This window comes from Phacochoerus africanus, chromosome 7 (genome assembly GCF_016906955.1).
Source record: "Phacochoerus africanus isolate WHEZ1 chromosome 7, ROS_Pafr_v1, whole genome shotgun sequence".
Lineage (NCBI taxonomy): Eukaryota > Metazoa > Chordata > Mammalia > Artiodactyla > Suidae > Phacochoerus > Phacochoerus africanus.
In genome coordinates this window covers 20534006-20604416 of record NC_062550.1, presented here as the reverse complement: position 1 = coordinate 20604416, position 70411 = coordinate 20534006, and the positions used below count along the sequence as shown (strand labels likewise).

At 51.9% G+C, this 70411-nt stretch overlaps 1 protein-coding gene across 1 annotated transcript; it reads left to right on the top strand.

Moving 5' to 3' along the window:
* Positions 1–30971: 30971 nt before the first annotated feature.
* KRT8 (keratin 8) lies at positions 30972–38883 on the top strand. The gene is made up of 9 exons (XM_047786707.1): positions 30972–31425; positions 34169–34377; positions 35328–35388; positions 36006–36101; positions 36688–36852; positions 37112–37237; positions 37815–38035; positions 38179–38237; positions 38527–38883. The coding sequence occupies exons 1-9, from the start codon at positions 31075–31077 to the stop codon at positions 38709–38711; spliced, it is 1473 nt and encodes a 490-aa protein (XP_047642663.1). The 5' UTR covers positions 30972–31074; the 3' UTR covers positions 38712–38883.
* The last annotated feature ends 31528 nt before the right edge of the window (positions 38884–70411 follow it).

The following is a 70411-nucleotide window of genomic DNA, read 5'->3' as shown; positions in this document are numbered from 1 at the left end:
ACTTTCTCATCTGCTGTTGCGGGAACTAAATGTGCGTGAGAGGCCTTGGAGCAGAGTAGGTGCTCCCCTGCCTCCTTCTGGAATCCTCAGCAGCAGGGAGGTTCAAGTCTCTGCGTTTGGTTCAGTTCCACGGTGAGCTGGGGATATAGCGATAAATAAAAATAAATCATAATTGTCAAAGAGAGGATGATTAGAGGGGACCGATAACTAGGCAAAAAAAAAAAAAAACAGTGTGACAGGTGCTAGGATAAGTTCTAAAGCACTAGCAGGATGAAGCCATTCATCCATTCATTCACTCTTTATAAAGCAACTGCAATGTGCTAGCCATGTTCTAGAGTCTGGGGATACAGCAAAGAAAAGCCAGATAAGGTCGTTGCCACATTTTAGGTGCTGAAGGACTGGGATCAGAGAGAATCTTGTGAAGGAGAGAATGCTCTGGCAGAGCTTCAGAAAATGAGCAAGAACTTACTAGTGAGACATGGGGGGGGGCATGGGGGGGCAAGGAGGAATCTTCTAAGTTAGAATGATGGGCATTGAGACCTGTTACACCACCAACAGAGTGCCCTCCTCGGAGTTTCAGGTCTGTATTTCCTGCTGGTCACTGGATATTGTTCGCAGTTGGAGGTTTCTAAGAAATCTTAAGTCAGGTCTAAGGCCCTAAGGCTGAACCTAGGATCTTCATCTTTCTTTCTTTTTTTTTTTTGCATTAACAAATTCACATTTATTGATGTGCAATTTGCATACAGTCATGTCCCCCCCTTTTTTTGGCCGTGCTTGTGGCATGTGGAAGTTCCTGGGCCAGGGATTGAACCTGTGCCATAGCAGTGACCCAAGCTGCTGCAGTGACAATGCTGGATCCTTAACCCTCTATGACACAAGAGAACTCCTGTTCACCCCTTTTTAAGGGTACAGTTGGATGGGTTTTGACAAATAGATATAGTTGTAGAACTGCCGCCTTAAATCAAGTTACAAAACATTTGGAGGTCTTGTTGTGGCTCAGTGGAAATGAATCTGATTAGCATCCATGAGGATGCAGGTCGGATCCCTGGCCTCCCTCAGTGGGTTAAGGATGCAGCGTTGCCCTGACCTGCGGTGTAGGGTGCAGTCATGGCTCAGATCCCACGTTGCTGTGGCTGTGATGTAGGCCGGCAGCATTGAATGGTTGCCACGGAGTTCCCGTCATGGCTCAATGGTTAACGAATCAGACTAGGAACCTTGAGGTTTCAGGTTCGATCCCTGGCCTCCCTCAGTGGCATTGCCGTGAGCTGCGGTGTAGGTCGCAGACTCGGCTGGGATCCCATGTTGCTGTGGCTGTGATGTAGGCTGGCAGCTACAGCTCTGATTAGATCCCTAGCCTGGGAACTTCCATATGCTGCAGGTGTGGCCCCAGAAAAGACAAAAAAAAAAAAAAAAAACAAAAACAAAAAACAAAACAAAACAAAAAACCCAGCACAAATGAATCTATCTACAAAACAGAAACAGATTCACAGACATAGAGAGCAGACTTGTGATTGCCAAGGGGGATGAGGGAGGGAGAGGGGTGGACAGGGAGTTTGGGGTTAGTGGATGTGAACTATTACATTGAGAGTGGATAAGCAATGAGGTCCTACTGTACTGCACAGGGAACTATATCCACTCTCCTGGGATAGACCATGATGGAAAAGAATATTAAAAAGAATGTATCTATGTGCACAACTGAGTCACTTTGCTGTACAGCAGAAATTGGCACAATGTCGTAAATCAACATACTTTAATAAAACATTTAAAAAATATTGGGTTGTCTGTGTTTTTATTATTAAATTTTGAGAGTTTTGAATATATTTGGAAGTTCCAGGGCCAGAGATGGAATCAGAGCCGAAGCTGCATCTGCAGCGGTGCCAGATCTTTAACCCACTGTGCAGGGCCAGGGATTGAACCAGGGCCTCTACAGGGACAAGCCAGGTCACTAACCCAATGTGACACAGCGGGAACTCCCTTAGCGGTGTCTTTTGAGGAGAAATTATTAATTTCAAAGAAGTCTAATTTATCAAGTTTTTACTTTAAGTATCATACTTGGGTGCTCTATTTGAGAAAGCTTTGCTTATCAGAAAATCACAGTAATCTTTGCTTCTCGGTAGGTTTTTTTCTGTTTTCTTCTAGAAGTGTTATGGCTTGGGATTTTGCATTTTGGACTATGTTTCATTTGAGTTCATATGTTTGGCAAATATTTTTTTCCCAGTCTGTAGCTTATTTTTGTATTTTCTTAGCAATGTCATTAGAATAGATGAAATTTTAAATTTCGGTAAAATCCCATTATCAAAAATTTTCATTTATTTGTGTTCTAAGAAACATTTACCTAAGATCACTAGGATTTTTTTTTCTTATGTTTTCTTCTAGAGATTGTATATTTTTAGGATCTACATTTTGTCTATGACATGAAGTATGGGTTGAGGTTAATTTTTTTTTTTTTTTGCATGAGGATGTCCAATTATTCCAGCACTATTTGTTGAAAAGACTGTCTTTTCTACAATGATCTACTTTGGTATCATAGTGTGAGTTTATTTCTGGACTCTGTTGTATTCCACTGATGTATGTATCTGTCATTATGCTGAAACCTCAGTGTCTTGATTACTGTAGTTTTACAGTTAAGCCTTGAAACTAGGTAGTGTGAGTTCTCCAACCTTCTTCTTTTTCAAAATTGTTTTAGCTAGTCTAGGCCCTTTGCTCTTTTATATACATTTTTAGAATCAGTTTGTCAGTCTCTAAATGAAAGCTTCCTGGGGTATTGATTGGGACCCCAATAAAACCTCGAACTCGGTATATCTCACCATTCTAGATCTTCTTTCATTCCTCTCAGTAATCTTTTGTGGTTTTCAGCACAACTATCTTGCACATATTTTGTTTGATTGAAAGGTATTTTATGCTTTAAATAACATTGCCAATGATACTGTATTTTCAATTTTAGTTTCCAATTTACACTGCTAGTATACAGAAATATGATTTTTTTTTTGTCTTTTTAGGGCTGCACCTGCAGCATATGGAGGTTCCCAGGCTAGGGGTTGAATCAGAGCTATACCTGCTGGCCTATGCCACAGCCACAGCAATGCCAGTTCCGAGCTGCCTCTGCGACCTGCACCACAGCTCACGGCAATCCCTTATCCTTAACACTGCACAAGACCAAGGATCAAACCCACATCCTCATGGATCCTAGTCAGGTTTGTTACCGCTGAGACACGACAGGAATTCCTATGATTGATTTTGTGTGTTGATGATTTATCTTGCAACTTTGCTAAATGCTCTTATTCCAGTAGCTTTCTTGCAGATTCTTTGAGTTTTTTTTTTTTTTGTCTTTTGTCTTTTTTGTTGTTGTTGTTGTTGTTGCTATTTCTTGGGCCGCTCCCGCGGCATATGGAGGTTCCCAGGCCAGGGGTCTAATCGGAGCTGTAGCCGCCGGCCTACACCAGAGCCACAGCAATGCGGGATCCGAGCCGCGTCTGCAACCTACACCACAGCTCACGGCAACGCCGGATCGTTAACCCCCTGAGCAAGGGCAGGGACCGAACCCGCAACCTCATGGTTCCTAGTCGGATTCGTTAACCACTGCGCCACGACGGGAACTCCTGAGTTTTTTTTTTTTTTAACATAGAATATCATTTCATTTATGAACACAGATTTATTTCTTCCTTTCCAATTTCTATGTTTTTAGTTTCTTTTTCTTATTGCACTAACACCTCCATTAAAATGTTAAATAGAAGTGGCGAGAGAGCAAATATCTTGGCTTTGTAAGGAGAGCATTCATTCTTTCACTGCTAAAAATGATGTTAGTCATGGGTTTCTTGTAGATGCTCTTTGTCAGGTCAAAGAAATTCTCTTCTGGAGTTCCCGTCGTGGCTCAGTGGTTAACAAATCCAACTAGGAATCATGAGGTTTCGCGTTCAATCCCTAGCCTCACCCAGTGGGTTAAGGATCCGGCGTTGCCGTGAGCTGTGGTGTGGGTCGCAGACACGGCTCGGATCCCGTGTTGCTGTGGCTCTGGTGTAGGCCGGTGGCTACAGCTCTGATTAGACCCCTAGCCTGGGAACCTCCATATGTCGCGGGTACAGCCTTAGAAAAAAACAAAACAAAAAAAGAATTGGGTTCTATTATTCTTAGGGTGAAGACCCACAACCTTAAGGTGGCTGAGGAAACCTTGCTTGGTCTGGCCCTCCCTCCCTCTCTGGTCTCCCTCTGTACCTTGTCTCTTAATATGGCAATGCTGGCCTTCTTCCACGTCATACACCTGCTTCCCCAGGGCCTTTGCACATGCAATTCTCCATAACTAGCTCATTCTTTTCATCTTACTCAGCCTTTTCTATTAATGTAGTCATCTTTCATATTTCAGTTAAAGTATCACTTCCTCAGGGAGGTTTCCTTAACCCCTTCAAATTTAGGTCAGGTGCCTTTACCATAAACTCTTGTCAGCTCATTGTTCCTCTCATTTAAATAATTTATAGCAGTTTATATTTACACTTTCATTAGTGTGATTATTAGGTTACTGTCTTTCTCTCCAACTAGATTGTAAGCTCCCAAATGGGGCTATGTCCATTTTGCTCACTCTTGTGTCTTTAGTGCCTGCACTTATTAGGAGCTCAATGAATATTTGTTGCCTATATGGGTAGCAGAGGAAAGGAAGAGGCAGAAGATAAAGTGGGAAAGGTTATTGAGGGTAGGTAGGCCAAGGAGGGCCTCGCAGGCCTTACAGAATTTTTCCTTCCTTGCTCTTCAAGTTTATTTTGCATGAGCTCCACTAGGGAATGTGTTCTGAATGTGTGTGCCAAGGTATCACCCATGCCTGCAGAATGACACCCTTTGGGGTTGGAGTCTGAGCCTTTTTATTTATAAACAAGTTCCCTAGGAAGGTACAAAAGGCTGAGGGCTACTGGTTTAGGATCTGGGAAGATACTGAGACTTTCAAGTAGGGACGTGTCTTGGTATGACTTGCCTTTTGGCAAGACCATTCTGGCTGAATGTCTCAAAAAAGTAGGAAGGGACAAGACTGGAGGTGACTGCAGGAGTGTCTGTCATGGCTCAGCAGGTTAAAAACCTCACATGGTATCCTAGAAGGTATGGGTTCAATCCCTGGTCTCACTCAGTGGGTTAAGGATCCGGTGTTACCATGACCTGTGGTGTAGGTCGCAGACACAGTTCGGATCTGGTGTGGCTGTGGCTGCGGTGTAAGCTGGCAGCTCTAGTTCGGATTAGACGCCTAGCCTGGGAACCTCCATATGCTTCGGTGCAGCCCTAAAAAGATGAAAGACAAAAGACAAAAAAAAAAAAAAGAATAGCAACAACAAAAAGTAACGATTAAAGAGTACCTAGGATGTGCCATTCTCAATGTAATAGTTTGCATCTACATGTCACATTATTTAGTCTCATAACAACCACGTGAGGCAGATTTTAGTATCACCCTGGGACTTCGGGTGACTCCCAGTTTTCTTGCTTTGGAGGCAGTGATGCGGTCCACAGACGAGGGTCAGGAGAGGAAGGAGCGCCAGGAAGGTGAAGTCAGGTAATGACTTCAGTTTGGATGCTCCTGACTTTGGGACTTGGCTGGAAACATGGGTCAGAAACTCTCCTGAGAGCCAGGACATGTTGGTCCAGGAGCCCTCATCCCCGGGAGTGGATGGGATCGGCCAGAAGAGGTTGAAGTATTTAACATTCAAGGCCAAGGCTCATAATCTGGCGTCTGTGATGGTCTCCTGAGTACATGAGCCCCCTCAGTTGTGTGAGAGATGCTGGCAGTCTGTGACTGTGCTTAAAAGCGGAGGGAGCTGCATAGCTCACCAAAAAGTTTAAGGACTATGGATAGTCCTTGTATGAATACAAGCGGTGGGTAGATAAAGCACATTCAGGAATGGAGGTTTGCAAAGAAGTGGCTGGAGAGATAGTAAGAAATTCAGAAAGAGATGTCAGAAGGTCAAGAAAGTTATCTTTTTTTTTTTTTAAAAAAAAGAGGAGTCTTCAGTGGTCCAGGCCAATATTGCCAAGAGGTCAGATGAGAGAAAACGTGAAAATGTCTACTAAATTTGGCTCTTAGGTGTTCTTGTTGTGGCTCAGCAATAACGAATCCAACTAGTATCCATGAGGACACAGGTTGGATCCCTGGCCTTGCTCAGTGGGTTAAGGATCCGGTGTTGCTGTGAGCCGTGGTGTAGGTCGCAGACATGACTTGGATCCCGCATTGCTGTGGCTGTGGTGCAGGCCGGCAGCTGCAGCTCCAATTTGACCCCTAGCCTGGGGACTTCCATGTGGCCCTGGTGCGGCCCTAAAAAGATCCCCCCCAATTTTTTTTTGGCTCTTAGTGGATCATGGGTGGTTTTAATCATTTCCATGGATGGTGGCTGGGGTGGGAGCAGAAAGGATGAGGTGAACCTTGACAATGAATAGAGCTTCTTCTTTTGGGAAGAGGAGAGAGAGGGCTGAGGATCAAGGGTCATTTCCCTTCCTCCCTCTTTCCCTCCCTCCCTCACTGTCTTCCCTTCTTTCTCCCTTTTTAAATTTTATTTATTTATTTATTTATTTATTTATTTATTTATTTATTGTCTTTTTGCCATTTCTTGGGCTGCTCCCTCGGCATGTGGAGGTCCCCAGGCTAGGGGTCCAATCGGAGCTGTAGCCACCGGCCTACGCCAGAGCCACAGCAACGCAGGATCCGAGCCGCGTCTGCAACCTACACCACAGCTCACGGCAACGCCGGATCGTTAACCCACTGAGCAAGGGCAGGGATCGAACCCTCAACCTCATGGTTCCTAGTCGGATTCGTTAACCACTGTGCCACGACGGGAACTCCTCTTTTTTTATTTTTAATTTTTTTTTAAAAATTTTAAATTTATTAACGTATAGTTGATTTACAATGTTGTCCCAATTTCTGCCATTCAGCAAAGTGACCCAATCATACACAAATACAGGTTTCCTTTTTTATATTATCTTTCATCATGGTCTGTCCCAAGAGGCTGGATATAGTTCCCTGTGCTACACAGCAGGACCTGGTTGCTTATCCATTCTAAATGTAATAGTTTGCCTCTACTAACCTCAGACACCCAGCCCATCCCACTCCTAGCCCATCCCGCCCCTGGCAACCACCAATCTGTTCTCTGTATCTGTGAGTTTGTTTCTGTTTTGTAGATCGGTTCATTTGTGCCATATTTTAGATTCCACATGTAAGTGATATCATACGGTATTTGTCTTTCAAACTTCACCTAGTAAGCTAATCTCCAGTTGCATCCATCGTCCTTTCTTCTCTCTTCTTTTTTGAAAAATTTTAAATTATAGTTGATTTACAATGTTCTGTCAATTTCTGCTATACAGCAAAGTGAGCCAGTTATACATACACATACATTCTTTTTCTCACATTATCCTCTATCATGTTCCATCACAAGTGATTATTTATAGGTCCCTGTGTTATACAGCAGGATCTCATTGCTTATCCATTCTAAATGCAGTAGTTTGTACCTACTAACTCCAAACTCCCAGTCCATCCCACTCCCTCTGCATCCCCCTTGGCAACCACAAGTCTGTTCTCCATGTCCATGAGTTTGTTTCTATTCTGTAAATAGTTTCATTTGTGCCATATTTTAGATTCCACATAGAAGTGATATCATATGATATTTGTCTTTCTCTTTCTGACTTACTTCACTTAGTATGAGAATCTCTAGTTCCATCCACGTTGCTGCACATGGCGTTATTTCATTCTTTTTATGGCTGAGTAGTATTCCATTGTGTATATGCACCACATCTTCTTAATCCATTCATTTTTTTTTTTTTCTTTTAAGGAGGAAGGGCCTTGAGCATGGATATTGGTAGAGGGCAAAAATCCCTCCTGGGATGGGGGTGGGGAAGCAGGACCAGAGAGAGAAGCCACCTAATGCAGTGAGGGTCTGAGGAGTAGAGTTCGGAGTGCAGGTGGAGGGCCTGGCTCCTCCGAGTACAGCAAGTACCACCTCCATCTCCAAGAGGGAGGTAAGGGAGACCTTATTAAAGATGGCGGTAGCAGCCATGGGGCACCCCTTTGGTCCTCAGGGGTTTATGATTCTGGGGACTAGCAGAGGGGAAAGAGTGATGTTGCCTCTTGCCTCACACTAGTCTAGGAGACACTGTTTCTTCCATAGCCTGGGACACCCTCCTCCTTATATTCAGCCTTGTCCTCCTCCAGGAAGCCTTCCTTGATTGATACCTCTACTCTGCCCCTTCCCAGCAGCTGCCTCAGCTCCCTACTCCCTCTTTGCCTCAGCACAGGGGCCAAGAGCTCCCCTTGGTTCAGTGTCTGTCTGTCTGTCTGTCTCTGATCTCCAGAGAGAAAGCTCAAGGAAGGAGGTAAGGAAGGAATGGGAGCAGAGGTGTATCTGTGAAATGGGTGGCTTCTCCCTCAGGACTGTCCCTCCTCAGTTCTCAGGGCAGTCTGCGCCCACAAGAGGGTGCTCAGCCAGAGAAGGCTGGCAAACATGATCCGGGCAAATGGCCCAGTTGGCAGGCTGGCAGCAGGGCTCTCACCCCCCACCCGGGTCCAGGAACTTTGCTCCCTGCCCAGATGGCCCTGGCCTCTCTGTTGCCATGGCGGCCCCTTGGTTGGGGGTAAACAGAGCTCTTCCTCCTCTTCTTCAGCTTACTGACACCTTGGTGTCTCTCTGGGCAGGGGCTGGAATTTCGAGTGTCCACGTGTCCCCCAGCCCTCTTTTGGGAAGGCACAGGGGTGATGAGTCACTGAATTTAGGCCCTTTCCACCCCCTCACTGTTGTCCGGCTGGCCCTGCTGCTCCCTCTTGCCCCATCTCTGTCCTGCTGGAACTGGGGAGGACTGGGGAGAGGGCTGCGACTCACTATCAAGCTGGGTGGTGGGGTGTAGGGAAGAGCCTTCTTGTCCTCCTTTGGGCTGTTTCCAGGGAGGCTGTGGGGGCCTTCCTGAGGCCTAGGTCCAAACCCTGGAATCGGGGAGAACAATTACAGCTTCTTCCCTCCTTATCTCCTGGATCCTTAGTGCCCAAGGGAAGGGAAGGGAGAAGATAGAAAAAAACCAACGTAGGGCAAAGGAATAGGGTTCAGAGGGGAGAAGTCGAGTCATCTGGGTAGAATTGAATCTTAGAACCATTCATTCATTCATTCATTCCATCAATCAAACAAACTCCCATGCTGGGTGCTGGGGGAAACAGAAAAGTATAAGATGTGACTCTGCTTTTTTGGTTTTGTTTTGTTTTTTAGGGCTGTACCTGTGGCATAGGGAGGTACTCAGGCTAGGAGTCAAATTGGAGCTATAACTGCTGGTCTACACCACAGCCACAGCAACGCAGGATCCGAGCCGTGTCTGTGACCTACACCACAGCTCACTGGCAATGCCGGATCCTTAACCCACTGAGTAAGGCCAGGGATCGAACCCACAAGCTCATGGTTCCTAGTCGGATTCGTTTTTACTGCCACACGACGAGAGCTCCGACACAACCCTGCTTTTGAGAAGGCGCCTTGGTTCTGGGGTGAGGGCCCTGCGTCGGGAATCCAGGGACCCTGGTTAGAGCCCCGACCACCACTTAATGGACAAGTCAGTTCTCTAAGCCTTGGCTTCCTCATCTGTAAATAAGGATAATGATCTTTAATTCCCAAGGTCATTGCGCCCCATGTGGAAGACTGCCTCTTTCGCCAGTGTTCAATGCCTGTTAGCTGCCTGCGGCTCAGGTTTACAATCAGGGAGGGGTGCTCAGGCAAGGGTAACCCAGCCCAGGGTGTAACATAGGCCGGTTCTTGGGGTCTTTGAGGGAGTGGCCACTTCCGACAGCGCTGACTGCAGGCAGGACATGTTGGGAGGTGCCTGGTGCATGGTGATTTTCATTCAGTAAATGTTTGCAGAATGCAGGGAGCCAGGGCCTGCAGGAAGGTAAGATTTCAGCAGGTGCAGGTGCCAAGGCTGCTGCAGGAGGGACGGGCAGAGCCCTGGGGCAGGGCAGGGAGGTCGCCAGTGCCAGGCAGGAAGGGCTCAGTTCCTGTCCTCCAGGAGGGGCTTGACCTTTATTCTGAAGGCAACGGGGAAGTTCTGAGCTGGGGAGTGATAGGATCAAAGTGGTGTTTGTGGAAGATCAGTCTGGCTGGGCCCTGGGAGAGGACACCTTGGAGGTGGAGGGGGGCGGGGCCAGAGGGAGAGCGCGTACGTGTCTGGGAGCCGATGAGGTCACCTCCCTCCCAATTCTGCAGAAAGGGGGGCGTTCATGGCAGCACGTCCCAGTCCCCGGGGCCCCTCTCACCTGCCTGTGAGGAGGGAGGGAACATGGCAGGGAGGTGGAGAATTTCTCGGGGACACAGGGAGCTGGGAACACTGCCTCCTTTCTCCTCCGCCCTCTGTGGGACCCAGGGCTCGGCTTGGAGGGGGAGGAGGAGGGGGGAGGAGGAGGGGGGAGGAGGGGGGGGAGAGGACAAGATTAGACCTAGGATCCCAGTCCCTTTGTTTTGCTGGGTCCTGCTCCTGTCCTCTAAGAGAGAGGGTGAATCAACTGTGGGTTTTTTTTTTTTTTAATTTGTTATTACTATCATTTTTGATGAAGTATAGTTCATTTACGATGGGTTCATTTCAGGAGTATAGCAAAGTGATGCTGTTATACATTATATCTATTTTTGGGGGGATTCTTTTCCCTTATAGATTATTACAAAATATTGAATATAGTTCCCTGTGCCATACAATAGGTCCTTGTTGGTTATCTCTTTTATATATAGTTCAACCGCAGGTTTTTTTAAAAAGATCTATATATTTTTTTAATTTTCTATTTTTTTTTTTTTTAGTGCTGCACCTGTGGCGTATGGAAGTTCCCAGGCGGGGGGTCCAATCAGAGTTGCAGCTGCTGCTTACACTGCAGCCACAGTAATACCAGATCCTTAAATCCACTGAGTGAGGTCAGATCTCACCTTCATGGACACTAGTTGGGTTCTTAATCTGCTGAGCCACAACAGGAACTCCTATTTTTAATTTTTATTTATTCATTTTTGGCCTCATTTGCAGCATATGGAAGTTCCTGGGATCAAACTTGTGGCACAGCAATGACCAATGCTGGATCCTTAACTGCTATGCCACCAGGGAACTCCTCAGCTGTGGTTTTTAGAGCTGGAGAATAGTTCATGGTGACAAAGAGAGTGAGAACCCAGAGGCCCCAGGAAAGTCACTGTCATGAAACCTAGAGGGCCATTTGGGAGGACTGTGCTATCCAGCCCTGGGATCTAACTCTTCTGGGGAGGGAAATTTCTGACCTGGGCCTGGCCGGTAGGAATCCAAGAGCCTCAGCCTTTGTTGGCACCACCGATCCCAACTGAGCCTTGCTCCCACCTCATTTCCGGGTGGACCACACACAGGCTGGCGTGATTCAGGTATGTGGCCCGGGCTCGCAGTCCTCCCAACCCCCAGCGCTGACTCAGCCGAGTTCCTAGAAAAGCCCAGATAGCTACCCCCGCTCTCCCGTCCAGAGGTGGGGAGATAAGGTTTATGGCTCCTTCTCTGTGCTGGTGGGCTGTGCAGACATACCTCTGACTGCATTCCTCCCGGGGCCTGACCCTGCTTACTCTGTCTTTCCCAGGAATTTCAGGCTGTCTGAGAGCACCATTTTCAGAAAGCTGCCCCCAGGCATCTCCTCCCCTGAAGGGGATCTGCTCACCACCCTGGCCTCGCCTTGTTCTTGTTCCTCTGAGGCCTGCTGCTCCCACTCTGCCCTAGGCCTCGGCTCCAGGGGGGGTGGGTGGGTGGGGGTTCTCCTGACCCACTCTAGATCTGAGTGAAAAGAGACCCAGCACAGCTCCTTTTGCAAATGAGCATCCTCTTTCCTCTTCTCTCATTTCTACTCTCGCCACTCCTTGCATTAGCCAGTCCTTCCTTCAGTCTCGCCTTTTCTCCCTTTATTTTCTCACTTTCATTTAATATTTATTGTCAGTTTATATCCAAGTCACATTTCCTACCTTACAATACAATCATCTAAGAGCTGTAAATGGAGTATATAACCCTTAAAAATTGTGACTCACTGTAAACCATTAAAATCACAATGTGCAGATTGTTCTATCAGGAGAACAAGTATTCTTCTGAATTTCTGTCACCTGCATTTTGACAGGCAATCCGAGGTGGATTTTTAAAGGTTTATTTAGGCTGTATGTGAATATAATATATGTTCACTTATGAAACGGAATTGTTTTTAATATGTTAAAAAATTGTGACATATTGTACACCTGTAACTTACGTAATGTTGCACAACAATTAAACTTCAATTAAAAAAAAACTCCGTAAATCGGGTCATCGTGCTGTACAGTAGAAAAAAAACTGTATTGGGGAAATAACTGTTTAAAAAAGGGGAAAAGGAGTTCCCGTCGTGGCGCAGTGGTTAACGAATCCGACTAGGAACCATGAGGTTGCGGGTTCGGTCCCTGCCCTTGCTCAGGGGGTTAACGATCCGGCGTTGCCGTGATGTAGTGGTGTAGTTTGTGGTGTAGTTTGCAGACACGGCTTGGATCCCGCGTTGCTGTGGCTCTGGCGTAGGCCGGTGGCTACAGCTCCGATTCGACCCCTAGCCTGGGAGCCACTCCATATGCCGCGGGAGTGGCCCAAGAAATAGCAACAACAACAACAACAACAACAAAAAAGACAAAAGACAAAAAAAAAATAAATAAATAAAAAATAAAAAAAGGGAAAAAAGCTTCATAGACATTGAAAAAATTTTGGATTGGGGAAAAAAATATATATGTATATAAAATGATGCTGACCTCCCCCACCCACTAAAACCTTAGAGAAAAAAGTGAAGAACTTTATACATCTCGAAAGATGGGATGCTGGATTGGAGTTCCCGTTGTGGCTCAGCGGTAACGAACCCAACTAACTAATATCCATGAGGATGTGGGTTTGATCCCTGGTCTCGCTCAGTGGGTTGAGGATCCGGTGTTGCCGTGAGCTGTGATGTAGGTCATAGACTTGGCTTGGATCTGGAGTTGCTGTGGCTATGGTGTAGGCTGGCAGTTGCAGCTCTGATTCAACCCTCAGCTTGGGAACTTCTATATGCTGCACATGGGGCCCTAAAAAGCAAGAAAAAAAAAATTGGGATGATGGAAACATTCTAAAATTAGGTTGTGATGATGGTTGTACAATTATAAGTATAATAAAATTCATTGAAAATTCAATTTAAAAATAAAAAAGAAAGATGGGCTGCACAGAGAAAGATGGAATTGCACCCACGTAACACAGAAGAAAGAGACCAAACAGTAGACCAGTCAGAAGTGCCTAGAAGACAGCTCAGGGCTTGCAGCAGGAAGGAGGAGGCATGAAAAAGGGAAAGCTTGAAAGGCTGTCACTGGTACTATATTGAAAGGGAGAAAAGTCTAGACTGAAGGGAGGCTACTCCCAGAAATACTAGGAGCAGAAATAAAGAAAGAGGGAAGGGGGGATTCGCCTTTGAAAGGGAGGAAAGCATTGCTCAAAGGCTCTGTTTTGTTCATGGGTTGGTGCTGCTGAGGCCAACTCTGGAGGGCAGGTGAGGGTGGACGGATCCCACGAGAGGCAGGTCAAAGTCAGGGAAGGATGAATTCTTGGAGAAGAGTTTAGAGTTTTCACCCATTGCAGCAGGAGTCCTAGATGGGAGCTGTGCAGGGGTGAAGAAAATCTCTGGCAAACATTATCGTCCTATAATTGCTTTTACATAGGAGAGAACCAAAAGCTGAGTGCCCGAATCAGGTGTGACTTTTTTCTTTTTCTTTTTTTTTTCTGGGCTCCCAGCAACATAGGGAGTTCCCGGGCCAGGGATCAGATCTGAGCATTAGCTGGGACTTAAGCCAAAGCTTCGGCAACGCTGGATCCTTCACCTACTGTGGCAGGAAAGTGATGGAGCCTATGTCCCAGCTCCCAGGAGACCATGGATCCCCGTGCCACAGAGGGAACTCCAAGTGTGATTTCAAGCTTAATGCTTTCCCCATGACACTGCAATCACTTTGGGAAGTTCAAAGTTCTCAAAATTAAATCCGTTTAAATGTCATTAATATTAAAACCTCATTGCAAGGCATTTTAGAAATAAAATGGGACTGTTCCTCCACTGTTCAGATGAGACAACTGTAGCTCCGAGAGGGGAAGTGACCTGTCCAAGGTCACACAGCAATTTAGAGATGGAGCTGAGATGAGAGCAACTCGTTTGATTCCCCAATTTATGTTTGCCTGCTACTCCGTGTTATTCCAAGGATGGCTGAAGACAATTCTCAACCTGAAAATTAATTCTCATTACAAACCCTAGAGCACTGGGGCGTAGTGATAGGAATTTGCAGAAGTGGAAGGACTTGAGGGTGTGTCAGCTCACAGGATGGGTGGGAAGGGTGGGAAGCCGAGAGGTCAGCGAGCCAGGGAGCCAGCTCTCACTGTCCTGGGATTCCTAGGCCTCCCCAGATCAGCAGGGCAACTTCTGCAGGCCTCCTGGAAGTCATCTTCCTCTGTCAGAGTCAAAGCTTTCATGCAGGTCTAGAGAGTCTGCACTCTTGTCTCCTACATCTTTGGGTCTGTCTCTGGTTAGACTCGGGACGGCGAAACCCAGGGGGACTGGAAACCTAACTGGGTTTCGGACCTAGAAGCATTGGGTTGAATTCTGATCCTGACCCTTCTGTGCCTTTACAAAACAGAGCGAAAGTTTCTCAACTTCCGTATCCATGTGCATGATTAAGACTAACTGTACTTTCCTCATAGGTTTAATTGTGGGGATTAAATGGGGTTATAAAAAGTCTATGGTTCAGGGAGTGCCTGGCATATGGTACTATCCTGAAGGGACAGGGATAGAGGGAGGTGTGAGGTGCAGGGGCGGGGGTGGGGGGGGGCGGGGGGGGGGGGGGGGGGAGCCATGGCTTTGGAGGGCAGACAGGGCCCAGCTCTGCCTCTCCCATGTATTACTGCTTTTTTGTCTGTGTTGTGTTGTGTTGTGTGTGTGTGTTTGTGGCGCCCACATAGTACATGGAATTCCTGGGCCAGGGATCGAACCCCCACCACAGCAGTGACCTGAGCCACTGCTGGATCCTTAATTTGCTGTGCCACAAAGGAACTCCCCATTTGCTGCTGTCAGAACAAGGCTTCACCTTGGTGCTCAATTAACTCAGTTCTACATGGCGATAACGCTGCTTTCATAGCTTCTGTAGGGATTGAAAGCTCTCATTACCACCTTCAAAGAACTCCGAGGCCACTGGGGGTACTTGGATCCAGGCCCAACTCTGGGAGACGCCGAAGAGTCGTGGCTGGGGGGACTGGTGGGAGAAGCCTGGGAGGGCTTCTTGGTTTTTTTTGTTTGTTTGTTTGTTCTTTTCGTCTTTTTGCCTTTTCTAGGGTCACTTCCCGTGGCATATGGAGATTCCCAGGCTAGGGGTCTAATCGGAGCCGTAGCCCCCGGCCTACACCAGAGCCAGAGCAACGCGGTATCCAAGCCGCATCTGTAACCTACACCACAGCTCACAGCAACACCAGATCCTTAACCCACTGAGCAAGGCCAGGGATCAAACCTGCAACCTCATGGTTCCTAGTCAGATTCCTTAACCACTGCACCACGACGGGAACTCCAGGGAGGGCTTCTTGAAGGAGGTATTTGGAGTGGAGCCAGGCTGGAGGGAGAGAAAGAGAAGAGGAGGGTCTGGTGTGGTGGAGGAACTGGTCAAGCGGAGAAAGAGTTTGTGTAGGAGCTGGCTGCCAGCTGGAACAGCGTCAGGCTGTGGGTGGGGAGGTGTGGCTGCGGGTGAAGGGTTCATGAGGCTGCATGAGGAGGCCATGGGAGCCACGGCGCCATGGGTCTCGGAGGAGGCTGGGGAGTCTGACTTCTCTCTGCCGCAGGATGCTTCTGAGCCAGAAGCTCTGGTCTGGTTAGGGTCTCTCCGTGGTGGGGCTTTCTCTCCTCTGCCTCCCACATTCTAGAGGCTGCTTCTGCTGCTCAAGCTTCTCTTAGCTTCCCAAGATGATCCTCTGGGAAACCTGGGGAGGCAAGGAAGGAGAGGGCGATGCCTTGGGGAATCCTGGCCTCAGCCTGGAATTCTGTTGGGAATGTAGAAACACACACTGAATTATGTTGCCATGGGAACTTGCCACACACTTCCCTGGGGCTAAACTGGCCCAGGCTGGCCCAGCCCCAGCCCATTCCCCCCATCCAGTTCAGCAGCTTTGTCATAAGACCTATGGTGTATCGCTGTGTCCTTCTTTGGGGTTATCTTAGCCCTTAGAGACCAGGGAATCCCGGAAGATAATGTTGGTTATTGGACGGGAGGTATCAGGACTTTCCCTTTTTTTTTTTTTTTTTCCCAATCTTTTAAGGTTTGATTGATGTATAGTTGATTTACAACGTTGTGATAATTTCTGCTATGCAAAAAGGGGTTCAGTTATGCATATACACACATCCATTCTTTTTCAGATTCTTTTCCCATGTAGATTATTGCAGAATATTGGGTAGAGGCCCCCATGCTATACAGCAGGTCCCCATTGCCCAGTTATTCCATATACCTCAGTGAGCATATGTAGCAGGGCTTTCCTTGACCTGAGCTGCTTTCCCATTCTCCCTCTTACTTCCACTCTTACACACACACACACACACACACACACACACACACACGTAGGAACGCACGCACGCACGCATGCTCAGGCACCATGGCACAGGCTCAGGTACCATGGCACAGGCAGAGTCAATCATTAGTGAATTCATTCATCATAGCACTTTCCTTCTTTCTTTCTTTTTTTTCTATTTAGAGCCACACCCGTGGCATACGGAAGTTCCCAGGCTAGGGGTCTAATCGGAGCTGCAGCTCTAGGTCTATACCACAACTGCAGCAATGCCAGATCTGAGCCGCATCTGTGACGTACATACACCACAGCTTGCAGCAACACTGGATCCTTAACCCACTGAGCAAGGCCAGGGATGGAACCCGTATCCTCATGAATACTAGTTGGGTTCTTAACCTGATGAGCCACAAAGGGAACACCCACGGCACTTTCTAATGCTGTAGATGTGGTAATTAACAAGACGGTCAAGGTCCCTGCACTCCTGGAGCTTTCCTTTTGATAGGGAGGTGTCCTCAGGTCTGTCTCAATCACTAAGCAGAAGGGCTAATGCAGATGTTCAACAAATGCCTTTTGAGCGAATGTGGTCATTTTTTCTGCTTCCTTGGTGGTGGGACTGGACATTGGCTCCATAAGAGAGCATGATGGGAAGGAGCCTGCTCAGGGTTTAGGCTTACCCCAGACTTGAGGGCAAGTCTTGAAGGACTTGTTAGTTTCCTTATCTGTAAAATGGGTAGTCTTATCTTCCTTGGGGGTTATTTTATGATTATAAATAATGTGTAGGAGATCTGACACTTCGACCCTTAGAGGTGTGGAAAGCAACATAATGTCTTTTCTATCAAAGGAAATCTTGGTTACTCCATTTTGCTCACTCCTGCAAGCCCCTTCCTCTTTACCTCTTTTCCCAGTAACAATTTCTTTCAAATTAGCCACCCGGGAAGAATGTGCACCCTGACCCGACCCATGGGAAGGGGACAGGTACACCACCTGTGTTAGGGATAAATAGGGGAGGGTCCTTTGTTCGGCGTGTGCGCCTTTTGGAGTGCCCGCGTCCTTCTGCAGAAGTAAAGATCCTTGTTGAGATTTCTCCTTGTCCACGTGTCTCACTTTCCGTCACTGACGACCTGAGCAAGAGTTATTGTAATTTCCAACAGTGGGAACCCAACAAGTGAACAAGTGAAAGCTGCCGTCCTTATCACCATCATTCATTCCCACCGCCACCAGCACAGTCGGCAGGGAAAGGAGCCCTGGGTTGAGAGCTGGGGAAGGACAGGGGGTGTCAATAGGCAGGGTTCACTTTGCGTGGCTGGTTCCCTGGGAATTGATTTGCAAGCTTCTGCTTTGCATGGTGGCGGAGTTTTGCATGTTATCCATTTGTTACTATCCCACAGACTCCTCTTTAGAGCCCCCATTGCCACGTCTCCTTAGTTACCCTCAGCCCTTCTGAACCAGCACCCTCTCCCAACAGAGCACCTCCAGGGGCCACTGCAAAGGACACGGAGATGCATGAGACGTGGTTCCATCCTGCAAGGACTTCAATTCTCCTAAGGCAAATGAGTCAATGGGGGAGTGAAGAGCAGTCCCATGGGGCAGAGGCCATGAAGGGATGGGGGAGGCTGCACGTCGTGGGGGGTGGTGGTGAGAGTCAAGCTAACATTGATGGAAAATCTACAATCATCAGGCACTGTTCCCTTACCTGATGCTCATACCTGTCATCTTAGGAAGTAGCATTTTTAGCTGAGGAAAAGGAACCTCGGAAAGATGAAGAAGCATGCCCAGCTTCACGCGGTTGGGAAGTGGCTCCAACATTCTTCTCCTTTTTTTCTTTTTTAAGGCCACATCCATGGCATTTGGAAGTTCCCCAGCTAGGGGTCGAATTGGAGCTGCAGCTTCTGGCCTACACCACGGCCCCAGCAACACCAGACCTGAGCTGCATCTGCGACCTACACCACAGCCCATGGCAATGCTGGATCCTTAACCCACTGAGCGAGGCCAGGGATCAAACCCGCATCCTCATGGACCCTATGTCAGGTTCTTAACCCACTTCGCCTCCAAAATTTTTTAGATTGCCTCTTCCATCCTTTGGCCTTCAGTCACTCCTGGCTGCAAGCAGTGGGACATGCATCTACAGCTTAGGGCCAGTCCCACGATGGGGGAGTCCATGGGGTTCAGATTCCATCCACTTCATAGCTTGGGCACCTACCCATCCTGCCTGGCGGGGTCTTTCTGAGTTTGCAGGAGGTGATGTGTGCTGTGCACATGTTAGGCCTCAGAACATGTGTCTGGGGCTCTGCCAACCCATCTGTTGACCTTGTGCCACAACTTGCCGGGTCTCAATGCAGACTGCACTTGTGCAAATCTCTAGGGAGGTCCTTAGAGTGAGCCGAAGTCTCTCACTGGGGGCTTTATCCTGCTGGTGTGAGTTGTGTCCCTTGGGCCATGCTGATGAACGGCCCTTCCTCCTCCTGGAAGTCAGTGCCTCTTCTCCAGAGCACAGCTTCTGACAAGGCAATGACCCGAGTGGTCTGTGGAAGGTGGTTCCCATTTATTGCCTTTTCCCGGTCATCTCCTTGCATTGGCTCCCATTTGTCCAGGCCCCTTAGACGAGTCAGACAAGTGCTAAACCCTGTTCTCCAGGCGTGGCCTGATCAGAGGGGGAGAAAATGGGCTCTCCTGCGCTTGTATCTGCTGCCCACAGAGGGTTTCACGGCGACCTCATCACGCTGTGGCTGGCGTGAAGGTGTGTGTGTGTGCCCGTGCATGTGTGATGAACAGAGGTAAGGTGGGAGATGAACACTGTGGTTCCAGGGGGGGTCTACACCCTTGCTCAGCAGCATCTACTCTGGGCCGGTGCCCTGCCTGGCAGAGGCTGGCACAGAGCTACGAACCAGACACAGATGCTAAGGATGGGGTCCTGTCTGCAAGGAGCTATGGTGTGAGGCCGCTGTGATGAACGTGATGGCAGGGGTAGGTCCAGTGGCTCATGGCAAGTGTGTGCAGCAGTCTGGCTGGAACAGAAGGTGCCAGATTTCAGAGGGAGCTGCTGGAAATGCCTCTGAGTCACCTTCTCACTTACTTTCATCTTGGGCTTGGCCATGCAATCAACTGCCATATCCTGCGGGCTCTTCCTTCCTACTGTGTTCGAACCGCACAGCTCCTAGCACACCACAAGCCTTCTCACTTGTGTGCTACCATAGCTTCCTTTCCAGCCTCCTGCCCGCTTTTGCCCCTACCATCCAGCCTATATATTGCAGCCCCCTGAATCTTCCCAAAGCACTATTTTAACCATGTCCCCCTTCCTTGGCACCTGTGACCTACAAGATAAACTCTGTCTGGCTTTTGAAACCCTCAGTCCCACCCCTTTCTTCCCTACCTTGCCTCTCTGTGCCAGAGAAATTATGGTCTCATCCCATTGATCATTGCATTTCTGCATATTTCTTTTCCAAGCTCAACTCCTTCAAGCCCAGACTTTTTTTTTTTTTAAAGACCACACTTGTGGCCTATGGAGGTTTCCAGGCTAGGGGTCGAATCAGAGCTACAGCTGCTGGCCTACACCACAGCCAGACCGGAGCCATGTCTTCAACCTACACCACAGCTCATGGCAACGCTGGATCCTTAACCCACTGAGCGAGGTCAGGGGTCAAACCCACGACCTCATGGTTCCTTGTCGGATTCATTTCTGCTGAAGCCCAGACTCATTTTAAATAGCTCTTCCTCTGAAGTCTTATCACTTGTATCTGAATCACTCATTTATTTGAGATCAATATTTCCTTGATGAGTACGGAAGGTAGACTTTGGTCAGGCAGTATTTATATTTATACAAGGGCTCCGTGTGTACATCAGTATCTTTACACCCCTGGAGCTCTCTCTGTTTCCACATCTTCTTTGTGTACATTTTGGTTAATGTAAGTAGGGAACATCTGTTGTTTTTACCTGCCCCACATCTCTTCCTCCTTTTTTTTTGGTGAATCACCTCCTTCTGCCCCTCTTCTGCATAATCTGGGTGGGACTGGCCACCAACCCCGCCCTCCGCAGTCCAGCGCCGAGCTCCTCCTCCTCCGGTATCCTCCTCGGCTCTCGGCCGCAGTGATTGGGTCTGGGTGGAGCACGTGACCTAGGTCAGCCCCAAAGAGGGTCAGCCTTGGAACTTTCACTGGAAGGATTGGGAAAGTGGCACTCCCTTGGGTTGCCAGGCTTGCTGCAGCGTGGACGCTGAGAAGGAAGGTGGCAGGCGGAAACAGTCAAGGGACAGAGAGAGACAATTCTGGTGCCATCACTGAGCCCCTCACCCAGCTGTGCCAAAAGCCAAATATGCACCCCCAAACTTTGCTTATAAACAGGGTATTTCCTGTTTAAGCCCATTTGAGTCGAGTCTCAGTCATTTGCAATCAAGAGTCCTGACCAGTGATGAATATCTGGGTGTTGGGGTTTGGATGATACGGCTGTGGGGTGGGGGGGCTTTTGACTGGCACTGGACAGTGGCATGTATGTGGCTGTGGTGGATGCAAGAGGTGAGGGGTAGGGTTCCCGTTGTGGCTCAGCGGTAAGGAACCCGACTAGTATCCATGAAGATGCGGGTTCGATCCCTGGGCTCGCTCAGTGGGTTAAGGATCCGGCATTGCTGTGAGCTGTGGTGCAGGTTGCAGACGCGGTTTGGACATGGCGTTGCTGTGGCTGTGGCGGAGGCTGGCAGCTGTAACTCCGATTCAACCCCTCGCCTGGAAACTTCCATATGCATGTGTGGCCCTAAAAAGACAAACAAACAAATAAAAAATAAAATAAAAAGATGTGAAGTAAAGGACTAGGATTTAATAGTTAAAAAAAAAAAGCGGTGAGGGATGCATATCCTCATGGGAGGGCAATGGATGTTGGGGGGCTGCAGGGGGAAGGGACCGACTAGCTGTGAGGGTGCAGGTAGGGTCGGAGGGGATGCGTGCACACCTGGCCACATGGCGGGTGAGCAAGGGGTTGTTTGGGCTTGTTTGTTCTTGGCTCCTGTATGTCCCGAGGGCAGGGGCTGACTTTGAATCACAGGTACCTAGGGAGAACCCAGCAGGTGCTCAGCAAACAGTTGCTTATCATCATTAGCTTCTACCCTTTGGAGAAAATCCCCATTGTTTTCAGATTGAAGCCAAATTCCTCAGAATCTATGAGTGATATATAGAATCATAAAACTTGTGTTCATGTGGACGGCTGATTATACTAACTTCTAGTAACAGGGGAGGGAAATGAGACCCAAATGGTGTAATTTGCTAAGGCATAGCCAGATTTCACCAGGTAGAGTCTTTACTTCCTTCTACTCCTGTGGGTGGGGATAGGGATGGGTAGGGCTGGCCTTAGGCCACTTTTGAGAGACCCCTCCACCCTCATCCTGCCTCTTCATGGGCTGTGGTTGCTTTTATGGGGGGTGATTAACCTCAGGCTGGTAGAATAGCTGAGAATTTATGGCCTCCAGCTCTGATGGATCTTGATCTCTGAGCCTTTTCTCTAAGGTGGGCTGGGCCTCACCTGTTTGAGTCCCATTCCTTCCTATTCCTTTCTCGTACCAGAGCAGAACGGTGTCCCCAAGCCAGGGTGCCTGGTCTTGTCGACTGTGCCAAGAGCGGGCTATACCTGTGGGATGCAATGGGCCCACCAGCCCTCTGAGTGTCCAAGGGAGGCCTTGGGTGGTCAGAGCCTCTGGCCTGACCACCTCTGATCCCAAGCAGACCTCTTTATTTACCCCAGCCCGCCGTACACAAAGGATCCCCTCCTGTAGGCTGTGAGCCTTGTCTGTGGCGCAGGTTGGGGATGGCCTAAGCAGTGGCTTTTTCCCTGGGTGAAGGCAGAATGAGATCTGGAGACCGGAACTCCTCTAGAGGACTACACCTTGCCTACTATGACTTTTCACAGCCCCAAGCATGTTGTACAACTTTCTCTTCTGTACCAGGTGTGGGAAGGTCATGGCTCCTGGGCATCGGGAGAGCAAGAAGGGGCCCCTCTTCTTCACCCTGGGTTGGTGTGTCAGTATGGACCCTACCTCTGCGACTCTTTGGCAAGTGGGTATCAGGATATTCAGAGGTTCTATCCAACTCCACTAGGTATGAGGGTTTTGTTTTGTTTTTTTTTGCTTTTCAGGGCCGCACCTGCAGCATATAGAGGTTCCCAGGCTAAGGGTCGAATCAGAGCTACAGCTGCAGGCCTACACCACAGCCACAGCAACGCCAGATCTAAGCCGCTTTTGTGACCTACACCACAGCTCATGGCAATGCCGGATCCTTAACCCACTGAGCAAGGCCAAGAATCAAACCAGTAACTTCATGGTTCCTAGTCAGATTCATTTCTGCTGTGCCACGACGGGAACTCCTTTTTTTAATTTTTATTTTATTTTTTAAGGGCTGTGCCTGCGGCATATGGAAGTTCCTGGGCTACAGGTTGAATCAGAGGTGCAGCTGCAGGCTTACACCACAGCCACAGCAATGACAGAGCCAAGCTGCATCTGAGACCTATGCTGCAGCTTGCAGCAAGGTCGGATCCTTAACCCACTGAGTGAGGCCAGGGGTCGAACCTGCATCCTCATGGATGCTAGTCGGGTTCTTAAGCCATTGAGCCACAATAGGAACTCCCTAGTTATGAGTTTTTAAGAGGGTTCCTAGGGGATGTTTTTCAGACCACAAATGGCTCCTCTTTTTCAAGCAGAGCCCTCGATGTCTCTGAGGCTGGGGGGTATTGGTTGAAGAATGGCCACTCAGAAGTCCATCCCAGACAAGACTGGCTTCAGGTGACATGGCGGTAAGGGAGCGCACCTCAGTGGCCTTCCCCACCCCACCAATCCTCCTGCCTCCACGGGGGATCCTTGGACCCAATACAGACACTCCACTCCTCTTCCCATCAAAACGGGCTGTCCTCATGCCCCTCTCTCAGGCCCTGCCCCTGACGGTGCCTGTTTGCTGATCTGAGGACAGTCTCTGGGCTGTTAAACCACTGTACTGCTTTTATTGCTCTTCATCGTTATCTTGGAAGCATGATACAGCAGTTAGGAGCATGGAGAAAGAGCCATGTGCCTGTGTGAGTCTGGGCATATGTCTTAATCTCTCTGTGCCTCATCTCATCTGGTAAAAAAATGGTGGTACTGCACTTCCTTTATAGGGTTTTGTTTTTTGTCCTTTTAGGGCTGCACTCCTGGCATATGGAAGTTCCCAGGCTAGGGGTTGAATCAGAGCTGCCTCCTGCTGCCCTACACCACAGCCACAGCAATGCAGGATCCAAGCTGCGTCTGCGAAATACACCACAGCTCACAGCAATGCCGGATCCTTAACCCACTGAGTGAGGCCAGGGATTGAACCTGTGTCCTCATGGACACTAGTTGGGTTCCTTACCCCTGAGCCATGACAGGAACTCCCACTTTATAGGGTTCTTATGAGAATTAAATGAATGAATATTTGGAAGACATTTTTATACCCTATAGGTATTATTATCACAGTCTTAGAATAAATAACATTATGTGTCTGTCTCTCCCTACAGACAGTGACGACCATGGGGGCCCCTATTCCCTCAGAGCCTTCCCAGAGTGTGCCTAGGGTATAGTCAGCCAGTAAGACACTGAATTAATGACTAAGGACTCCTAACTGAGGACTCTCTCTTTTTTTTCTTTCTTCTTTTCTTTTTCTTTTTTTTTTTTTTTGTCTTTTTGTCTTTTCTAGGGCCGCTCCCACGGCATATGGAGGTTCCCAGGCTAGGGGTCCAATTGGAGCTGCAGTCGCCAGCCTACACCAGAGCCACAGCAACGCCAGATCCGAGCCACATCTGCGACCTATACCACAGACAACGGCAACGCCAGATCCTTAACCCACTGAGCAAGGCCGGGGATCAAACCCACAACCTCATGGTTCCTAGTCGGATTCGTTAACCTCTGAGCCAAGACGGGAACTCCAGGACTCTCTCTTTCAACAGAAGCCTTCAGGATACACCTTGCCATGGTCATAAGAGGCTCCTACCTGTACCTAACTGGTGCGAAAGGAACCCCAAAGCTATATCTCCCCACAGTTTTGAGGCTAGTGCCTGATATGCAAATGAGTGGATGAGTGAATGAAGGCGTGAACAAAACCAGGAGGGAATAAAAACCTGGGGTTCCTGCCCCTAACTCCCACCTTGGTCCTCAGGTTGCTGGGCAGGAAATTCAGAACAAAAGACCTCTGGACAATAGCTCCATTGCCAAGCCGCTCAGGCCGCAGGTATTTCTCAGGGCTGGAAGGGGGGGTGGTGTGGGGTGGGGTGGGGGGGGACTGTAGCTGAACTCCAGGTCCTTGGGGTTCCTTTCTCCCTCTTGCACTTCTGTCTGGGTACCCGAACACACCTTTAGGAAAGCTTTTTTCTTGCAGTGGAGCTGTATGTGGGAGGGTGGGTTGGTTGGGTGCGTCCTTTCTTAGGGACCCATGCCCCTGAGGAGCCTTCTCCAGGGACTCCCTGCCTTGGTTTCCATCACTCAGGCCTCCTGCACTGTTGTCCTCACCACCCCGAGGGGGACCCATTCAGGTCCTATCTCAGTCTCTGTGTCCCTGGCCACTGTGGTGGAGGGTCAGGCTCTGGTGACTGGCCATTGTCGATTTTCCTCTGAGGGCAGATGTATTGTCCTTTCTGAGCAGGGACCCTGCGGGGCTCTGGACTTGGGCTCTGCACGTTCTTCCTCTGGGGAGAGGAGAGTGTGTTCCTGGAAATCTCAGTGTGGGAGGAGAGCCGGGTGCTCAGTGCTGGCTGCACCAAGGAAGCTTTCAACAAGTGCAGGTGGAGTGATTTCGGTGTGTGTGCTCCAGGCAGAGAACCAGAATTAAGGGGAAGGACTTGCAAGGCCGAGCCAGGCTGGACTGTCCATCCAATGATGGCCTCTTCCGGTTTGACTGCCCACCTTCTGGTTTGGTCTCAGCAGAGAGGAGGGAGAGATGAGGGTGTGAGGGTGGAAAGGCAGGTGGGAGACCTCCTCATCTTCAGGCTGTCAGGCTCTTCTCCTTTCCTCTTCAAGAAGGCTTACCTTGTTAACCTTTCTCCCCTTGCTTGTTCTAATTTCTCCTCCTCCTCCCCTCCTCCTCCTTCTTCTCCTTTTTTTTTTTTTTCCGTCTTTTTGCCATTTCTTGGGCCACTCCCAGGGCATATGGAGGTTCCCAGGGTAGGTAGGGGTCGAATCGGAGCTGTAGCCACCAGCCTACGCCAGAGCCACAGCAACGCAGGATCTAAACCGCGTCTGCAACCTACACCACAGCTCACGGCAACGCCGGATCCTTAACCCACTGAGCAAGGCCAGGGATTGAACCCGCAACCTCATGGTTCCTAGTCAGATTCATTAACCACTGAGCCATGATGGGAACTCCCTTCTTCCTCTTCTTCTTCTCCTTCACCTTCTCCTCCTTCCCTTTCTCCTTCTTCTTCTTTTTTTTTTTTTGTCTTTTTAGGGCCACACCCAAGGCATATGGAAGTTCCCAGGTTGGGGGGCGACTTGGAGCTGTAGCTTCAGGCCTACATCACAGCCACAGCAATGCCGGATCCCAGCTGCATCTGCAACCTACACCACAGCTCAGGGCAATGCCAGATCCTTAACCCACTGAGGGAGGCCAGGGATTGAACCTGCGTCCTCATGAATACTAGTCAGGTTCGTTACTGCTGAGCCACAATGGGAACTCCGTGTTCCTATTACTTCCAACCACACTTTCTATTAAAATCAAAATTTCGGTGCAGAGAATCTTTGCGTCTGTCTAATCGAAATGCCAAGCTCTGTGGTGGTTGAACAGGGACCAAGGCCTGTTGGAGGGTTGGAAAGTAGGGAGGGTTGGAAAGTTCTAGTCCAAACCTCTACCTGACTGAGGGATCTCCCACAGTGAACCAGCGGACAGCTGGTTAGTACACCTCAGTCTTGAGACTTCTAGGGACAGGAGCCTGCTGCCTCTCTAGGCAGCTCATTCCCATTCCCATTCTGGCTGGTTTTAATCATCAGAGCCGTGTTTATCATGAACACAAATAGTCACCACTTGCTGAGCATTGACTGAACAGTTTTGGCCTCGAGGCGCATGGTACAAAAAATCAACAATCAAATCAACTTTATTATTCATGATGTGGCTTATGGATGGGTGTTCCCACCATCTGTGGCTTCCAATTACATGAATTGTTTGTGTTGCCTCCGTGCTAAACTCAGCCAACAATAAGATTTTAAACTGCTCATCTTGTAAGGTGATTTCAGTGCCTTGGAGACACTGCCCTGGGTATTAATCTAGACTCAGGGAACCTTCCTTTCAGCATCTCGACAAAAGCTTTCCTTCTATCCCTTGCCCCCTATGCTGCCCATAAAGTCCCTGTTTTATATATGTGGCTAGTTTACGCTTTTGTGGGTTTTCTTTTGTCTTTTTACGGCTGCACCTGTGGCACATGGAAGTTCCCGGGCTAGGAGTCGAATCTGAGCTGCAGCTGCTGACCTATGCCACAGCCACAGCCACAGCCACACCAGATACGAGCCTCATCCCTTACCTACGCTGCAGCTTGCAGCAATGCTGGGTCCTTAACCCACTGAGCAAGGCCAGGGATCAAACCTGCATCTTCATGGATACTGTGTTGGATTCTTAACCCACTGAGCCACAACGGGAACTCCAATTTTCTTTTTTCTAACAGCTTTATTGGGCTATAAGTCACATACCAGACATTTCCACCATTTAGAGTGTACATTTAATGGTTTTCTACTATTTTCACAGGCTTGTGCAACCATCAGTCATAATTGAATTGAGAATATTTGTATCAGCCCCCAAAAGAACCTCCCTTCTTTCAGCCTCCATTTCCCACAACCTGAAGGTGGTTTGGCAACCACAGATCTGCCTTCTGTATGGATTTGCCTATTTTGGAGATTTCATATAAATAGAATCAGGGAATATGTGATCTTCTGTGACTGGCTTGCTTCACTCGGCATGTTTTTGAGGTTTACCCTGGTTGTAGCCTGGATCGGCAATTCATTCCTTTTCAATGAGAGGAATATACCATTGGATGGATCTGTCACTTTTTTTTTCTTTTGTCTTTTTAGGGCTGCACCTGAGGCATATGGAGGTTCCCAGGTTAGGGGTCTAATCTGAGCTGTTGCTGCCAGCCTACACCACAGCCACAGCAACGCTGGATCCTTAACCCAATGAGCGAGGCCAGGGATGGAACCCACAACCTCATGGTTCCTAGTTGGATTCGTTAACCACTGAGCCACGATGGGAACTCCTGGATCTGCCACATTTTGTTTCTCCAGTCAGTTGGTTGACATCTGTGTCACGTCCATTTTGGCTGCTGTGAATGGTGCTTCTGTGAATGTGGTGTCTTTGTGTCACAGTCCCCATCACTGAGAAGAACTTGTTCAGACCCTCTCTGGCAACGACTGTGAGTGACAACGTAGGGACAAGGGCTACCCTGCTCACCCATCTGGGCCCTCAGCCTTGACCCAGCTGCTGAGGGTCTCAGGGCCACCTCGGAGGCATCCTGTGCCATCACCCTCTGGGTGGAGGGGCGAGTGTCTCTTCTTCCCTCTTTCTTTCTTTCTTTCTTTCTTTCTTTCTTTCTTTCTTTCTTTCTTTCTTTCTTTCTTTCTTTCTTTCTTTCTTTCTTTCTTTCTTTCTTTTCTTCTTTCTTTCTTTCTTTCTTTCTTTCTTTCTTTCTTTCTTAATCTTTTGGCTTTTTAGGGCTGCACCTGCGGCATATGGAGGTTCCCAGGCTAGGGGTCAAATCGCAGCTGCAGCTGCCAGCCTCCACCACAGCCACAGCCACGCCAGATCCTTAACCCACTGAGTGACGCCAGGGATTGAACCGGCAACTTCATGGTTACCAGTCAGCTTCGTTTCTGCTGCACCAGAACGGGAACTCCTCTTCCCTCTTCTGACCTTCAGAAAAGGCAGTTTGGAGCAGAAGAGTCTGGCCAAGCAGTCACCAAAAAACACTTTCCCTTTTGTTGGGTGGGCAGTGGTGTGTGAACCATAGTGGTCAGAGACACCCTTACAAGGAGTGGTCCCTGTGGGCCACCCCAGTCCAGTTTTCTCTTCCCTGAGACCTCCTCCTCCTGCTTCCATCATGGAATCCCAGGCAGGGGCCCCTGGAGAGGGCGGTTCCAGCCCGCTGGGCTTGGGGCACAGAGGCATGGGGATGGGGTGGGGGGATTGGCTGGGGTCTCTGGGCAGTAGGGAACTGACAAGTGACAGGCAAACACTCCGGCCAGGGATTGTTCAGAGCTGCCTAGCAAAGAGGTGCGATCTGGGCCGGCCCTGCAGCCTGAAAACCACAGGGTCCCTTGTAGCCCGATTTGTCTTAAACAAAAGGCACTCCTGGAACCAGGGAACCAGGCGGGTGGGGGCCCAGGGGCTGAGGTTTCAGGAAGGGCTCTGGGTTGCAGTTCTGTGCTCAGGGCTTCAGGTAAGGGCTCTCCCCCAGGTCCCCACAGAGGTGTGGACCACAGTGTGGGGGAGGAGAAGTGGGCAGCGGGTCGTCCTCCCCCTCCGGGGCTGCCAGACCTGTCTGACCAGCTCCTCCCTCTCCCCTTCCGCCTCCTCGGTGCCTGATTTGGCACCGGGCCCACACCCCTCCTCCCTGTGGTCTCAGGAAGGTGAAGCCTCTGCCCTGTGCAGTGTGGGTGTTTGCTGGGGAGGGGGGTAGCTTGCATTCAAATCGATCCTTGGAAAATAAAGCATTGTTAAAGGGGCTGAGAGAGGGCCTGGTACAAACAGGTACTGACTGGATTTCCTTCTGCCTGGTTCTGTGTGGCAGGAGGCCAGAGCTTGGGGAGGGCGGGGAGGAGAGCAGAGGGGAGGGGCGAGAGGGCTGTGGTCGCTGTGTCCCCTCCGAGCATCTCTGGGATTGTCTTTCCGGAAGGGACTTCAAAGTGTGTCCTACTGTGTGATCTGGGGGGAGCTTATCTGTGTGTCTGTCTTTTTGGATTTCTGTCTGTCCCCCGAGGTGGGGGCTTCTGCGTCTCACTGTCCCTCTGTAGGGGTCTTGGTGCCTGTCCTCTGCAACCCAAGGTGTTGCCACTGGAGAAAGATGGGGGGGAACCTGCACATCTGCCCTCCGGGTAGGTGCACAGTAAAAGTCTTTCCTGGGTTGGGGCTGGGGGCCGCCCCTCCCTCTCTCCCCCCAGGGAGGGGGGATCTCTAGTTAACAACTACCAGTCCCAACGGCATGGCCTGCAGGAGCGTTCAGAGAATCCAGCCCCAGCCATTAGGTAACTGCAGCTGGAATCTCTGCCTCGGGGACCTAAACCTCCTGCTTTCCACCCACAGCCTGCCCCACCCGGCCGCACCCAGGCCTGGGGTGCCTTACTCAGCTCCCCATTCTCTAACCTTCTGCAGGTGCACGCGGTGCCCTGACCCGCTCTCCTTAGTCATTCTCATAATGGGTTTGGGGAGACAGGTGCAGGGACTCTTCCCTCTCCTCTCTGACCAGTTGGGGGCCTGGGAAGAGAAAGAGAAGGAGGGGCCAGGGGGCTGCAGGTGGACTCGCCATGGGTGCCCCCCCACTCCATCCCCCTCCCCCGCAGTCCTGTCTCCCTTCCTGTGATTCACACCAGGGAGCTCTGGGAATGACTCCCTCAAGCTTCAGTGAAAGGGAGGAGATTGAACCCCCCCCCATGCAGCTGCCCTCTCTCCATGGCTCCCCCCCACCTCACCCTCGAACTCTTGTTCATCCCTCTCTGGGCCTTTCAGCAAGGCTCGTGGTGTGCAGCCTGGCCCGGGGGACTCCTGGGATCTTGAGCGGAGACGAAGACACTGGGTTGTGGCCAGGAAAGGGCTGTGCTGGATCTCACTTTGACTTGCACCTCCAGCCTCGGAGGGAAGAGAGCGTGTGTGTGTGTGTGTGTGTGTGTGTGTGTGTGTGTGTGTGTGTGTGTTCATTCATTCATTCTGCAGATATTTACCCAGCCTCCCACCCCTGGCATTGCACCAAGTGCTGAATGCACAGCAGTAACTGAGGAGAGACCGGGCAAATGGCTGACCTCAGGTTCAAGGATCCAGAACCTGGATGCCCTGTCCTTCAGCCTGGGCAGAACTTGGTCATCATTCAAAGTGACCAGAACACAGGGTCGTGTCTTTGGGGGGGTGTCCACCGTTCAGGGGAGACTCAAATGCCAGGGATCCCTTTCCTGTTGCTTCCTGGTCTGAGAATTTCTTTCCCACGAGGGAAGGAGATAAGTCCCAGGAGTCCGGGTTGCCATGGCTGGGCGACCCCAGGCAAGTTCCTTTGTTTCAGGAAACCTGTAGAGGCTGGTAGAGAGCCCTTCCATGTTCACATTCCCGGAATGGCCCTTTCCTGGGCCGGGGGTGGTGCTGGAGTGGGCTCCTGGGAGGGCGCAGCTCTCTGCTGCCCCCACCTGAGTCCAGCCTGTAGGTGGCAGGTGTCAGGTTTGGCCCTGCCCCCTCGGGCCTAGCCACTCAGCTACAAGGCCGATCCCCTCCTTTGGGGCTGGGCTCTCTTTTATAAAAGGCCATCCGGGGAGCTGTCCCCCACCGAGAAGCAGCTCTCGACTCCTTGAATCTCTGCTCCGGCCTACTCGCCTCCTCTCCAGCCTCCACCATGTCCATCCGGGTGACCCAGAAGTCCTACAAGGTGTCCACCTCCGGCCCCCGGTCCTTCAGCAGCCGCTCCTACACCAGCGGGCCGGGCACCCGCGTCAGCTCCTCGGCCTTCTCCCGGGTGGGCAGCAGCAGCAGCAGCAGCTTCCGGGGTGGCCTGGGCTCCGGCATGAGTCTGGTTGGAGGTTACGGTGGGCCCTCAGGCTTGGGAGGCATCACAGCTGTCACAGTGAACCAGAGCCTGCTGAGCCCCCTTAAGCTGGAGGTGGACCCCAACATCCAGGCCGTGCGCACCCAGGAGAAGGAGCAGATCAAGACTCTCAACAATAAGTTTGCCTCCTTCATCGACAAGGTGAGAACTCCCCCTGCGTGGCTGGCTGTGCCTGGGGCCCCGTCCAGGATCCCAGCCCTTTCTCTTGGTCACCCCACCCTTCGTGGGCACATCTCCAGGCCCCTACTACTCACCTTCCGCTGGGCACCACCCACCCTGGCAACACTTTCCCTTCCAGCTGAGAACGCCGCCCTGCCGGGTGCACTTTGGTTTGGGCTGGGGAAGGGCTGCAGGTGGGGCGGGGTCTGGGCGGCTTCTGACCCTCAATCTCGGGGCTCCTTCCCTCCCTGGCCCACCTCACCCCAACAGAGGGCTGACCCTCTGTAAAGCCTCCTGCCTGGTAGAGTCCCAGGTCTTCAGCTGTGGGCTGGGAGGGGGGCTAGGGGGTCACTCTGCTCCCCTAGCGCCACCTCAAGGGCTTCCCAGTGGGGCCCCTGTGCTTCAGTTTTTTTTTTTTTTTTTTTTAAATAAACAGAGGTTTGATAGGATTCTGGGAGAAGGAAGCAGGTGTCTTGATTCAAACAGGCAAATATTGATCGAGGCCTTTGGCGTCTCAGGGCCCCAGTGTGGGGGGCATCAGTAAGACTCATTCCTGGGCCGGGCTGGAACCGGCCGTGTGGGTGGGGTCGGGCGGGGCAGAGATCCGCCCTCACCGTGGGGTGAGGGGCAGAGGCCCGAAGTCCTGGAGATCTGCCCCTCCACCTGCCGAGCTCATAGCATCTGGGGTTGCGTGGGTGTGTCGGAGTGGGGTGGGGGGACGCCAGGGGCTGGCTTCAGGAAAGCCCATCCAGGATTCAAAGTCTGCGGGGCGTGGGACACCCCACCCGGGTTTCATGTCCCGTTAAACTCCGGAGTTTATGGCTTCAGATAAGGCGTCTGTCCGCCAACGCCCCTCCCCGCTCGGCCCTTGTCCCCTCTCACTGTCCCCTGCCCTGGCTCCGCCCCAAAGGCTTGGCTCCACTCTCCCAGGTAAATCTCCAGGCCGGGTTTTGCAGCCTTGGGGGGTTTGCTGCCTCAGGGGCCCCAGGGCTCCCAGCTCCTGGGAGGACCGGCCCCTCCCCGCTGGCTTGCTCCTGGGAGGCCTTGTGGGAGCGGAGGGAGGGAAATCCTGGGGCAGATTTGCGCTTTTGGGAATTGGAGCCTTTCCCCCTTACCCCCCACCAGGAAGCCGGCCTCCTGTGGTTTGAGGAGGGCTTGCTGCTGCCTTGGTTTTAAACACCCTTGATTCCTTGACTGCCTTTTGCAAGCTCTGGGGTCCCAGAGAGTAGGTAAGCACAGGCTGAGCCCCAAGTCCTGGTTCCGGTGCCCTGCCCTTTCCTTTGATGGGCTACTTTGCTAAATCTGATTTCCTCATCTGTAAAATGGGCACACTGATCCCCAAATCAATGAGGTTTTGCCTCTTCAAGCAAATAATGTATGTCAAGAGCTTAGCGGTGCTTGGTCCCCATTAAACACTCCAATAAGGCTACAAGGTAAAAATCACTTATTTATTTATTTTTTTTGCTTTTTAGGGCCACACCTGCAGCATATGGAGGTTCCCAGGTTAGGGGTCTAATTGGAGCTACAGCCACTGGCCTACGCCAGAGCCACAGCAACGCAGGATCCGAGCTGCATCTGTGAGCCACACCACAGCTCACGGCATTGCCAGATCCTTAACCCACTGAGCAAAGAGCAGGGATTGAACCCTCGACCTCATGGTTACCAGTCAGATTCGTTTCCACTGCGCCACAGTGGGAACTCCTAACGTCACTTATTTTTTAAATAATTTGGGGGCAGAATGAGCTGGGGAAGAAAGGGATTTACAGAGAGGGCTTCGCTGGCTCTGGACCAGACCCTTAAGGCAATCTTCTCTTCTGAGTCCTCCCATTTTTAAAGTTGAACTTGGGGTTGATTAAGCGAAATGCAGTCCTCTTTTTGGAATCAGCCTATGATTCTTTTTCAAAATTTCCCTTCCCACAGGCCTTAATTTTGTCCTGAAATCTAGATTCCTTGAGCTCAGGGAACTGAGGACCTCTGTGTTTAGGGCAGAAGAGGGTTGCGGATTCGGGGTGGAGGGGGGTAGGGTGGGCTTGGATGTTGGAGAACTCCGAGGGCTGTGGGGAGGAGGGTGTCTTCAGTTTGCAAACGGATTTCCCTAGCTTCTTGCCTCTTTCTTGGCTAAAAGTGACTTCTGCACAGAAGTGGGGCTCCTGATAGGGTCTGCCTGAGTACGTCCAGGCTATTGCCGGGTTGAAGAGACCAGGCCCGGAGAGGGGAAGCAGCTCAAGGTCAGTAGCAGTGTTTGGCAAAAACCTCGGTCTTGTGGCCAACGCTGTCCAGGTGGTAGGGCTAGAGTTTCCCCGTCATCGTTGAGTCCCTCCAGGCCACTCCAAATCATAACAGCGATGTCAATATTATTTGATATAAACCACCTATATTTTCTTTTTCAATCATATATAAAATGTTACTCAAAATGTGGCTACTTTTATCGACCTGTAATATACAATCTAAGTCAACAGGATCTATTTGATCCCTAAAGAGAGCTTCAATATGCCCTCTAGCTACCCCCAGCGCAGTCCTAGAGGGACACGGCTCTGTACCCCACTGCCCATGCTCTCTCAGATCATAGGTGATTCCCCCCCAGAACAGCCCAACAGATTCTGGGGTTCCAGAGACCCCCCCACACTGCTTGGGGAGTAGATTAGGGGAAAAGACAGTGCTTTTTTCAGCCTAGACCTTGAGCCCTGTCCTGATGTGCGAGGTGGATCTTTTTGCTCGCATGCAGGTGCGGCACCTGGAGCAGCAGAACAAGGTTCTGGAGACCAAATGGAACCTCCTGCAGCAGCAGAAGACGGCCCGGAGCAACATCGACAACATGTTCGAGAGCTATATCAACAACCTCCGGCGGCAGCTGGAAACCCTGGCCCAGGAGAAGCTGAAGCTGGAGGTGGAGCTTGGCAACATGCAGGGCCTGGTGGAGGACTTCAAGAACAAGTGAGCCTCCCTCCTCCCCACCGGAAGTCATCCTGCCCTGCCCCCCACCCCGCCTTGGGACCGGAAGCCTAAGACCCCAAGGCCCCTCTGCTTGTTGGTCACTGCAGCCCTACATAATTCGGGGGACCACTGGACAGGTATTCTCCAGACAGTTGGCATTTGTGTCCATTGTCCCAGCGTAATTTTTTTTTGTCTTTTTGCCTTTTCTAGGGCCATTCCCGCGGCACATGGAGGTTCCCGGGCTAGGGGTCGAATCAGAGCTATAGCTGCCGGCCTACACCAGAGCCACAGCAACGTGGGATCCGAGCCACGTCTGCAACCTACACCACAGCTCACGGCAATGCCGGATCCTTAACCCACGGAGCAAGGCCAGGGATCCAACCGGTAACCTCATGGTTCCTAGTCGGATTCGTTAACCACTGAGCTGCAATGGGAACTCCTTTTTAAAAAATTTTTTTTTTCCAGCGAAATTGTTAATAGCACCTCCCCTCCCCCTTCAGTCTCCTCACTGTCCTGATTTGGACAGCACATTATCTGCTGTTGTTTACACAGTAAACCTAAGATGAGAGACCCCAAGTAGCCAACAGGCCTCTGTTGGATAGGAACAGCTCTGGCCCCTGTTTCTTCCTTACCCCTGATTTCCAGCACGTTCCATAAAGTTCCTTCTGAGGTCTCATGGCAGTCTCTGCTGTCAGCCCTCCTAATGTGCCTACTCGCTCCAGGGTGTATTCATGGATTTGGAGAGAGATTTCCTGCTCCAGGCTGGCTGACAATAGCGTGGGGTCAGGGTGGGGAGAGCTGGTTAGGGCAGGAGAGGACCAGACCGGCCATTTCCTACCTTCTTGCATTTCCATGAACTGAATTGTCTAAATATTCTCCCCCTTCCCCAAAGACCCATGGCAACCTCATCTTTGCCTTCATCCTCTGATTCTGAGTCTCTTGCTCACCAGGTATGAGGAGGAGATCCAAAAGCGTACCGACATGGAGAATGAATTTGTCATCATCAAGAAGGTGAGGTCCTCCGGCTGGACCCTGGAGCCTGGAACTTAGAGACTCAGGCTGGAGGCGTTCTGTCCTTAAATGGGTCTACATGGTGCAACAATATTCGGGGGCCTCCCCTGTATCTAGCATAGAAGGACAGAGAAGCAGTTAGGTGCGTCAGATTCGAGTTCTGCACATCCGTGTTGAGACATGGTTAAGAAAAGGGAGCAGTAGCGTTCTCTTGTGGCCCAGCGGTTTAAGGCTCCAGCTTTGTTATGGCCGTGGCTTGGGTCGCTATTGTAGTTTGGGTTTGATCCCTGGCCAGGGCACTCCCACTGCAGGCAGGGCCAAAAAAAAAAAAAAAAAAGAAAGAAAGAAAGGAAATGGAGCAGGAGAATTGGAGGTCTGGCTTTAGAAGGCTTCCAGGAGGAGGCAGGTGGGGGCAGGAAGGGTGGGGGAAAGTAAAGATGCTTCGGCTGGGGATGCAGGTGTGATGGGTCAGCCACTGGACTGGCTTGGGCCCCACACAGTGAGGTGGGGGAGTTAGTGAATTAGAAAGTTCTCAGTCTAGGCCCTTGAGTGCCCCTGGCTTGGGGCTGGGTGTGGGCATTCTGCTCAGGCTCCCCCCCCGGCCCCCCGCCCTGCAGGATGTGGATGAAGCTTACATGAACAAGGTCGAGCTGGAGTCCCGCCTGGAAGGGCTGACCGACGAGATCAACTTCTACAGGCAGCTGTATGAAGAGGTAGGTCCTTGGGCCCCAGCCCCATTGGAGGCTCCTCCCAGCGCCTAGCGCACCCGCAGACAACAGCCCACCCCTGAAGAGTTAAGAGCTGCCAATAGCAACCTGCTGTGAGAACATTCTATGCATTCTGTCCATCTGTGTGTGGGGGGCTTTATTACCCCCTTTTGCAGATGAGAAAAATGGGCTCAGAGGACTGAAATATTCTGTCCAAGGTCATTATACACAGGGTGGTGGCCCAGCTGCAGCTCAGGCCTGCTCTGTCCCTGGGATCTTAATTTGAATCCTTGGGCCATATCGAATGGGAGGAGCCCTCCAGGAGCCATATCAGTAGCTGAGAGTGTGGGACGGCTCTGCCCTGCCGGTCACTCACCCAAAGCCAGGTCTCCTTTGATCTTGGCCTCATTTCATCTTTACCTCCCGCCAGGTTCCAGGTCTTTGACCCACCTTCCTTCTTTAGCAACCTTGCCTTCTCTGCAGCCCTAACTCCTGCCCTCCTGTCCTCTGCGGAGGGCCTTCCTGCAGAAGGGGGGCTCCCTGTGTGGCGGCGGCGGGGCCAGGGCCTGACCCCCTCCCCTCGCCCCCACAGGAGATCCGTGAGATGCAGTCTCAGATTTCGGACACGTCCGTGGTCCTCTCCATGGACAACAGCCGCTCCCTGGACCTGGACGGCATCATCGCCGAGGTCAAGGCCCAGTACGAGGAGATCGCCAACCGCAGCCGGGCCGAGGCTGAGACCATGTACCAGATCAAGGTGAAGAGCGGGCTCACCAGCTCTGGCTAGTTCTGTGCCCTCGTCCTTGAGGAGGGAACAGGATTTCAAAAGCTGCCTGTTATAGGGCTGGGGCAGGGACGTCCCTGTGCCCCGAGGTCTGGAAGAAGGTCTTCCGTGGTGTGTGTGGAGGGGGGGTGGGGGAGAGGTGACCCGGGTTCTGGTGACTTGGTGGAGGGGGCACTCTCCCTCGGAGGGACCACGAGGTCCCCTCTCCATCTCATTCCTGTCACCTCTGCAGTATGAGGAGCTGCAGTCTCTGGCTGGGAAGCACGGGGATGACCTCCGTCGCACGAAGACGGAGATTTCGGAGATGAACCGGAACATCAGCCGACTCCAGGCTGAGATCGAGGGCCTCAAGGGCCAGGTATGGCGGCAGGGCTGGGGGTGGGAGAGGGTCTTGGGACCCCTCCTGGTGAGAGGAGATGATGCAGAAAGGGCTGTGGGTCTGCGGGCTGGGGGAGGAATCCTAGACCAGAGTTGGGGGTCGGAGGGGCACCTGCAGTCCAGACCACTTCTGGGAAGCTGAGGGGTGCCAAGGAAGTCCCTGGGGCCGTGACAGGGGTCAGTGGGGGATGGGCAGGTAAACTGGGGGGGGGTCAAGGATGGGTCCCTCAAGCCTGTTTTATTGCGTCTGTCTTATCTATCAGGGTAAGATTGGGCTCTGGTGCTTTAAGGAGGTTTAGGAAGCAGAGATCTAGTCGGGGGTGGGAATACTTAGTGTCCCAGGTGAGACGTTTGTGGGAGGAGGTGCCTGGAAGCGGCACCCCATTCCGCTTCCCGAGTCTCACCAACCTCTAGCATTTTCTTTGAGCTGGTAGAGTTGGTTAGTCCAGGTCAGGAAAGGGGTCCCTAAAAGAGGAGGTGGGTCCGGGGGGCGGGGGAGGAGTGGAGGAGGTAACAGACTCGGCTCTACCTGCTTACCTGTCCCTTCCCCCCCACAGAGGGCATCCCTGGAGGCTGCCATCGCTGATGCCGAGCAGCGTGGGGAGCTGGCTGTCAAGGATGCTCAGGCCAAGCTGGCCGAGCTGGAGGCCGCCCTGAGAACCGCCAAGCAGGACATGGCGCGGCAGCTGCGTGAGTACCAGGAGCTGATGAATGTCAAGCTGGCCCTCGACGTGGAGATCGCCACCTACCGCAAGCTGCTGGAGGGCGAGGAGAGCAGGTGTGTGTGTGTGGGGGGTCTTTTAGCCACCCTAGCGCCCCATCCAGGGGACCTGGGATGAGGAGGGGGTGGGACTTGGGTCCTGTGGTCCTGGGACAGGGGCAAGAGCGGGTCCTGACTTCCCGCGTGTCCTCTGGGTACAGGCTGGAGTCTGGGATGCAGAACATGAGTATCCACACCAAGACCACCAGCGGCTACTCAGGTGAGTGTCCTGGTTTTGGGGGGCAGGGCAGGCGGGCAGTTCCTTTTTGGTTCCCTCTGGTACAGCCGAAGAAGCAGGGGCCAGTTAAATGTCTTGTCTGAGGTCACATAGCTCACAGGAAAGCTCTGTCCCGCCCTGCTCCTGGTTTTCCCTGACCCATCTTGGAAGAGGGAGCCAGGGCAAGCTCCCCGTCTTCGGGGACCACGTCGGGAGTGGCAAGGGGAAGGCGGCATGGCCTGATGTGTGCACGGGCTCCTGCGCTCACGTGGCTGCCCCTGTTCCTGACCAGGTGGGGTGACCTACGGGACTCCGGGCTTCAACTACAGCCTGAGCTCCTACCAGTCCGGTGGCTTGGGCTCTGTCGGGGGCCCTGGCTCCTTCAGCCGCACCAGTTCCAAGGCTGTGGTTGTGAAGAAGATCGAGACCCGCGATGGGAAGCTGGTGTCTGAGTCCTCTGATGTCCTGTCCAAGTGAGAAGCTCCTGCATCCCTCCCCGCCTCCCCGAGTTCCTGCAGAAGGAGGCTACAGGGGAGCCTCGCTCTGGGGAGGCGACTGCTTAGGCTTCCCCCTCTTGCCCAGGCCCCCAACTCCAAGCCAATTCAAGTGTCTTTTTCAGAATAAAGCTTCAGCTGGCTCTGCCAAACCACCTTGCTGTGTGCAGTCCTTGTGTATTCATGGGGTGGAAGAGAGGTGGTTGGGAGGCCTCCCCTCCCCCCCCCGGGGGGGGTCAGAAGCTGTTGGGGGGTGCCCTGGGAAGTGTGTGTTGGGGGGACGTGGTGGAGGAAAGCCTGGGCTCCTCCCCCAGGCTGTCCGCAGAGAGACTTCTTTGCTGAAGGTCAGTTGAGGCCTTGCTCATTGATGTGCTCTCAAATACTTCATTTCATTAAAAAAGTGTTTTTTTTTTTATTTTTTTTTTGCTTTTTAGGGCCACACCCATGACATATGGAGGTTCCCAGGCTAGGGGTCCAATTGGAGCTACGATTGCCGACCTACGCCACAGCCACAGCCACACTGGATCCGAGCTGCGTCTGTCACCTACACCACAGCTCATGGCAATGCCAGATCCTTAACCCACTGAGCGAGGCCAGGGATCAAACCCGCAACCTCATGGTTCCTAGTTGTATTTGTTTCTGCCGTGCCATGACGGGAACTCCTAAAAAAGTTTTTAAAATGTATTTTTCTTGGGGTCTAGTTAATTTACAATGTTGTGTTAATTTCAAGTGTTAAGTACAAAACTTAATAGCAGGAGTTCTCTCGTGGCGCGGTGGGTCGCCACTGCAGTGGGTCACCGCTGTGGCGTGAGTTCCATCCCTGGCCTGGGAACACACTGTAGGTGTGGACCAAAAAACCCCACAAAACCCCAAACTGCAAAGTGATTAAGTTATACATACATGTACATACATACATATGTATGTTTATTTATTCGTTTTCAGATTCTTTTCCTTTACAGTTTAATATAAGATACTGAGTATAGTTCCCTGTGTTACACAGCAGGTATAGGTAAAGGTTTGGCTATTTTATACACAGCAGTGTGTGTATGTCCCCGTTTCATTTTATCTGTGCGACAAACCCCTTTATAGGGAGGCAGAGCAGGTTTTAGATGGTCTATCAGGAGGGAGTTTGTTTCTTTCTCTGTATACCTCACATGAGGTTGGTATCAGGACTGCCTTTCTGGAGTTCCCATTGCGCCTCAGCAGGTTACAAACCCAACATAGGGGAGTTCCCATCATGGCTCAGTGGCAATGAACCTGACCAGAATCCATGAGGATGCGGGTTCGATCTCTGGCCTTGCTCAGTGAGTTCAGGATCCGGTGTTGCTGTGAGCAGTGGTGTAGGTTGAAGATGCAGCTCAGATCTGGTGTTGCTGTGGCTGTGGTGTAAGCCAGCAGCTGCAGCTCCAATTGGACCCCCTAGCCCGGGAACTTCCATAAGTCCTGGGAACTTCCATATGTTGCAGGTGTGGCCCTAAAAAGCAAAAAACCCCACAAGAAAACCAAAAAACCCACCAACCAACCCCCCCACCCCCCAAAACCCTAAAAACCTCGACATAGTGTCTGTGAGGATGTGGGTTTGAACCTTGGCCTCGCTCTGTGGGTTAAGGATCCAGTGTGGCTGCAGCTCCCATTCACTACCTTCCAATAAGGAAAGGCAGGCCCAGCCATGTCATTGGCCTTACTGAGAAGTGGCAGTTCTGAGATTCGAACATGGGACTGTCCAGTTCGCCTACCCGTACTCCTCAACCAGGCACACAGTGTTTCCTTAGTGGCCAGAGATGTCTTTGTACCATTTTCATTCCTTGGCGGTGGGGGACAAGGAGTGCTGGTTTTCCCATCTGTTCAGAGGCCCAGAGTCCATTCTCAGCAGCTGGGTGTGTCACTCCCACAATTTCCAGGAGCCAAGATAATACGGGACTTGGCATTGACAGATGGCCCCTTCCCTGCTCAGCTCACAGAGCAACCCGCCCCATGTGGCTCCTCACCACCCACCCCTTTTCACCCACCTACATGCCACGCTTATATCGTACATAGATCTGAGTAGGTACAGGGTGTGTGCCTTCTGTGTTTGCACATGGAGGGCGTGCTGTGTGTCTATGGGTGTGTATAGGTTGTGTGAAGTGTGTAAAGGGATTTTGCCTATCTCCTGGGAGCATGGTCTCCAGGGTTTAGGGCCAGAGCAGGGCTGGGTGTCTGGGGGGGGGCAGTCGCCAGGGTTTAGGGCCAGAGCAGGGCTGGGTGGGGGGAGGGTGCACCCCTGGGGCTTGGCTCTGCATCATCACCCGCAGAGCTGGAGCTGCAGGCAGACACACTGGCTCTTGAGTGCCCGACCAAGGGTGGACAAGCTCTTTTTTAGCACCCCCAAGATGGGGGCACTTCCAGACCTTCCCAAACACTGATGGAGAATAAACACATGCAGAGGGGTCAGTAGTGGGGACAGCCTGGTGCAGGAAGCTCAGGTTCTGGTCCTGCTGTGGGGTCTCCCCAGGGTCGAATCCCTGGGCTCCAGGCTTCCCAGCCCCAGGCCCTTCTTCCTGCCCCTCTAGCCGCCCATCACAGCACTCTTTTTTTTTTTTTTTGCCTTTTCTAGGGCCGCTCTTGAGGCATATGGGGGTTCCCAGGCTAGGGGTCAAATCGGAGCTGTAGCCACAAGCCTACGCCAGAGCCACAGCAACGCGGGATCTGAGCTGCATCTGTGACCTACACCACAGCTCAGGGCAATGCCGGATCCTTAACCCACTGAGCAAGGGCAGGGACCGAACCCGCAACCTCATGGTTCCTAGTCGGATTCGTTAACCACTGCGCCACGACAGGAACTCCAAATTTTGAAGCTATAGTTTCTCAGCACTCTTTTTTTTTTCTTTTTCTTTTTTTTTCCGCCCATCTCAGTAGAGCTGTTTCCACACGGAGCGCAGGCATTTTACCTCCCCCAGTCCCGGGACCAGGGCCAGGCTTCTTTCTGGACTCTGTCACAATAAAGGACTTCACTCTCCGATGATAAAACTTAACAGCCCCATTATCTAGAGCAATGACCATCGTGGCAGCGGCTCTCAGTATGAACATTTTTATCATGATCTGCCAACATTTATACACACGTATATAATTGAAACAAAAATCTCATAAAATACCACCAGTCTCTGCCCGCTGTTCATGTGTGATTGGCCCTCTCCAGGGGTCCCCTGTGCCTGGAGGTGCAGCACCCAGGGAGAGACCTCCTGTCCATTAAGGCCCCAAGTCAACATTTTCAACTGTGCCCCACCCGATCCTCTGGGAAGCCAGCCACCCCTCTTATCGGGCCCTGCCCACCCCCTCCCGCTGGAGGTGGGCACATGGAGCGGGTAAGGGCAGCCAAGGGCCCCACCAATATTCTCCTGGAATTTCTACACCCTCGCTGTTTGCTCAGGCAAAGGCAGGAAAGCTCCAGGGAGAGTCCCCCCCACCCCACCCCGCCCCCGCCCCTCTTCCTGGTTATTGTGGATCTACTACCATCTGATTAAGGACATAGCATTTAAGAGAGGCCATCTCATCTACCTTTCAGTGTTTAATCGTGTAAAGGAGCCGGACATCCAATTCTCTCTCTCTCTCTGTTTTTTTGGTTTGCTTTTTAGGGCTGCCCCCGCGGCATATGGAGGTTCCCAGGATAGGGGGCTCATCAGAGCTGCAGCTGCCAGCCTGCGCCACAGCCACAGCAAAGCCAGATCTGAGCCGCGTCTGCGACCTACACCACAGCTCACGGCAACGCTGGATCCTTAACCCACTGAGCGAGGCCAGGGATCGAACCCGCATCCTCATGGATACTAGTTGGGTGCGTTACCGCTGAGCCATGATGGGAACCCCTCTTCTCTTTTGGATGAGAACCCTGAGGAAGGTTGAATGGAAGTAGGATGAACACTAATATTTCTTCCTTCCTTTCTTTGCCATGCCCATGGCATGCAGAAGCCCAGCAGTGACAACGCCATACCCTTAACTTGCAGAGCCACCAGGAAACTCCAACCCTAACATTTCTTTACTGCCTATTTGGTGGCAGATCTTGGGCTGTATCACATTCAACCCTCCGAGGATCCTGGGAAGCAGGTATTAAAGGAGTTCTCGCTGTGGTGCAACAGGATTGGCGGTACCTTGGGGGCACTGGGACACAGGTTCAACCCCTGGCCTGGCCTGGCACAGTGGGTTAAGGATCTGGCATTGCTGCAGCTGCAGCTTGTGTTGAAACTGCGGCTTGGATCTCATCCCTGGCCTGGAAACTCCACAGGCTGTGGGGTGGCCAAAAAAGGAAAAAAAAAAAAAAGGAAAGAAAAGAAATCCCCATCTGATGCACCTAGACTTGGGGTCCGGTTACACTGCAAGCGATAGCAGTGGGGCCTGACACTGGGTCCAGTACTTTTTGGACAATACTAGATTTTTGTCATATGTACATATATTGTACTTAGCTCAAAAATTCCAACCTTGTTTTTTGGTTAAGAAATGTCTCTTGCATACAGTTATAAAGTACAAAAGGGCTTCCTTCCTCTCCACTCACCCAGTTTCTCTGCCAGAGGGTAATTAATGTCACCTTTTTCTTATAATCCACTCCAGGTAGAGTTTATGTGTATAGAATTCCTTAGGCACACACACACATGTATCCACGCATGTCTGTCTTTCACAAAGGGTATTATATATACTTTTTTTTTTTTTTTTTTTTTGAGCTGAACCTACGGCACATGGAAGCTCCCAGGCCAGGGATCCAGGCCCAGCTGTGGCAATGCTGGATCCTCAACCTGATGTGCTGGGCCAAGGACTGGTACCTTGGGAGCACTGGGACACAGGTTCAACCCCTGGCCCGGTAATGCTGGATTCTTAACCTGATGTGCTGGGCCAAGGACTGTATTGGCTCCTCCACAGAGACAATCTGGATCATTAACCCACTACACCACAGTGGGAACTCCAAGGGTATTATATATCTTACTTTGACAGTCATTCAATGTCTGTTCCTTCCATATCACTCTGAGCTGCTGCTTCACCCTTTATCATAGCAGCATAATATTCCACACACGGACATCTTTTTTTTTTCTTTTTAGGTCTTTTTAGGGCCGCACATGTGGCATACGGATGTTCCCAGGCTAGAGGTTGAATTGGAGCTGCAGCTGCTGACATGTGCCACAGTCACAGCAACACAGGAACCCAGCCGTATCTTTGACCTATATCACAGCTCGCAGAAACACCCGATCCTTAATCCACTGAGCGAGGCCAGGGATTGAATGAGAATCCTCGTGGATACTAGTTGGGTTTGTAAATCACTGAGCCACAATGGGAACTCCTGTATTGGTTTTTTAAAGTGTCTCCCTGCCAAGTGGACTTAGCCCCATGTTAGCAATAGGCAGCCTTCTGTAAGGGTCTGGGGCGGAGTGGAAAGAGTTAGGACTGGGCTTGGTCTAAACGTACCTAGCAGTGTGCCTGGTACCTGGAGGGCGGGGAGGAGAATGTCAGAGGTAAATACAAGACACCTAAGACTGGGTCCTTGATCTCAAACTACTTCCAGCTTACCCTGGAAAACAATTTACATCCCAGAAATATCCACGTGGTGTGATCAGTCATGCAAATATTTATTTATTTATTTATTTATTTTTGTCTTTTGTCTTTTTGTTGTTGTTGTTGTTGTTGCTATTTCTTGGGCCGCTCCCGCGGCATATGGAGGTTCCCAGGCTAGGGGTTGAATCGGAGCTGTAGCCATCAGCCTACGCCAGAGCCACAGCAACGAGGGATCCGAGCCGCGTCTGCAACCTACACCACAGCTCACAGCAACGCCGGATCGTTAACCCACTGAGCAAGGGCAGGGACCGAACCCGCAACCTCATGGTTCCTAGTCGGATTCGTTAACCACTGCGCCACGACGGGAACTCCATGCAAATATTTATTGGTCATCTGGGCTGAACCAGACACTAGAAGGTCTAGACTCTTGGCACATGGCAAGGTGAGGAACTGCTGTGCATGGTGGACTCAGGGGTGATTTAACGCAGCCCTGACTGCTGGTGGTCTCCCAACTCCTGTTCCCTCTCTTTTCCTCAGAGACTACATTTTTCTGACTTCTTTGCAGTCAGTTGTGGTCATGTGATAAAGGAGCTGGAGGCTGCAAATTCTGGGAAGTGTCCTAAGGAGAGAATGTGATCTGCTTTCAGCAATCCCTTCTGCTGGCAGGAATGCATATGCAATGGCTGTGTTTCGGCAGCCATATTGGGCCATGAGGCCCTGGGGAATGAAAGCCATTTCCAGCAGGGCAAAGGAAAAATGGGACCTGGGGCCATTGCACCATGAAAAGCCATACCAGTCTTGGACACATTATTTCCATATGTCTGGAAAATTGAGAGAGAAATAAGCTTCTGTATGGATTGGGCCACTGTTATGTTGGATTTTTCTGTTACTCCCAGATGAACTAATTCTAATATAGTGAACATATCAGTTTGTCTTGGGGTGTAGCTGCCAGTGGATCCTGGAGGATGAGCAGAGAGACTGACTGGGATGAGCAAACTGGATTCCAACCTCGGCCTGCATCCCTTCCTTGACTTGCTCTGGAATATTTGGGATACCCCTCCCCTCTCTGGGCCTCGGTCCCCTCTTTTTTTTTTTTTTCTTTTTAGGGCCACACCTGTGGCATATGGAAGTTCCCAGGGTAGGGGCTGAGTCGGACCTGCAGCTGCCGGCCTACACCACAGCTCACAGCAATGCCAGCTCCTTAACTCACTGATTGAGGCCAAGGATCGAACCTGCATCCTCATGGATACTACTTGGGAACAACGGGAACTCCTCAGTCCCTTCTTTATGAATAAAGAAGGCTGGACTCTAGAGTTGCTATGGAATCTTCTAGCCCTGCCATTTTATCTGCTCTTTATTTTGGCGACCCATGGAAGCTCAGAATGCCAAGCTGAGCTATTTGTACTTGATCTCCAGAGCAGTGGTGTCACTGAAGATTTTTTTTTGGTGGGGGGGCAGGGAAGTGAGTCGATGGAGGCAGTGCTTTAAGAAGACGCATCTGCCACCTCCTGATAGACAGGTGACTAAGTGGGGCAGCCACTGGGTGAGGGTCAGCAGACACGAGTGGCCTCTCCGGCTCTGCCAATCACGGCGTCTGTGACCTTGGACATGCTGCCTCCCCTCTCTGAACTCAGAGAGGACAATCCACACTGCCCAGGGAGGCTGTGGGACTGGAACCCGTCATGCACGTGGAGGTGTCCTGTGAACCGTAAGTGGAGACTTGCTCCTTCCCCCGGGACCCCGCTCAGGGTGGAGACTCTCTGGCTTCCCTTCTGGGTCTCTCACCCACCCCCATGCCCCACCCTCACTCCCCAGAAGACCTGGGAGCCTCAAGAGGCAGCCTGGGGCTGGGGAAAAGGACAGGGGGAGCCTGACGGCATCTGTGTGCTCCCCTCGCCCCCCTCAATCTCTCTTTAGCTTTCTCTCCTCACTTCTGTGCTTATTTGAACTTTGCCATTTTCTTTCCTTTGTCGTTTTCTTTCTTTCTTTTTTTTTGGGGGGGGGGGGTTTAGGGCCGTACCTGTGGCATATGGAAGTTCCCAGGCTAGGGGGCCCATCAGAGCTGCAGCTGCCAGCCAACACCACAGCCACAGCAAAGCCAGATCTGAGCCGTGTCTGCGAGCTACACTACAGCTCACGGCAACGCCGGATCCTTAACCCACTGAGCGAGGTCAGGGATCCAACCTGCATCCTCACGGATGCTAGTTGGATTTGTTGCTGCTGAGCCAGGACGGGAACTTCCTGAGCTTTGGCACTTTCTAAGGGTTTACAAAGGCCTAACCCTGTTTGGTTCTCACGTGTCCTCTGTGAGGAAGCTTCAATTCTCATTTTACTGAAGGACGAGCGAGGCCCAAGACCGAGGTGAGGAAATCCCTTGCTCTGGGTTGCTCTGTGTGGTTGGTGGCAGAGCGTGGCTCAGAACAAAGGGCTCAATCTGAGCGTTTCCCAGATTACGTGATATGACCAGGCCCTTTTAACCTCGGGGAAAGCTGCAGGATTAGATGGGCGGATGGAGGAGGGGACCACGCTGGTGGGCGGCCTGGGGGTGGAGGCCGTACAACTGCACAGCGGAGCCGATGGGTCCTTTTCCTCAGGCTCCTGGCGCCACCTGGAGGGCTATTTGGAGAGTGCAGCCCACACCTTCCCCACTAGCTCGCTCCTGGCTTCTGGATGTTTCCCTAGACATTCCCTTTTCTTTCAGCTACTGGTCTATTTTGGAGGCTCGTTGGAACAGGGAATGTAGGTAACTTGGAGTCTTTTTTTTTTTTTTTTTAAATATGAGGTCAAAATTCAAATTCCCACAGAGGTCGGACCACTAAAGTAAGAGAGGCCCGTGGGTCTGGCGTAAGAAACTGGGTGGGCATTGGCTGTTTGTACATGAAAATGGGAATAGTCTTCTGCTCACAAAGACTTGTGCTTTCCATTGTCTTTTTCAAAAACTGTTGGCCTCTTATTCGCCCACTGTAAATGGAAAAATGGGCACAGGAATTGTTTAATTTATTTATTTTTTCTTTTTAGGGCCATACCTGCAGCATACAGAAGTTCCCAGGCTAGGGTTCCCACTGGCCTACGCCACAGCCACAGCAACGTGGGATCTGAGCCATGCCTGCGACCTACACCACAGCTCATGGCAATGCCAGATCCTTAACCCATGAGCAAGGCCAGGGATTGACCCTGTGTCCTCATGGATACTAGTCAGATTTATTTCCTCTGAACTGTAACGGGAACTCCTAATTTTTTTTTTTTTTTAATCTGGCCTCAGAAGTTCCCAGGCCAGGAATCCAATGGTGCCACAGCAGTGACAATGCAGGATCCTTAACCCACTGAACCACCAGGAAACTCCCTCATTTTCTTTTTATCTGGATCATAAGGAGGCCCATGTGTAGAAAAGGACCTGACATTCAGCTTCATTGTTGGGACAGTAAAAGTGAAAGGTGAGGACCATGGCCAACTAGAATTACTGACTCCCTGGGCCGGAGGCCCCCCTGCCATGGGCTCTTGTTTTACCAGGCCCTGCTCTGTTACCCTCCGGCTGGGCCTCTCCAGCCCTGGTGAGGAGTCCATGGGGCCAAGGAGACGCCCGCTCAGACGGAGCAGTGCCTCATCGTCCCTGTCCAGGTGGCTGTGAACTCCTTGCCAGAGATCGCTGGGCTTCTTCTTTGGGCCCTGCCTCCTGCAAACCTCTGGTCCTGACAGTGGCTGATTTGGGGGTGGGGGTTGCCTAGAGCTGCCCCAGCCCATTAGGCAGCCACCAGCCACGTGTGGCGATGGAGGACTTGAAATGCAGCTAGGCTGGATTGGGATGTGTTGTAAGTATAACCTACACAGCACATCTGGAAGACAGTATGAGGGAAAAGAAATAACTATACAAGATTAATAATTTGAAGTATTGATTACATGTTGAAATAATATTGGGGATATATTGGGTTAAATATATGTACTGTTAAATTGAATCCCACCTATTCCTTTATACTTTATGAATGTAGCTACTAGAAATTGTAGCATTCCACATGTGGCTGGCCTTTGTAGCTCACATTATATTTCCCTTAGGCTGGCACCTATAGTCCAGAGTTGTTGGAGTGTCCACAGGTCTGTGTATGAGGCTCTCCAAGTGTGGAGTGAGATTTGGGATGCAGCTAGGTCAGAAGAGCAGGGGGCCATGGACCTACCTTTGCACCTTGTCCTGACTCCCCAAATGTTGGGGGCCAGGCTCAGGGCAGCCTCTTGACTCAGCCCCTGCCTGCTGTAGACACACAAATGATGTCCAGGACGTTCAACTTTGCAACAGAAATTGGAAATCTGGATTTTATTAAATTTTTTTTTTTTTTTTGATTTTTAGGTCCACACCCTCGGCATGTGGAGGTTCCCAAGCTAGGGGATCATCAATTAGAGCTACAGGTGCTGGCCTATGCCACAGCCACAGCGACACCAAATCCAATGTCCGAGATCTATGCCACAGCTCATGGCAGTGCGGGATCCTTAACCCATTAAGTGAGGCCAAGGATCGAACCCACATCCTCACGGACCCTAGTCAGGTTCGTTAACTGCTGAGCCATGATGGGACCTCCTGGAAATCTGGATTTTAACAGGCAATCTCTCGATTTAAAAATGTTGGCAGCCCATTAAAATATTTAGAAAAGACACTGTCTTGGACTTGCCGTGGTGGTGCAGTGGGTTAAGGATCTGGCATTGCCGCAGTTGCAAGAGTAGGTCACAGCTGTGACCTTGAAATTTGATCCCTGGCCTGGGAACTTCCATTTGCCATGGGTGCGGCCAAAAAAAAAAAAAAAAAAAGAAGAAAACATTGTCTTGGCCAAGACCACACAAGCGATAGAAAACATCTCATTGGGGTTCGGGTTCAAAGTAGGGAGACTGAAGAAAGAAAGACAGAGCTTGCCTTGGTTCCCACAGTACGGGACCAGAAATCACTGCAGGAAGGATTGAGGGGAAGTGGATGAAAGGCACTGCAAAATCTTCACCGCCAGCTCACACCTCCATCCAGCATCGGTATTAAGGGGAATTTCAGTGTGGGGGCCCAAGGGACACAGAAAACCCTAGATTTTCCCTGCTGCTCAGCCTATCTGGACCTCTGATGTGCCCATGCTCAGAGGGAAGGTTGAATTTATGAAAACAGGAGCTACATCAGATGTCCACTGGGGGGCAGCAGAGGAGCAGAGAAGCAGCAGCTCCACAGGCTTAGATCAGAGCTGGCCCACCTGCTGCATCCTCCTCATTCCAGAGCCAAATGTGGGAGATGGATGACAGGCCATCACAAGTCCACAGGGTGCTTTCACGCAAATCAAAGGAAGCACTCATCCTCTTGGGGGGGGGAGTTGCAGCCCTGGGTCAGAGTATGGCTTGGTGAGTGGAGCCTGGGGTGGAATTTTAGTCCCCATCTATTTGTGCCCTACACACGTGGAAACCCAGGGGTCATTGTTGTTATGTGGTTGTGGTGGTGGGGAGCTGGGGGCTGAGAGCACCCGGGACTGGAGCTGCATGTCCTCTTGCTACCTTGCTCTGGAAGTTTGAGTTTCCGGTGTAATGCAACAGGGGCTCCACTAGAGGGTGCCACACTGCCAAGTGCCGGTTGCTAGCACCCACCTTTCCTGCAGATGGCAGGCTCCAGGCTCCACCAGCAGTGCTGAGGCCAGGGTTGCCAGGGCTTCCCTGCCCGAGGGCCCACAGGTGAACCTGGGGAGGAGGGGTGGGGTTGGCAGGATCCAGGAGGACAGACACAGCAGGCATTGGAGTCTCTGAGATTCCTGGCTCTGGAGGAGGGGACACCTGCCATCAGAACAATCTGGCACCTGGGTCAGCAGCACAGAGGCCTGGTGACCGGATTTGGAGGCTCAGAGAGGCAGGCCACCATGCCTCTGGGCAGTGCCAGGTCACTTGCTCCCAGTCAGTGCCCCTGCACCCATAGCACTCCTTCGGGATGGGTCTGATCCTGTCACACCCCGGCCCAAATCCTTTCCCTGGAGTCAACCCATGTCCAAGAGCTTGGCACTCAAGGCTCTTCCTGCCCTGGCCAGAGACCGCCTCTATGGCCACTACCCCCTCATCCCCTCCACCCCCACCCTTGCACCTCCCCGCTCCAGCAGCTCAGCTCCTTGCAGGTTCCTGGAGGAACCCACACACGCTCGTATCCCTCGATCTTTGTGTGTGCTTTCTCCTGCCGGCAACACGGCTCCCTCTGGCCCATCTGTAAGTCCTCCAGACTCTTTGGAGTCCTGACCCTCCAATCCCCGAGCTGGGCTCCCTGCTTCCCTGTTCTCCAACCCATGGCTCTTTCCTCTGCGTTGCAGTCCCCCCTCCGCGCCCAAGCAGATGGCGAGCTTGCTGAGGGCTGAGTCTGCCTGGAAAGCATCCTACATCCCCGTGTCTGGCAGGAAGGCCTGACCACATCCCATTCCCTCCCCCGCAGCTGCAGCCTCGCCATCACAGAGAGAACGTGGGGGAGCCAGGGTGCCTGCATCCATGTGCGCACATGTTTGTGTGTGTGTGCATGGGTGCTCATATGTGTGCATGGTAAGTGCCCATACAGAGGGCCTCGGGCAGCAGAGACAAGGACTCATTCACAGGGGAGGTAAGATGTGCGCAGGCGCAGACCGGCACCGACAGGCACAGACAGGCACAGACAGACTGTTCCCATCAACCCGGGAAGACAGAGCTCTGAACGTGGTGGGGGATCTACTTTAAAAAAATACTCTCATGTGACGAGCATACACAGAACGATTCATGTCAAAAGCATACAGCTTGGAGTTCCCGTTGTGGCGCAGTGGTTAACGAACATGACTAGGAACCATGAGGTTGCCGGTTCGGTCCCTGCCCTTGCTCAGTGGGTTAAGGATCCGGCGTTGCCGTGGTGTAGGTTGCAGACGCGGCTCAGATTCCGCATTGCTGTGGCTCTGGCGTAGGCCAGTAGCTACAGCTCCGATTCGACCCCTAGCCTGGGAACCTCCATATGCCACTGGAGTGGCCCAAGAAATGGCAAAAAGACAAAAAAAAAAAAAAAAAAGCGTACAGCTTGACGAGTTTTCACAAACTGAACATCTCCTGCTACCAGCATCCAGATGGAGAAAGCGCAGGGCCAGCGCCACAGTCCGTTGTGGGGTGTTTTTAAAGGCCTGGTGCTTGGAGTTCCTGTTGTGGCTCAGCTGGTTAAGAATCTGACTAGAATCCATGAGGATGTGGGTTCCATCCCTGGCCTTGCTCAGTGGGTTAAGGATCTGGTGTTGCTGTGGCTCCAATTTGACCCCCCCGCTATGTCCTAGAACTGCAAACACAAAGTGGGAGGGGGGTGCAAAAACCAGCCCCCTAAAACCAGCTCTCCCAGGGTGGAGCTGGCTAGACTGTGTCTGGGACAATTATAAATGCCTAGTGACACTGTGCTGGTCTGTGTGACTGGACACGGTTTTTGACTGTGTGTATTTTCTGGAGACTGCATGAAACCCTTTGTGTGTGATGGGGGTTCTGTGTGTCTGATGGGGTTGGGACCCTGGATGTGACATGCTGGGAGTGGAAGACTGGGTGGCTGTGTGTCGTGGGGCTGTGAGAAGTGCTGGTTGTGCTTGCGTGCTTAGGAGCCTGTGGGTGTGCACAGATGTCTGCAGGTGAGGGGACAGTCCATGCAGACGGTTGGGAGGCTGTGCCCATTTGCTCACTGCAATCAGGAAGGTACCTGCTCCTGCCAGGGTCCAATACTGGCAAGGAGAGGGCAATCTGGAGAAGGGACAAGGGAGTGGTGGGGGGCTGTGGATGGACTGTCCCCTTCCTCCTGGCTCCCAGCTCTGGGGACCTGTCACCCTGCCCACCGCCTGCAGAAATGGCCTAGGTGGAGCCCAGGCTGGGGCCCAGATGCTGAGGTGGCAGGCAGGCCTGGGAGGAGGGGGTGGGCCCAGCGACATGTCAGAGCGGCAGCCAGCAGCATGGGGCACCCTGCCCTGTGCTGAGCTGGCAGCTGGCGCTGGGAGCAGGCAGGGCCCCACCCGAGCAGGCCAGGGCAGGCAAGGCAGGGCCTGTCTTGGGCCAGGGAGGGGATGGAGCTGATGGGGCAAGCCTGGGCCTTGTGTGGCCAAGATGGGAGGTTGAGGGGCAGCGGGGGGGATTCCTTTTGTGATGGAGGAGACGGTGTGTGTGTCTGTGCTGGCTTACTCCTGTTACTGCCTGCGTGATTGATTTGCATATGCATTTGTATTTCTCTTTTGTATGCACGCATCCACCTGCGTGAGGGCCATGGATTGTTCTGTGTGTGTGTGTGTGTGTGTAAAATGACCCACAAACCATTGCTTCTCTTTGGGCAACCATTCCTCTGTTCCCTTACAATGTGTTTGTGTTTGTAGTCAATCCTAAAGACCATATGTACAGCCTGTGAAACCTGCACCTGTAAGTGTGACACACTCCTGTGTGTGTGTCTCTATATCCATGTGTGATGACCCCACAAACCACCAGGTATGTGCTTTCCTGTGATCACCGTGAGTGTATGTGGGTCGAGCTGAGGTGGTCCTTGCTCTGCCCACGTTGCTGGGGACCTGGCACATACATCCCGTTGCCTCCTCCAAAGCCCACGTGTGCCAACACTCAGCTTCTTTCTGCTCCCGCCCCGCTTCTTCTCACAGCCCTCAGGAACCCTCCCTGAGGATGAGAAACCCTGGATGGTGACCTTGAGAACCAGGCCTTCTATGGAGGTGGGGTTTCTCCCCAAGTGTGCTTTAGTATAATGGGGAGGCCGCACCAGCTAGGGGCTCAGGGGGCAGCCACAACCAGTGGAAAGAGGACATGCAGAGCCAGGCAGAACTGGGTTCAAGTTCAGACTCTCACATGCTGCACCCGTATGAGCCTGGACAAGTCACTCTCCATGCTCAGCTCCTCCTGTTTATGTTTGGCGTTGCTATGGGAAACAATGGGTGAACACAACACTCCTGGCAGCAGGTGAACAGATGCAGACGTTGCTGGACAAGTGTGGGTCCTTTTCCGGCTACAGTATCACTTTGAGGACACTTGAAGCTCACTGTGAGATCTTGCAGGAAAGAGCCACAGGAGTTGGAGGGGGGCGCCTGGAGCCTGATCTCCAGGTAGAGTCTGGTCTGGACTTCACAGGCCCTGCAGTATGGACGTGGGCGAAGCCAGAGCTGGAGAACTGTCCCAATGTAGCTGCTGACAGGCCTGCCCTGGTCTTGCGCTGTCCAGAGAGGTTCAGGCCTTCCACCCATCTCAGAGAGAGGCACAGAGGGGGCGTCCAGGGTGTGTGTGGAGGGGGTGGGGGCTACAGAGATGATTTTTATTTTTTTGCTTTTTTTGGGGCAGGGGACGCACCTATGGAGGTTCCCGGTTAGTGGTCTAATCAAAGCTACAGCTGCCAGTCTACACCAGAGCCACAGCAATGCCAGATCCGGGCTGCATCTGTCTGAGCCACATCTGTGACCTACCCCACAGCTCGCAGCAATGTGGGATCCTTAACTCACTGAGCGAGGCCAGGGATCAAACCTGCAACCTCATGGTTCCTAGTTGGATTCTTTTCCGCTGCGCCATGACAGGAACTTCCCAGAAATGATCTTGAAATGGTGCTCATGGACATTTCACACCCCCCCCCCCCGAAGTCAATGTGCAGACTCCAATGTGCATCAGCCGAACCCACAAAAAATCCAGGAGAGTGAGACAGGGAAAGCCTCAAAAAGGCACGCAGCCTCCCATTTCAGAGGGTGAGAAGTCCCCACTACTCCAAGGATGCCCCCAGAAGAAGAGACACCTGATTCCCTTCCCCTCCAGAAGGCCCGATTCTCCTAGAGGAATGGACAGGTGTTCCCCACCCGCTCGCCCCTGGGGAGGACGCGCAGAGGGCGGCAGGCAGGCCCGGCTCCCCCTGCTGAGTCAGCCTGTCCCGGCTTAGCCAGCGGGTGTTGGGTGGAAGTGGCTGGGCCCCCGTCCAGCTCCAGGGGTGGGGCGGAGGGTGAGTCACCTTGCGGCCCAGCCAGAGCCGCCCTGGGCCCCCCCGCGGCCGTGGGAGCGCGAGGGCCCAGCCAATCGGAGGCCGCCACCCGGCCTCGCGCTCTGGCCCCGCCCCCGCCCCCGCCCCCGCCTCGGGCCGCGGGCCACCGGGTTCCCAGGGCCATCTCGCAAGGAGCCCTCGCGACCCCTGATCTGGCACCTGGCCGGATGGAACCCTGCTCGCTGCTGCTGGGAGGGTTCAGGGAGCACCCGGCTCCCAGCCAGGAAGTCTCAGCTTGGCTCCGAGGGTCTCCCTCTCGTGTCGCTCCCACCTGCTGGTTACAGGAAGGAGGGGCCAGAGATGGGGGGGGATTGCCTCCTTTTTGCTGCCCTTTGTTCTCTTCCCGGATTGTCCCCTCCTCCAAAGGGACAGACCGCCATGCTTCTCAGGTTCAGCCAGTGGCTTCACAATGGCATTTATTTCCTGCACAGTCTCGATGGCAGAAGTTCTCCGGCCAGAGTCAGCCACGCTGAGCTCTGTTTTCTGCTTCAGAAAATACAGTCACTGTTCTCAGGAAGGTCATTGTTCCTAAGACTCTGGTCACCCCAGCGGCTGAGCGCGGCCTGGCCAGGGCCTGGGCCTTGATACAGACATAGAGGTGAATACACACAGGCTCACCTGCGCAGGTAGAGGCTGTCCAGACACAAAGACACAGACCTGCAGATGCTGTGTCCAGATTCTCACACATATGGAACACAGACGATTTTCAGCAGGAGAGGCAAGCATCCCAGCTCTGGCCCTGATAACTTTTCTGAGTTTGAGTCTATCATCAAACCCTCTCTGTTTATCTGTAACATGGAGAGAAGTTTAGAATCCCTTCCTTAGGGGGCTGTTGTGAAGCTGAAAGGAAAACTCCTGGAGAGTGCCTGGTACATTGTAAGAACTCAATACACTGTAGCTACAGGGATCTCCCAGACCCCCCAAAATATACCCACACAGACACTGACAGACAGACACCAATACAGATGTGCATACCCCCTCCCCCAAACCTCAGACATCAATACACAGGCAAGGACCAGGTGTGTTTGCACATAGAAACACAGACACACACAGCACCCCTTTCCCCCCACGAAAAACAGCAACCCCGCAACAACAACCGTAAAAGCAAGTTTTACTGCCCAGGGTGTGATGGGAACAGCCAGCCCCGCTGGGCGGTGGGGGCGAGGCCTCGGCGTCGGGCGGTGTCTGCTCTGCTCAGGCTCCCACTCAGCCCCAGGGAGAGAACGCGTTCATTCTCTCAACACGCCCCTCTCTGTCCCTTGAGAGCAGTCACCCCATCCTTTCTCCACTGTCACCTGAGATCAGGCCACGCCTTCTCCAAACAGCCGGAGTCCCAGGGTGGGCGCCCCCCCCCCCGCCCCCCCGGGATTTGTGGTCGGTTGGGGAGGGGCACGATGGCCTGGCTTTCTAGAGAGGGTTTGCAGGTCCGCAGGGCAGCCCTGTCCCCGCACCACCCACCTCGGTTCTGGATTCTGGAGAGTAGTGGTTGTGAGGATTTGGCTGTTGGGCCCTGGAAGCAGCCAGAAGGGGACCACCTGGAGCTGGGGAAACGCTTCTGGGTTCAGAACCTGGGTGCTAGGCAGCTGTCAGGCAGCTTCTCTCTACTTATTATTTTACATTCATTGTAGAAAGAATGCTTAATAGGAGATCTGCCCTCTTAACTTTTCCATGTACGGTATAGTTTTGTTAAAGACCTGCAGGCACCATGTTGGCTGCAGTTCTCTAGAACCTTCTTTCTCACCTAGCACAACTGCTGCTCTCTACTTGTGCTCCCCATTCTCAACTCTTGCCAGACCCTCAGCCCTCCCTAGAGCTGCAGACATTTTTTTTTGTCTTTTTAGGGCCACACCCACAGCATATGGAGGGTCCCCGGCTAGGGGTTGAACTGGAGCTGTAGCCGCCAGCCTACTCCACAGCCACAGCAATGCCAGATCTGAGCTGCATCTGTGACCTATACCACAGCTCATGGCAACACCGGATCCTTAACCCATGGAGCGAGGCCAAGGATCGAACCTGCATCCTCATGGATGCTAGTCAGACTTGTTTCTGCTGAGCCATGACGGGAACACCGAGCTGGGGACATTTGAAAGTGGTTCTCTAGTCTCAGGAACGCTGTCCCCAGCTCTGAGAGGAAGAATCCTTTTCTTTTACCAGAACCCGGGGCATGCAAAAGTTCCTGGGTCAGGTATCGAACCCACACCACAGCTGTGACGCGAGCCACAGCAGTCACAATGCCGGATCCTTAACCTGCTCCACCACCAGGGAAGTCTAAGAATCCTTTCCTGAGATGCCACGGCAAGCGGCAAGCTGGTCTCCTTAAGGGGGTTCTAATTATCCTGGGGTCCCCTCCCTCTGCTAACACACAAGGATACTGGATACTCCTAGTAGCCTAGGATGCCAGAGCTGGAGAGGACCTCCCCACACGGTCACTGAATCAAGATCTGAGATGAGGGCCCCATGTCAGGTCACACAGTGAGTCTGTAGAGGCGGTGGTGGGACCGAACCTGGCGCTCCTGCTTCCTCATACAGACAAGCCTAAGCCTCAGTGCCCCCCCCACCCCATTTCCCGTATCCATTTCCATTTCACAGGTCTCTGCCCCTTCTGTGTGCTGTCTGATCCTAGGAGCTGAGGTTGGAGCAAGGAGGAGACTCAGGGAGGAGGGCGTCACATCCAGGGAACAGGGAGGCACATGCCATACACGGAACCTCAACGGACCAGACCAGGTCTTAAGACTCCCGGAGGTTATCGGGCAGTTTCCTGGAGGAGAGTTTTGATGGAGAAGAGGAACATGAGTGTGTCCAGGGGATGGCCTCTGAACCATGGGACTGTTTCTTTTTCTTTCTTTCTTTTTTTTTTGTCTTTTTGCCTTTTCTAGGGCCGCTCCTGCGGCATATGGAGGTTCCCAGGCTAGGGGTCGAATTGGAGCTGTAGCCACCGGCCTACGCCAGAGCCACAGCAACGTGGGATCCGAGCCGCGTCTGCAACCTACACCACAGCTCACAGCAACGCTGGATCCTTAACCCACTGAGCAAGGCCAGGGATCAAACCCGCAACCTCATGGTTCCTAGTCGGATTCGTTAACCACTGCGCCACGACGGGAACTCCCTTTTATTTTTTCAATTTTTAGGGCTGAACCCATGGCATATGGAAATTCCCAGTCTAGGGGTTGAATTGGAGCTGCAGCTACACCACAGCCACAGCAACGTCGGATCTGAGCCTCGCCTGAGACCTACACCACAGCTCGTGGCAAGGCCAGATCCTTAACTCACTGAGCGAGGCCAGGGATTGAACCTGCATCCTCATGGGTACTAGTCAGATTTGTTTCTGCTGAGCCACAAGGGGAACTCCGGGGCTGGGGTTTTGAGGGAACTTGGATGAGGCTGGCCCTGTCCCCTACGTGGAGTAATCTTTTGCTTCCCACCATGGCGACTGGACTCTGGGGGGGTGGTCATGAGATGCCAGGTGACTCTGCTTTAAATGTTGCACATGGCCAGAGGAAGGCCAGAATATCTCGCCGGGACTGGACCTGGATATAGTGGCTTCTGATGTGACCTCCAGGGCAGGAACACTGGTCACCTGCCGGGGCTGGTCTCCCTGGAGGGAGCTGGGGGGTGAGGGGTAATTTCACTGATTCCTTGCTGTCCACTTGCCTCTTTCTAAACAACCCAGTCCAAGCTTCCTGGAGAGCAGCTGGTCCTTGTGTCCTGCCAGTGGGTCCTCAGAGGACTGAGAAGGCTTCTCAAACATTGCAGCCTTCCCGAGACCCCCTTCTGTTCCTGCTTTCAGATTTCCTGCCCCCTTTGGCCCGCAGGGCTTGGATGAGCCAGAAGGGTGGGGCTCCCACTTGGCAAGACCCAATTTTGCTGGCTGGGAGTTTTTCAGGTGCTAATTAAAAGGAGCCACCCAGAGAGAATGACTTCACTGGTTCACATCCACACCCTTTTGCCCTGCCCTCTCTTCTGCCCCCATTCACACGCCCAGCCCAGCCAAGGAAGGGGCGGTGGGCTGAGGGAGCCCCGTGGGGAAAGCAGGGCTCTGAGCCTCTGCGGCTGTCAACACGCAAACTGCAGGCTCAGAGCATTTTTGTCATTTCTTCCCTCTCGTCAGATGTTGCAGTCGCTGCATTTCCTCCGTTCCCCTCCCTGCTGAACTGGATGGGCGGAACTGATCTGGATGGGAAGCGACTGAGGTGTCTCCCTGGGGCCCCCAAAGAGCCCCACTGTGGGGAAATCCTCCCCTAGCCTGGCTTCAGTCTAGCTGGCTGCAGCCCTGTGGGGTGAGGTGCCAGGGGTGGGTCCACGCTCATTATCGGCTGTGTGAGTTTCTCCTCACTTCTCCACAGTTCTCCCTGTTTCCTAAATTCTTCCAAAAGTAAAACCATGGTCCCTTCCATCCTGGGCTGCAGGAGGGTGCAAATCCAGTGGTATCTGGAGTGCTGTTGACCGACCAGAGCTCCCCGACTGCTGCTGTTGACCCTTGGGTCTTGGCCAGTTGGAGGGAGGGACGTGGGTTGCTGGATGCAGTCCGGATGGGGACTTGGTGTGTGTGTGGGGGGGTCTGTCCGCAGATCCCACGGTGCCCAGGAGCACCACCGCGCTCGCAGAAAGGGCTGGATCGCTGCGCCCCACGTGGAGCGGGGAGGAGCCCGCGCTGTTATGGGAACGCCCTGCAGGGGGCGCCCTAAGCCAGGCTCCCGGCCGCCGCCGGCGGTACAGGCCTTCTCTGGAAGCCGGGTCCCATTTCACACCCCAAGCCCGCGACTTGGGCTCTCGTCCTCGGCCGGAGTCCTCCAGCCCTCAGGAGTCTGGGAAAGGCCACGAGGAGGGGACAGAGACAGCGTGGGGCCCAGTGGCTCTGAAGCCACAGGAGTGGCAAGTGTCAGTGGCCAGACAGAGCACATGCCAATGCCATGCAAATGACCCATGCTGGCCCACCCTGGTCCCAGCCCAGGGTGTTTTGGCTGGGTCCCTCTTTGGTAGCCCTGGGACACTGGAGAGACCTTGTCGTCTGTGGGCGTTAGGATCCCATCTTTGCTGCTCCATCTCTCCAAGTGACTGTGCCAGGTTTCCGGGTAAATGCTTTGGATGCCACACTGAGCTATCACTAGGAGCCACTGGCAAAGACCATTATCCTCATTTACATATGGCTCCCATGGGGTTGGATTAGTACTTCCCAGTCTCTTTTTCCCTCACAAATGACCAGGGATCAAACAGGTTTGAACAGAAGGTAACAAGCCCCCCCCCCCCCCCCGCCCCACCTCAAGCCTCTGGAAAGCTGGGGCCTCCTGAGAGGCCCTGAGAGTAGGGGTTCTGGCCAAGTGGTTTGGCATCAAAGGACTCCTAGGGGTCAGGTGTAGGGGGGGGTCTCTAAAGAAGTCATCTGGAGCGTTCCTCTGCCTCTATGGGGCAGCCTCACCTGGTCGCACCTGGGTATCCTTGACCCAGGCCCGCAGCTCACGTACGTACGTTGTCCTTTCCTCAGTGGTGTCAGGGGTCTGACTGCAATGCCCCTTGCTGCAGGACTCACCTGTTCCCCTGGTGGTGGGCCATGCTTTCCAAGGAACTTTTCTTTCTTTCTTTCTTTTTTCCTGTTAGGGCTGCTCCTGCTGCATCAGGAAGTTCCCAGGCTAGGGGTCTAATCAGAGCTTCAGCTGCCGGCCTGTGCCACAGCCACAGTGACGTGGGATCTGAGCCTTGTCTGCGACTTGTGCCACAGCTCAACGACAACCCACTGAGTGAGGATGTGGATTGAACCTGCACCCTCATGGATACTAGTTGGGTTCTTAACCTGCTGAACCACAATGGGAACTCCTCCAAGGAATTTTAAAGGGGATTTCGATGCAGTTTCTGCAACCCCTCTTGCAAAAGGCCTGCATGAAGTCCGGGGGGCTGTGGAGGACAGTGATCACTTTCCTGGAGTAGAATCCCAGACGGAGGGAGAGGGCCTGTGGAACTGAAGCCCTGCTTTCCCAGGGGGTTGACATAAGTTTTCCTTGGCACTTCTCTGGGCCTGGGAAGCTGGGAGGGCCCTGGGGCTGGGCTGAGGGTCGGGGGTGGGGATGGGGGGTGGGGGGAGGTTGGCCTTCTCTCCTGGATCTTCTCCTGGGGCGCCTTGGCTGTGGTTTTTCTTCCCCACAGGCCTGGGGCCTTGAGTGTTCCTTCCTGTTACTGGGGATGAGGTGGCTTAAGGAATGAAGTTCTGGCACATTCCAGAGTTTGGAGGTGCTCAGATGCCCAGCACCTGCGCTCCTTGGGGTCTGAGACCCCTGGCCCAGTAGGAACCATGAGGCAGATGGCCCAGGCCTCCTTGGGGGTGATGACGGCAGAGGGAGACAGGTACTTTGGGGGCTTAGCCATCAGGCCTCAATTTCTACCATCTCCACTCCCCACTCTGCCACACTGCATGTAGCCATCCATGTGCCATGCTCCCCTGCCGGCTGTCGCAGAGGCCAGGGACCACTCCTTATCCTGTGCACTCAACAACCTCTCCCTCTTGCTTCCTGAGGTCCCTCCACGCCTCCCTCACCTCCCTCCACGGCATATGGAGGTTCCCAGGTTAGAGGCTGAATCGTAGCAGTAGCCGCCAGCCTACACCACAGCCACAGCAACACCAGATCCAAGCCGGGTCTGCAATCTACACCACAGCTCACAGTGACGCTGGATCCTTAACCCACTGAGCCAGGCCAGGGATCAAACCTGCATCCTCATGGATCCTAGGTGGGTTTGTTAACCACTGAGCCATGAAGAGAACTCCGTGATAATTACCCTTGATACATAAAATAGTATGAACAATTAAGACAACTTCCTGAAAGAGAGGTCTTGTCTGGAACCCCTAAATATAAGGACCCCCCCTTTTTTTGTCACCCCATGGCATATGGAGTTCCCCAGCCAGGAGTCAGATCTGAGATGCAGTTGTGACCTACGCTGCAACACTGGATAGGAAGGACCCTTCCGGATGTCCAACCCCTGCCTCCAAGTGGCCATTCTCTCTGAGACACCTTCCCTACCCAGGCCTCTATGGGGATTTTGCCTTCTTAGGAGACGCAGGTGGCATGGAGTGCCAGCCTCCTGGGAGGGGAGTGGGCTGTGGGATCTGAAGCTGGTTCTCCCCCTTCCCCAGCCCCAGGTCCCCTCTGCACGGAGTTGCCAGCTGCCCCTGTGGCCTGCCTGGGCAGGCAGGCAGAGTGCTCGCAAAGCCAGAAGAAGGGTTTACGCATTCTCTTCTTGGCATGGCTGGGAGCTGCCCCGGGCGCCCTCTGAGGGGCTGGGAGAGCTGGGAGAGGGTGTGGAGCAGAGCAGCCAGTAGGAGGTGGGGGGCGAGGTGTGGGTCCCGCTGGAGCATTCCCAGGCAGGCAGGGGTGGGGGTGCAGGGTGGGGACGGCTGGTGCTGGTTTCCTTTCTGAGTGAGTTTCGATCAGTGGGGCGGGTTTAAGGCTGGGCTCTGTTGAGCCAGCAGCTTTTCTCTAGGAAACCGGAGAGCTTTGAAGAGAGAAAAACAAGCCTGTTTCCCAGCAAGTCAGGGGCCCTGTCCCCTCAATGCAGGGGATTTTTGTCTCTGAGGAAGCATCCTCTCCAAGAGATGTGTCCCTGGGGATTGTAGACATTCAAACATAACTCACACACACACATATCGTAACATACAACGTCACCACACACTTACACCCCTCTACCTGCTCCCTCTCACACACACCCCCCCTTACGTGCTGATGTCTACAAATGTCTTTTAAGATGCATATTCACAGAAGCTCTGTAATCACACTCTTAGATACAGTCAGCAGTGTACACAGTCACCCCACCTCTCCTTTCGCAGCCCCCGCACTTTGACTTGTATGCACTTATATGTTATCCTGCATGACCACAGCCAAGCTCTTACTCTCTTTTTAAAAAATTTTTATTTTTGGAGTTCCCGTCATGGCGCAGCGGAAACAAATCTGACTAGGAACTGCGAGGTTGCAGGTTCGATCCCTGGCCTCACTCAGTGGGTTAAGGATTTGGCGTTGCCTTGAGCTATGGTGTAGCTCACAGACACGGCTCAGATCCCATGTTGCTGTGGCTCTGGTGTAGGCCAGCAGCAACAGCTCTGATTAGACCCCTAGCCTGGAAACCTCTATATACTGCGGGTGCGGCCCTAAAAAAGACAATAAATAAATAAATAAAATAAAAGTTTTCTTTTCTTTCTTTTTATGGCCACACCTATGGCATATGGAAGTTCCCAGGCTAGGGGTCCAATTGGAGCTGCAGCTGCTGGCCTACACCATAGCCACGGCCACACCGGATCCAAGCCACATCTGCAGATTACACCATGGCTTGTGGCAATGCCGGATCCTCAACCCACTGAGTGAGGCCAGGGATCGAACCTGCATCCTCACACTGATAGCGCTGGGTTCTGCTGAGCCACGGTGGGAATGCCACGTCTGATCTTTTTTCACGTTTGCGCTCACTCCCTCACATTTGTTACAAGCTCCTTGCCACACACTCCCCGTGTGTATTCACAAGCATATTCATACGCATGTCCCTACCCTCTCTCTTTTGGCCCAGGAGGTCAGAAGGGCAGTTGTCCTCAGATGACAGTGAGAGCAGGGGTCGTCCCAGGAAAGTCAGCCTTTGGTAGGCCCAGTATGGTTGGTGAGTGGGGGCTCAGAAGATGCTGATTAGTAACAATAATAATAGTAATTGTAATAATAATAATAATCTAATAGTTGGAGCTATCGCCCTGCTAAGCGCTGTTCTGAACATTCTACATGTAGCATCTGGTTTGCCATCCACAGCAACCCTATGAAATAGGAATGATTATCCTCTTACAGTCAGGAATGCAGAAACACAGAGAAGTTAAGTCACTCTCCTGAGGTCACACAGCTAGTCACTAGCGGAACCAGCATCTGAACCCCAGCAGTCTGGGCCAACCCAGTCCAGAAAAATGCACAGAGATCACCAGGGCTTTAGATCCCATTTAGGGGCTTGTCTGAGGTCCCTGGACTTACACCCCCATCAGGCACCAGCGAGGCGGTGGCAGAGAGGGGAGATGGAGATCAGCCCCTGCTTCTGTAGGTGGTATAGCTGCCCCGCGTGGCTCCTGCCTGGCTCCCAGGCCCCGCGTTCCAGTTGCGAGAGCCTGGGCCGCCTGCAGGGGGAGCCAAGAGTGGGAGAAGCCAGGCTCCTGCTCCTACCTAGAAGGGAATACCAGGAATGGGCCTGCGCTCTGGAAAATCCTGGAAATACGTCTGGGACCAGGGCTGGATTAAACTGCGCCGTCCAGCGAGCTGCCGCTGGCTCCCGCGTCTGCAGTGCGCGTGCGCAGGAGCAGATACTTGTACGTGTGCGCGCACGTGCGTGTGCACATCTGATTTCCAGAGCAAGGGGCAGGTCTTCTCTGGGACGCAAATCAGGCAGTGGGGTTGGTGAAAAGCCCCGAGAATCACATGCAAGGGAATAGTGTGAGCCATTCACGATAACCTAAGGGTATATTTCTTGACACACAGGGGAAAAACTGGCTAGAAATCTGTGAATGTAATATGATCCCACTTCTGAGAAGTAGATATTTACATGAATAAAATGGTGCTTACACTACAGCAGAATATAGCGCTATGCTAGACATATGAATATACATTTATAGGCACACACATATACATAATCATGAGGGGCAGACTCCATAAAGGCATGGGTTTTTCTCTGTTTGCTTTACTGCTTTACCCCTGGTGCTGGAACATAGAAAGTGCCCAATAAATATGGGTTGAATGAAAAATGGGAGATTTTGTTTTCCTTTTTTGACCACACCCATGGCGTGTGGAAGTTCCCGGGCCAGGGATCAAATCCGAATGTGAGCCGCAACTGTGACCTACAACACAGCTCCAACAACGGTGGATCCTTAACCCCCTATGCTGGGCTGAGGATCGAACTGGGAATGCCATAAGAGACAAGCCGGGTCATTAACCCACTGTGCCACAGCCAGAACTGCATAATGAGGGATATTTATGTCTGGAAAAGTCTGGAAAATTATAGACTAAAATATTAATGGTGGAGTTCTGGTCATGGTGTAGTGGTAATGAAACCAACCAGAATCCATGAGGAGGGGGGTTCCATCCCTGGCCTCACTCAGTGGGTTGAGGATCTGGCATTGCAGTGAGCTGTGGTGTAGGTCATAGGTGCAACTCAGATCTGGTGTTGCTATGGCTGTGGCATAGGCCAGCAGCTGTAGCTCTGATTTGACCCCTAGCCTGGGAACTTCCATATGGCATGAGTGTGGCCCTAAAAAGAAAAAAAAAAAAAGAGAGAAAAACATATATATATATAAATGGTGACAAGGTGGAAGTATTTTGGAAGTTTTATTTTTTTCTAACTTTATTTTATTTTCTAATTCTGTTTTCAAACTTTCAACAATGAATTTGCATTTTTTTGGTATAAATTAAATAAAGTGCCACCAGCATTGGGTTCTTCTTCCTTCACATCTTTAAAAACAGGAGCCTTGGAGTTCCCGTTGCGGCGCAGTGGTTAACGAATCCGACTAGGAACCATGAGGTTGCGGGTTCGGTCCCTGCCCTTGCTCAGTGGGTTGAGGATCCGGCATTGCCGTGAGCTGTGGTGTAGGTTGCAGACGCAGCTCGGATCCCGCGTTGCTGTGGCTCTGGCGCAGGCCAGTGGCTACAGCTCCAATTGGACCCCTAGCCTGGAAATCTCCATATGCCACGGGAGCAACCCAAAGAAATACCAAAAACAAAACAAAACAAAACAAAAAACCAGGAGCCTAGACATTAAGAAGCCAGGCAGTAGGAGGGATCTGCTTTTTCTTCCCCCCTCTGCTGGCCCATTCGACCTCTTCCTGCCCGTCCTCTCCGCGCGCGCGCGCGTGCACGCGCGCGCTCTCGCTCGCTCGCTCGCGCTCTCTCTCTCTCTGCCCCTCTCCTGCCAACAAGCTTCTGCTGGCACCGCTCCCCCGGCTTTTTGCGTCACCCTAGCACAAAAAGGTTTAGGTGAAGTCCCCAGAAAAAAGACGGGCTGACTCAGGAGCCAGGAGTTTCTGGATATCACGGGCATCATTTTCACCTGCCAGGCCAGGCTAGCAAGCAGGCACCTCTGGGGCCCAGAGGAACTGGGCGGACGTTGCAGCAGGAAGGAGTGGGGTTAGACCTGAGAACTTCCTGACAGTAGTAAGTGTCTGGAACAGGTCGTGGAGGTCATAGAGCCAGTCTCCTTCCCGGAGGGGATTATTCATTGTATCTCCGCATACCAAGCATAGTGCTTGGTCTGAGAAGTGCCCAGGAAATGTTATGGGTGGATGAGAGTGTCCATGAACTTACTGGGATAGTGGGGGTGTGTGTGGGTGGGGTTTGGGGTCCTCTTCTATGGGTCTCTGTGCTAGTCTCATGGCTGTCTGTAGTGCAGGATGAAATGAGTCCTGGCTTGGTGGGTTCTAGTCCTACCCTTGCTGTGTGCCCTGGGCAGGTTGCTTGCACTCTCTGGGCCTCAGTTTCTTGTGCTACGAAACAAGGGTATTGGGCAAGATAGCTTCTCTCTGCTCTGACCTCCTGCAACAACTGGCAGGGATTAGGCACATATAAGGTGTTTTTGCTGTCGGGTTGCTCTCCAGTTGTGCCACACTGTGATCTTTTTTTGTCGTTGTTGTTTATAGTATTCCTTTATTATCCTTTTCCCAATACAATTTTTTTCCTACTGCACAGCATGGTGACCCAGTTACACATACACGTACACATTCTATTTTTGCACATTATCATGCTCCATCATAAGTGACTAGACATAGTTCCCAGGGCTACACAGCAGGGTCTCATTGCTTATCCATTCCAAAAGCAATAGTTTGTATCTATGAACCCCAAGCTCCCCAACTACCCCACTCCCTCCGTCTCTTCCTTGGTGACGACAAGTCTATTCTCCAAGTCCATGATTTTCTTTTCTGTGGAAATGTTCGTTTGTGGTGTATATTAGATTCCAGATATAAGTGATATCATATGGTATTTGTTTTTCTCTTTCTGACTTACTTCATTCAGTATGAGAGTCTCTAGTTCCATCGATGTTGCTGCAAATGGCATTATTTTGTTCTTTTTTATGGCTGAGTAGTATTCCATTGTGTATATACCAAATCTCCCTAATCCAGTCATCTGCCAATGGACATTTGGGTTGTTTCCATGTCTTGGCTATTGCGAATAGAGCTGCAATGAACATGTGAGTGCATGTATACTTTTTAAGGAAAGTTTTGTCTGGATATATGCCCAAGAGTGGGATTGCTGGGTCATAGGGTAGTTCAATGTATAGATTTCTAAGGTATCTCCATACTGTTCTCCATAGTGGCTGTACCAGTTTACATTCCCACCAACAGTGCAGGAGGGTTCCTTTTTTCTACACTCCCTCCAGCATTTGTTTTTTGTGGACTTATTAATGATGGCCATTCTGACTGGTGTGAGGTGGTATCTTGTGGTAGTTTTGATTTTCATTTCTCTAATAATCAGTGATGTTGAGCATTTTTTTCATGTGCTTGTTGGCCATCTGTATATCTTCCTGGAAAAATGTCTATTCAGGTCTTTTGCCCATTTTTCCATTGGGTTGTTGGCTTTTTTGCTGTTGAGTTGTATAAATTACTTGTATATTCTAGAGATTAAGCCCTTGTCAGTGCATCCTTTGAAACTATTTTCTCCCATTCTGTAAGTTGTCTTTTTGTTTTCTTTTTGGTTTCTTTTGCTGTGAAAAAGCACATTGTGATCTTACATAGAGTCTACTTTCCCCAAGACCTGGTCTGTGTTGCCACGGCACACATCTTCCGGCCCGCCTTGCCTTGCTGGCCTTCAGTGCCCTGCCGCTGTCCATGCTCCCTGGCTTGGCTGACCTTCCCTCCCCTGTGCCCAACCAGTGGTTCCAGTCCTTGTCACTGTTGTGACTTAGTGGTTGCATGGACGAGGGGGCCATGATTCTTCCTTTTTGGGGGGGAGTGGGCGGGCTGCTGGGCAAGAGCTGGCATCAGTGGGCTTAGAGATTAGATTTGATAGAATATCCTAACTCTCAGGATAGATTGAGAGGGGTTCTCACTTTCTGTGTTCCCCCTCCCAAGCTTGCTTTCATTACTTCTCTCTTCTGGAAAAGCTTCCCAGGCTAAACTCTATTTTTCCCATCTCCCAGTCCTGACTGCTAATGCTGCCACTGGTGCTGATCTTCTTCCTCCCTCCCTCCCTTTCTTTCTTGCCTCCCCTCCCTCCCTCTCACCCTCCCTTTCTTTCTTTCTTCCTCTTTTTCATTTTTTGGCTTCCCCGAGGCATATGGTGTTCCTGGGCCAGGGATCAGATCCGAGCCGCAGTCTCGACCTATGCTGCAGCTGCAGCAATGCCAGAGCTGGATCCTTAACCCATGGTGCAGGGCCCGGGCTCGAACATGCGTCCCAGCGCTCCCAAGATGCCACCGATCCGGTTGCGCCACAGCAGAACCCCTCTGGCTTTATTTCTTAGGTTTGTGTGTGTTGCAGAGTGGGGCCACCTCTACTATCAGAAGATTTCTCAGCCTTTTTTGGACAATGATCCCTAGTAAGAAATGCGGTAGAGTAGAACAAAAAATTGTCCTGGGGAAATAACAATTAAAAAAAAAATCTAAAAAAGTAAAAAAATAAAAAAAAATAAAAGAAATGCCTTTCGTATCACAGTTCTGTACACACGTACACAGGCACACACAGCCATGGAACACAGTTTCATGGTGTAGTATTACCCTTACGCTTGATATTCTGTGCTGGTGGGGACCCATACATTGATTTCACAACCTACTACTGAGGTGTAACTTGCAGCTTTTTTTTTTTTTTTCCCTTTTCTAGGGCCGCTGCCATGGCATATGGAGGTTCCCAGGCTAGGGGTCCAATCGAAGCTGCAGCCGCCGGCCTGCACCAGAGCCACAGCAACGCGGGATCCAAGCTGCGTCTGCGACCTACACCACAGCTCATGGCAACGCTGGATCCTTAACCCACTGAGTAAGGCCAGGGATCAAACCCGAAACCTCATGGTTCCTAATCAGATTCATTAACCACTGTGCCATGCCGGGAACTCCTAACTTGCAGTTTTGAAAACACTGTTCTTTTAGGCTGAAGTTCCTTGGGGATGGGGGCAGAAGGTTCAAACCCTCCCCATGCCCTATGCCCAGGGCTTAGCCCTTCAGATGGTCACGGGAGGGATGCTGGTGAGAAGGCCTGAGGAGGGGCAGGGAGCTGTTCCAGGTAATCCCCCTGCTCCATCTCCCAGTCCAGGAGGGAGTTCCTGAGGGGCCCTGACCTTCTTTTCCCAGGATTGTAGGAATCCTGGCAACTTCCCTCTAGAAGTTGGGCCTTTCATCCTCTGGGGAGTTGGGAGGCTGTCCTTAGTAACACATCTTATAAATATTTGCCAAATCAGGAGCGGTTGCTAGCAGCAGGGCACCCAACTGGCTCAACCTGATTGGGTCTGATTGGGTCGGGGTGGCCGTGGCTCTATGCTGGGCCTGGGTGGACAAGTCTGCACTCTCAGCTCAGGTTTTCTGTTCTGAACACTGCCTCTTCTCTCTCAGCCCAGCCCTCTTCCATCTCCCAGACACCATCAGTTTGCTCCTAGAAGTGTGTTCCCGGCTCCCACGGTCTGGGACAGTCCCCTTCCTGGCCCTCAGCCAGTGGTGTGTGGGAGGCAACTCGTGAAAACTCGCGAGAGCCAAGTGTGTTCACCTTTTTCCGCCTCCGCAGTCGGTGACATCATGCCAGTATCTTGAAATCAGCCATGGCGGGAGTATTTATAACCTAGAAAATGGCAAAGGCTATAAAACAGGGATGTATTCTCCCAGCCCTGCTGACAGCCAGCTGTTACATAGCAGCACCTGCTGCCCAGCACTGGGGCCCAGCGTGTGCCCTCCCCCTGCACTCAGCACCCTGCAGAGGGAAAGCTCCTGGTTCTCTGTTGACCAGAGAAACGCCTACATAGGCCTGTTGCAGGAAGGCGCTCGGAGGAGGCTGTCACTTTCCCAAGAAGCCCACAGGAGGCTTGGAAGTTCTGAGTTCTCGTCCTGGCTGGGCCTCTTCCCGCCTTTATCTTTTTCTTTTTTCTTTTTGGGCTGCCCCATGGCTTATGGAGTGCCCCAGGTCAGGGACCAGATCCTAGCTGCAGTTGCGACCTAAGTGGCAGCTGCAGCTGTGACCTAAGTGGCAGCTGCAGCAATGCTGGATCATTTAACCCACTGTCTGAGGCCCGGGGTGGAACCTGCATCCTGGAGCTGCAGAAATAGCCCTGATCCTGTTTTGCCACAGCAGGAACTCCCCCCCCCCCCTTTTTTTTAACCCCATCTTTGAAATTTTTTTTTTTTGTCTTTTTGCCATTTCCTGGGCAGCTTCCGCGGCATATGGAGGTTCCCAGGCTAGGGGTCGAATCGGAGCTGTAGCCGCCAGCCTACACCACAGCCCACAGCAACTCAGGATCCGAGCAGCGTCTGCGACCTGCACCACAGCTCACGGCAATGCCAGATCCTTAACCCACTGAGCAAGGGCAGGGGTCGAACCCGCAACCTCATGGTTCCTAGTCGGATTTGTTAACCACTGCACCACAACGGGAACTCCCCTCTTTCCTCTTTTTCAACCACAAATTTGTTTTCTATGTCTATGAATCTGTCACTGCGTTGTGCATAGATTCATTTGTATGATTTTTGAGATTCCACATATAAGTGATATCCTGTGATATTTGTCTTTCTCTGTCTGACTTACATCACTTAGTACAATCATCTATATTTCCATCTATGTTGCTGCACATGGCATGAGTTCATTCTTTTTTCTTATGGTTGAGTCATATTCCATTGTGTATATGCACCATGCCGTCTTTATCCATTCATCTGTCGAAGGACTTTGAGGTTGCGTCCACGGCTTGGCTGTTGTAAACAATGCTGCTATGAGCGTTGGATGCCTCAGGAGAATTTTAAAAAGTGTTTCGTAAAACCAAGCATGTTGTACATGGAAGATGGTTATGACTCCACCAAGTTAGAGTGCGGCCATGTCTCTCCTCATTCATACCCTCAACCTGGAACTTGGAGGTGTATTTAAATTCTGAGCTCCCAGGCAAAGCTTTGCAAATGCTTCCTCTGTCTCGGGAATGGACTCCCTGTGGATTTTGGGGGTTCATTACCTGGGCACAGAGAGGCCACAGAGGCAGCAGCTTGCTCACCTGTGAGGGACCCCTTCCCTGTCTCGAGGG

What these genes read in the sequence shown, in the direction of transcription:
- KRT8 (XM_047786707.1), top strand. Translation starts at nt 31,075, where the DNA reads ATGTCCATCCGGGTGACCCAGAAGTCCTACAAGGTGTCCACCTCCGGC. An exon ending in AATTTGTCATCATCAAGAAG is followed by an intron (nt 35,389 to 36,005) that starts GTGAGGTCCTCC and finishes CCCGCCCTGCAG; the next exon opens with GATGTGGATGAAGCTTACAT. An exon ending in ACAGGCAGCTGTATGAAGAG is followed by an intron (nt 36,102 to 36,687) that starts GTAGGTCCTTGG and finishes TCGCCCCCACAG; the next exon opens with GAGATCCGTGAGATGCAGTC.